The 72,089-nt window shown below is 40.1% G+C and overlaps 2 protein-coding genes across 3 annotated transcripts; one reads left to right on the top strand and one right to left on the bottom strand.

Moving 5' to 3' along the window:
• Nucleotides 1-30,440: 30,440 nt before the first annotated feature.
• CZH9orf85 (chromosome Z C9orf85 homolog) lies at nt 30,441-44,512 on the bottom strand. Its single transcript, XM_075739657.1, has 4 exons — nt 44,357-44,512; nt 37,501-37,607; nt 32,279-32,392; nt 30,441-31,517 (listed from the first exon to the last, which is right to left on the bottom strand). The coding sequence occupies exons 1-4, from the start codon at nt 44,456-44,458 to the stop codon at nt 31,340-31,342; spliced, it is 501 nt and encodes a 166-aa protein (XP_075595772.1). The 5' UTR covers nt 44,459-44,512; the 3' UTR covers nt 30,441-31,339.
• A 169-nt stretch (nt 44,513-44,681) lies between these two features.
• ABHD17B (abhydrolase domain containing 17B, depalmitoylase) lies at nt 44,682-64,411 on the top strand. 2 transcript variants are annotated; one of them, XM_075739656.1, is made up of 5 exons: nt 44,682-44,995; nt 52,010-52,243; nt 52,331-52,484; nt 61,791-61,970; nt 62,877-64,411. In XM_075739656.1, the coding sequence occupies exons 2-5, from the start codon at nt 52,018-52,020 to the stop codon at nt 63,094-63,096; spliced, it is 780 nt and encodes a 259-aa protein (XP_075595771.1). In that variant the 5' UTR covers nt 44,682-44,995; nt 52,010-52,017; the 3' UTR covers nt 63,097-64,411. The 2 variants fall into 2 exon arrangements, with proteins under 2 accessions (XP_075595771.1, XP_075595770.1); XM_075739655.1 differs by having other exon boundaries at nt 52,010-52,484.
• The last annotated feature ends 7,678 nt before the right edge of the window (nt 64,412-72,089 follow it).

Raw genomic sequence — 72,089 nt, 5'->3', positions numbered from 1 at the left:
AAGTAGGCAACTCTTACTTCCTGGACTGGGTACTTTTGCTCCTGTGGAAAAGACTGCAATGTCATGTCTGAGGCTTTTGCACTAACATGGTAGTTAAAAAACTAACCATAGGAAGGGGCATTTCTCAGAACATGGAAGCTGCAGACCACCTGTTAGGATGATGGGATCTTAGGAAATTCAGGATGGAAGGGACCTCAGGAGCGTCCAACTGCCTGCTCAAAGCAGGAACAGCAGTGAGACCAGATTTTATCAAGCTTCACCCAGCTGGGGCATGAACTCCCTCAGGCTGGAGACAAACCAACTTCCCTCTTGCTGCCCTTGGCATTTCTTGCAAACCTCAGCTCCAGCTGAATTTTGGCTTCCCTGACACTGCCCCTACATGCTGGGGCAGTGTTTCTTGATTCCTCCTTTGTATCCTGTCCTTGTCCACCCACCTGTACACTACCTTTTCATGCTGGAGCTATGCCATGACTTTCTTGCTTTACAAAGCTAGCCTTCTGATATGTCTCCTTGTTTTCCTGAGGATGGACCGTTCTTGCACTTGGAGAATGCTGTCCTTAAAGGCCAACCAGCTTTGCTGGGGTCCATTGCCCTTCAGAGCTACGTCCTATGGGATCCCACCTACAAGTCCTCTGAATAAGGCAAAGTTTTTGTCCTTGAAGTGCTCTGATGCTCACTTTCCTATATATGGAAAAAATGTGCTATTAGACATGTTTGACCCCATTTTAAAGGCTGGATTAGCAATTTTAACTCCAAAACAATGCCATCTACAAAACACTTAGCTGTGAAGTTTTCTGTTCTTGGAAAGAAAGAAGAACACTAGAGAATTATTTTTTGTTTGTTCATTTTTCCTGTAAATTACTCCAGTTTTCAATGACAAGCATGAGAAAGAGGAACAGCTATGCAAAACATTAAGCATTATCACTTCCTAAACTCAAACTGGAAAATATAAATGCAAGCATTTGTCCTCCACCAAGAACTTTCTGAGAAACAACCAACCAAGCAACTAACTTTCTATTATTATCTTAGCTAAGTTTGCCTAGCAAATAAATCTGTGCTTCACACTTTCTGCAGGGTTGAAGTGATATAGCAGTTGCTTAGGTAATACTAATTTCCCAGAACCGGATAGGACACATTGAATACACATTGTCTGTGATCTTGACACTTCAGACATTATTCTTCCTCATTTTCTTTTAACACAAAAGAGGGTTGCATTTTATCCTTTACAGCTGAATATACAACCATAGAACATAATCATTGAGCCACTTGGTATTTTTATTTGTTCATTTATATGTACATGATAGAAGTTGCCCATCACATCGAGTTCACTAGACTTACAGCAGTTGAAAAAAACAGTCATCTGAAAAGAGGTATTTTCCTAGAATATTTCTTTATATATCATGACTTAAGATAAAACAGGTAAACTCACCCATGAGCTTTATAGAAACTAAATTTGGAATCACACTGAAAATTTTGCACAGGGCAAGACTAAGAATTCAAATAATATAGATTTTGGATTTTGGTTTTGGGTTTTGTTTGGTTGTGGTTTTTTTTAAAGGGACAGCGCTGTATGGCCATTCACAATGTATGTTTTATAGTTTTAATTGTGAAGCCATACATGCAAAAGATCCATCCATCCATCCATCCATCCCATCATCTCAGATTCTGTTTCTCTTCCTTGATCCAGACCTGGCATGTCCAAATAGCCATATATTATTCCTCCTTCTTGGAGACCAAGCAAAAAAATTTTTTTTTTTTTTTTTTCCAATTCTGGAGTTTTAGGAATGAGAATACTCCTACAGCAATTGACATTTAGCTTGTTTAGGGTAGAGATGGCAGAAATGGGGTCTTTCCACAGTGGCCCAGAGCAGCTACCAGAGTTACAGAGCTGTCGCACCATGTGGTCCTTCACAGAGTACTGCCAGTGCTAGTTACAGACCTTATGCTCTGTACTGAATTTGCAGGGCCTCAGGGCTGAGGATTGTCAGACTTGTGCTCTCTGAACTTTTTTGACCTTCCCCTTTTTTATTTGGCTTAGCTGTGAAAGCAATTTCTTTAACTCATCAGGTGCTGATGATCAATCTGTTTTACTTGGGTGTAGTACGACCATACTTTTATACAGATAGCAGTAACGAGCAGTTTTTTTCTATGCAGAATGGGATATTTACACCTCTGACACAATGATACAGTGCAGAGAAACCCAACTCTGGTGCAACAGCAGAGGCCTCCAGAAGCAGAGAGGCACAATATGGCACAGAGGAGTGCAGTCATGGGTGATAAGGAATGGGTGTCCAGAGTTGGCACTGGAGAGAGACCCTGCAACTATAAACAACTCTCCTGTGATCAGTTAAAGAAATACAGACCCAGAGCTGGACAGAACTGATTTTGGAGATAACAAAGAGAACAAATAAATGGCAGCTAACATATGTAGAGAGCACCAAATACAGTGAATTTGGATATAGCATGGCACTAGAGACCACTGAAGAAAGAAGATGTGAAAAAAAGCATGTTAGAAAATGTATACAAGTGACTTCAGGCAGATCTTGGGGAGACAAAGAAGGAACCGTCATCATCATCATCATTTTCCCACCAAAGGACTCAGGGGGCTGACAGCTTCTGGTATTGTCCTTGTTGAGGGATATTAGTTGTTTAAGGTAAATAAGTAGGTTTTAAATAGAATAAATTACATAGGATTATAATAGAGAGTGATTTATGCTGTTTGCTTAGCTTCACTTAGCATGAGTGGCTAGATTTGCTGAAGCCTTTAGCCTGCAATAGAGCTATTTTTCTCAGTAATTTTCCCAGTAGTTTTCCTAACAGCCAGTACAATGCTGTGTTTAGTCTTTTAGTATGGGAAAGTATTTTGATATCACACGAATGTTTTAGTAGTGTTTTTCCCAAGTGTGGGACTCTTCAGTTCTCCATGTTCTACCAGCAAGGGCAGGTGCACAAGGACCGTAAACCAGAAGATAGGGAGGCTCCAACCTTCAAGGAAAACTGCAGAAACTGCAAATAAAGAAGATAAGACCCTGCCTGCCTGGTCACAGAAGAAGAATCCAATTAAATGTTAGAAGACCCCAGACCAAAAAACACCATTGGACTAAAGTGTGTGTGGACAGCACGTGAGGGGGGGGTGCGTGGGTTCCAAGGGTATAATTGTCCTGGGATTTCTTTCTTCTGAGTTCCTCTCTTTGGAGGCAGCCAGCCTGGGCTGATCCTGCTGCTGCAGCTTTCAATTAAATTAGTTATTCTATAAAATCCGATACCTGAGACTCTGCTGCGGGAAATCTAGGGTCAAGCCGGAAGAAGGGGAAGCGCGCCCAAGAATAAGTGTGTGTGTGTGCATGCACACCACCATGAGTGGTGTGTGATTGCACGGGCAGCAGCTACTCCTTTAGCAGTTTGGCAACCCAGTTGGGATCCTACACCTTCGGATCCTCTTGGCTCCAAACTTCCAACTGCCGGCAACGGGTGGGTTCACCTGGGACCTTTGGAGTGGAAGGCACTGAAGGGTGAGTGTTAAAATTCCCGGAGCAGACTTTGTGGGGGAAAGGAGAGAGAGAGAAGAGGTTTATTTTTTGCTGCAGCTGTTGAGAGTGCGTGGCCTGATCAGTGTAAATCACACGGAAAGAAGGGGGGGGCTGTGTGACCCGATCAGTGTAAAGCACACAGAGGCACAGCGGTTGAGAAAGCGATGGGAAACTCACCCGGCTCAGAGAAGGGGACACCCTTGGCCGAGGTCATGCAAAATTGGAATAGCATTTTTGGTACAGCAACTCTATCAAAAAAGCACGCTGACGTTTTATGTCAAGAAGACTGGCCAGCTATAACTAGAGGTGGAAACCTGGCACAACGGTGGCCACCGCAAGGGACATTTGACCAGCGTAAACTTAGCTTTCTGCGATGTTGCCTAGAGGATAGGTTCCCAGGACAAATGGATTACTGGTATGTTTGGGTTGATTGGGCGTGGAAGAGGAGTAGGATGCAAAAGCTGTCTCCAAACGTAATGCTTGCAGTAGCGGGGGTTACTGCCCCGAACAAAGCCTCAGATAATGCATCTGCTCCGCTTTGTGTGCCTAATGCTTCTTCTCTGTTTTCTGATTCTGCTCTGCCCGCCGCTGGACTCTCTGCTATTTCTAATGTCTTACCTAATGCCACTGCTATGCAACTGGGAGGTGGAGGGGCTCCCCATGCGCTGCACATGTTTACTAATCAACCTTGGAATTCTGGTGATTTAGCTACATGGGGGAGTAAAATGCTGAGACTGAGAGAGGTTGCTGAAAAATGTTCTCAGTTGTTTTCTAATATATGCACCAGGTATAATCCAAATTGGGAAGACATTCAAATACTTTCAGGGGAGTTGTTTCAGCCAAATGAACATGAAAAGATAATTAATAAAGGTGCAGAATTAGCACAACAGGCTGGAGGAGGTAGAAATCCCTGGCTGGCAAATAATCCAAATTGGGATTATAATAATGCAGGGGATGGAACCATCTGCCAAATTGCACTCCAAAATTTAGCAGAAGCAAACAGGCCATGCAAGAAAATGAGGGTAAATTGGGCTAATGTACGTCCTAGAGATTTTTGGATGCAGGTCCAGCAAGTCTTGTTGACATATGGGAGAATGATGCAAAATTGTAATGAAAAGCTTGCAATTAACGTCTTTGTGGATCAGGCAGCCCCCAACATATGGAAATACTTTAAAGAACATATGCCTGGGTGGCAAGGAGAAAATTTGCAAAAGAATTTGAGTGTTGCTGTACTTGTATATGATGGACACAAGGAAAGGCTAAAAGTTAAGCCAGTTACAGAGAAGAAAAAAACAAAAGAACAGGAGACAAATTCACTGGCTGCAGCTTTAGCAAGGAATTTGACAACAAGAGATAGGGGCTGCAGCAGAAGAATATCGAATTCATGGCCTGAGTTAAGACCGGGAAGAAGGGAAAAAGAACAAGGAAGGAATGCTGGAAGGGCGTGCTCCAATTGTGGGAATATAGGACATTTACATTTGGAATGCCCATACTGGCTGTGGAACAGGACACCAGGAGAAGATTCTCACCAGGGAAACTGCCCTGGGACATGTTGCAGTAGCAGTGACTAGAGGAATGGGACCCTGTGAATCAGGGGCGGGGGGGGGGGGGGGGGGGGGAGGTGGGGCAGGACAGGCTAGAAAAATTAGAAATTTTCAGTATATGGGTAACCCAATTGGACCAGCAGGGATATGATATAGGGAAAGTTGAAGGTTATGAAGTCGAATTCTTGGAAGACACAGGAGCTGCATTATCCCTTTTGAATTTTTTCCCAGAAGGATCTAGGACCACAGATAAAATTTTAATACATGGAGTTACAAGACAGGAAGAGCAGAATTTAGTTAAAATCTTATTAGTAACTATAGATAACAAGAGTATATGAGGGTGATTTGTATTAGTGGAGGACTCCCCAGCATGTCTGTTAGGGAGAGATCTTTTGCAGGCTCTGGACGTAGATTTACATTTGTCACCTGAAGGAATGATTTAATAATCATGAGCGTGGCTGTGGTCACTGAGAGCCCAAATAATGAGCTAAAAATACCGGAAATATTGAAATCTGTACCAACAAAGCTGTGGAGTAAAACTAGCACGGATGTAGATTGCTAGTTTCAGGTCAACGTGTAAACACAAAAACAAAGTGAGGAAGCCCTCCCCTGGCTATGAAACAATATCCTATTCCCTAAGAGGCTGAAAAAAGCATTCAAAAGCGAATAGACCAGTATTTAGCTCACAGAATTTTAAAAACATGTATGTCACCATATAATACTCCTACACTCCCTGTAAAAAAGTATCGATTGGATGAGGATGGGGACCCAAATACAGTTTTGTACAAGATCTACATGTAGTGGCTCCTCATCCAGTAGTGTCTGATCCCTCTATTATACTTTTGCAAATATCACATTGGGCAAAATATTTTACTGTGATTGCTTTAACTACTGCATTCTTTAGTATCCCTTTAGATGAAGACAGCCAGCTTTTTTTTGCCTTCACCTGGAAAGGACAACAATTAACCTGGACGCGTCTCCCACAAGGGTTTGCAGAATCTCCTGCAATTGTTTTCTGAAATACTGAGAAATTATTTGAAAGATGTAGAGCTACTGGGTGAATCAACTCTTGTATGATATGTAGATGATTTGCTAATATTAAGTAAAGACAAAGATGCTTGTATAAAAGATACTATACATCTATGTATTGTCTCAGCAGAGAAAGGGCATCGTGCATCTCCGTCCAAACGTCAGCTGTGTCAGAAAGAAGTCAGATATCTAGGGTTTGTCCTAAGGGAAGGGCAGCAAGTAGTAGATCCAGAAAGAGCAGAAGCAATAGTAAAACTTCCATGTCTGGTCACAAAGAAACAGTTGCAAGAATTTTTGGGGGCTGTGAGATTTTGTCGGCCACGGATTCCTGGATTAGGAGAATTAACAAAGCCTCTGACAGAAGCAACAAGAAATGAGGAGATAGAACTTATTGTGTGGGGTCCAGAAAGAGAGCAAGCTTCTAAAGTGATAAAAGGACCCTTGGCATCAGCTCCTGCTCTTGGGGTCCCAGATTGTGCAAAGCCCTTCAATTTATATGTGCATGAACAAAAAGGAGTAGCCAGTGGAGTGATAACACAGAAATTAGGACCCTACCAGAGACCGGTTGCATACTGCTCCGTGCAGCTAGATCCAGCTGCAGCAGGAGCACCAGCCTGCATTGTATCAGTGGCAGCAGCAGCAGACGCAATATTAGAAACAAGTCAGCCCCTCATACTGGGACACCGTGTAACAGTTCACAACCCGCACGAAGCGGAAGCACTGTTGAAGCAGTATGCAGCCCAAGCCTTATCACCACAACAGGCACATGGATACAAGTTGATCCTTCTAATGGCAGGTAATATCATTTTGAAAAGCTGTAATGCTTTGAATCCAGCAACCCTAATACCTTTGCCTGGTGATGGGGAAAAACATCACCAGTGTGAGCAGGTGATGAATGTTGAACTGATGTTCCTTTGCAGAATCCAGATCTGACTCTGTTTGTAGATGGCTCATCTTACTACCTGCATGGACAATGTTGGACTGGATATTCTGTGGTCAGCCAAGGGCAGGTAATAGAAGCTGAACCCCTCCCAGCAATGAGTGCACAAGGAGCAGAGCATGCAGCACGTCTGGAAAAAGGTAAATGAATTATTATTTATATAGATTCTTGCTATGCCTTCAGGTTATGTCATCCAACTGGGATGCTATGGAAAGAACAAAGATTTATCCCATCATCAGGAAAAAGGTATCTAATGGGGAAGAAATATACGACTTGCTGAAATCAATCAAGCTACCTACAGACATTGCTGTCATATACTGCCCAGCCCATACCAAGAGCACCACAGAAATCAGTAAGGAGAATGACTTAGCTGATGCAGCTGCGAAGGCTGCAGCCCGACAGCCTCTGAGAGAATGCCTGGTTGTAACTCCAGCAATGGACCAAGGTGAATGGCCTAATTTAACAGACCCCAAAACCATGTATGAAAAAGACTATTCAGAAGAAGAAAAGGAATAATGGAAAAAATGGGAAGCAAGCCAAGATGACAAGAGAAGGCAAATAAATATTACTAAAGAAATACGTAATTACTGTGGCTAGATGGTTTCATGACAAAACCCATGGGGGAGGGTTTTGTCATCAAGTATAAAAGTATGGACAGCACCAGGAATTTATGTGGCTGCAAAAAGAATCACCGGTAGCTACCCAACTTGTCAAAAGTGCTCAAGTACCAGACTGAGCTCAGAGTTGGGGGGGGGCAACCATGGGCCTATATACCCCTTATCACCCACAGTCTTCAGGACAAGTGGAAAGGATGAATAGAACATTAAAGAAAGAATAGCAAAAGTATGTGCACATATTGGCTTAAAATGGCCAGAAGCATTAAACTTAGTCCTATGGGATGTTCGAAACACTCCATGACAACCCATAGGACTAACACCAGCAGAGACTGTTTTTGGGAGGCACTTAGCTATACCAGGAACTTACATTCCAGCTAAAGACCAGCTTATTGGACGGAGATGAATGGCTGACCCAGTATATTTTATATATGCAAAAGGTATTTGAAGACAAAAGGAAATATGCCTAATGGTACCAGCCCACACCACCTGAAATACAGGTACATGATATACAGCCAGGAGATGAGCTCTTAATTAAAGTCTTTTCTTGAAAATCAAAATTGGAACCCAAATGGGAGGGACGATATAGGGTGACTTGAAAGGATCTTTGTTTAGCGTGTTAGCAGGGATGCTTAAAAAAAACAAAGGGAGGAGCTGCTGAGGGATATTAGTTTAACATAGGTAAGTAAGTTTTAGTTAGAATAAATTACTTAGGATTATAATAGAGTGTGATTTGTGCTGTTTGCTTAGCTTTACTTAGCATGAGTGGCTAGATTTGCTGAAGCCTTTAGCCTGCGATAGAGGTATTTTTCTCAGTAATTTTTGTAGTAGTTTTCCTAACAGCTAGTACAATGCTGTGTTTAGTCTTTTAGTAGGAGAAAGTATTTTGATATTCACTTTGATACATTAATGTTTTAGTAGTGTTTTTCCCAAGTGTGGGACTCTTCAGTTCTCCATGTTCCACCAGCAAGAGCAGGTCCACAAGGAGCGTAAACCAGAAGACCCTGGCAGAAACTGCGGAAACTGCAAATAAAGAAGATAAGACCCTGCCTGCCTGGTCACAGAAGAAGAATCCAATTAAATGTTAGAAGACCCCAGACCAAAAATCATCATTGGACTTAGGGCGGGTGAGGGGTGGGTATGTGGGTCCCAAGGGTATATTTGCTCTGGGATTTCTTTTCTCTCGGTTCCTCTCTTTGGAGGCACCCAGCCTGGGCTGTTCTTGCTGCTGAACCTTTTAATTAAATTAATTATTCTGTAAAATCCAATGCCTGAGACTCTGCTGTGGGAAACCTGGGGTCAAGCCTGAAGGAGGAGGAAGTGTGCCCAAGAGTAAGTGTGTGTGTGTGTGTGCGCACGCGCATGCGTGACACCATGAATGGTGTGTGATTGCACAGGCAGCAGCCGCTCCTTTAACAGTCCTCTCTAGGAGTTCAAAGCTGTTGACTTAAGCATGACACCAGGAAAAAGGGCAGAGAAACTACAGAATGTGTGTGTTTCAATTTTAATTTTAGTATTACTGAGACTTTTCTATACAGAAGTATTCAACTGCAATATTATTCTTTCGTTTTCTTTAATAATTAGATCTAGATGAGTAAATATTCTTGAATTAGACTTTTAAGATTTTCACCATCTTAACAATAAATTTTTGGCTTTACTTTTATATAAGATATGATTCCTTTTTCCCGTAAACAAGATTTAGAGCATAATGCTGCCCCAGCCCCCAGGGCACAGAGAATGAAGACCTCTCAGAGGGATATGGTGCTGGTTGCAGCAAGGGTGCAGCAGGGCCTGGGGTCTTTGCTGAAGGCTGCACTGTGATGGTGGTGACGGGGTCCATGGCAAAGTGCCCAGCACGGGCCGGAGTGATGAGCCACCACACGTCAGCAGCCTCCAGCCAGTCATAAGGTAATTTTCAACTTCTTTCACTGTTTGGAAGCACAGTCAAAGTTAATCTTAATAAATTAGAAGGTTTGCTGTACAAGGCTGAGTTATAGGTGCAGTCTTATTATTCAGAAAAAGCTAGTTAGACTAATTGGGCTGATTACCCACACTTCTGATACTGGCATTTCTGAAGGCCAGTTGCAAGGTTAAATTGTAATAACAATGTAACCATAGCATATTGGAGTTGCATGGCAAGGTGTTGGTACTGGGGGCTACAGGGGTGGCTTTCTGTGAGAAGCTGCTAGAAGCTTCCCCTGTGTCTGATAGAGCCAATGCCAGCTGGCTCCAAGACAGACCCACTGCTGGCCAAGGCCGAGCCCTTCAGTGATGGTGGTAGCACCTCTGGGATAACGTATTTAAGAAGGAAAAAAAAAAAAAGAAGGAGCAGTTTTTGCAGCCAGAGAGAGGATCGGCCCTGCAGACACCAAGGTCGGTGTGGAAGGAGGGGAGGAGGTGGTCCAGGTGCCAGAGCAGAGATTCCCCTGCAGCCCATGGAGAAGACCATGGTGAGGCAGGCTGTACCCCTGCAGCCCACGGAGGGCCCCGTGCCGGAGCAGGTGGAGGCACCTGAAGGAGGCTGTGACCCCATGGGAAGCCCACACTGGAGCAGGCTTCTGGCAGGACCTGTGGCCCTGTGGGGGACCCACACTGGAGCAGTCTGCTCCTGAAGGTCTGCACTCCATGGAAGGGACCCACGCTGGAGCAGTTCGTGAAGAACTGCAGCCCATGGGAAGGACTCACATTGGAGAAGTTCATGCAGGACTGTCTCCCATGGGAGGGACCCCACACTGGAGCAGGGGAAGAGTGTGAGGAGTCCTCCCCCATGAGGAAGAGGAAGGAGTGGCAGAGAAAACCTGTGATGAACTGACCACAACCCCCATTCCCCATCCCCCTGTGGCACTGGCAGGGAAAAGGGAGGGAAATGGGGAGTGAAGTTGAGCCTGGGAAGAAGGGAGGGGTGGGAGGAGATGTTTTAAGATTTGGGTTTATTTCTCATTACTCTGTTTTGCTTGGTAATAAATTTGAGGGTTTTTTTTTTTTCATTTTAAGTTGAGTCCGTGTTGCCCATGACCGTAATTGATGAGTGATCTCTCCTAATGACAGTGATGATTGTGATCGATGAGTGATCTCTCCCTATCTCCACCCACGAGCCGTTCATTGTATTTTCTCTCCCCTGCCCAGCTGGGGAAGGGGGAGTGATAGAGCAGCTTTGGTGGGCACCTGGTCTCCAGCCAGTGTCAACCCACCACATATAGTAATCATGATAATGTTTATATTCTGTTAGTTCTCTGAAGGATTTGAATATTAACGCGTATAACACTGGAAAATAAATATGTAAGGGCAGCTAAAACATGCTGTAAAAGACATCATCTCTGGGAGGAAGGTTTGTTCCTCAGATATTCCCTGTGGTAATGTTTATTTTGAGTCCCTGGTGTATTAAAGCATAAAGTAGAAACAACAGGCTAATACAGTCGTTAACCACCTGTTGTGTAATTTGTATTTTGGTGATGTTGCAACTGTTGTTATTAGGTGTCTGTAGAGTGCCATGAAGGGGGCAGGCAAACCTCAAAACCTCCAGCATGCTTTCAGTTATGTTCAATGACTAGGCAATCTGTTAGCAGCCAAAATCCAATCTAATGAAATATATTAGTCAGGCCTTATGTTTACTGTACCACATGTCTGCTGCTCCTTTTCTGGCTCTGATGTTCACAGTCTCGGATGGCTTCAGGTCTCTGAGGCCAGGATGACCAGGATCAAGATGTCTTTGATGAAAGAAAAGAGAAACAAAGTTGGCTTGTTGGGCCTAAAGAATTATTTCCTCCTTTTGTAGATCAAAAGCAGTCCATTGCGGCTCTTGCGGACATATGTTAGTGGTTCTCAAGAAGGGTGTTACCTGTTAGGTGGCTGTTATCTGACTCCTTCTAGTAGTTATATACTGGATGTCATTGCCTTAGTGCTACTGGTTTTATGCAACTATAACAAACAAACAGACCTTACAACATCTATAACTTCTGCCCTGCATCAGTCTATCTTTCGACGTGTGTGGCTGCAAGGCAAAGAGAACAAAGTCATTAAGAGGTCTTGATGCTATAAGAGAGGGTAGCATTTTCATTTCATTAATAAAGCATGTTAAGCCATGCATAGGTTTTGGCTGCATTAAGGCTGTGCAGGCTGTGACTTAAAAGACTTTCAACCATCTCCAGATCCAACCTCAGAAAAAATACAGCTCTGTCTAATTTGGAGCTTATTTGATGGTCAAGAGATTCCACATAAAGGGAAAAAATACAAGCCCTCCCTCCCACCAAACATCTCCCCCTGAAATGTCCCACACCCTAAATTCAGAAAAGTATGACAAAACATTAGGTAAAACAGAAACATGAAAAGTGTGCTCAGAATCTAGCACACGTTTTCTGTGTTCACATTTTTTTTCTCTGACTCATCCCTTTAAGTCTCTTTTCATTAACCAGTCATGCATGTTTAGTAGAGGAAAAAATACCCTCATTAATTCAAAGACTGGTGTAATTTAAAAAAAAAAAAAAAATTAATACCAATTTTCTTCTTTGTAGCTCATGGAATGTGGTAAAAAATAAAGTTTCCACTTAGAAAAAGGTATTATTACACCTCTCAAAAATGACTTAAGCTTTGTTCAAATGGAACAGGAAGACTTCAGTCAAACACATATTTGTTTTCCACACAAAAGGACTGGAACACCTACAAGCTAGAGTATTTAAAATGTTAAGCACTTCAACATTTTTTTAAATTGCAGGAATTAGTTTAGATGTTTTCTTGACAGGTAAAATAAAACAGAAATGCTAAATGTCATTTATTGTACATCATTTATTACATCGCATTTGTGAATTTCAAGGAATAAAATAACATTGTCATCTCTAAAGCAGTTTGCTTTATAAACCAAAACAAAGAACTGGCTTTTCAGAGAGATGGCCTCTCTTACCCAGTAACTTAAATTCTGTTAACGCTCAATGACGGGTGCTTCAGGGGAAGGCTGAAGTCAAGAAGTGAACTATCAGGCAGCAGCAGCAAGGATTTGGAGAGATTGTCGTTCGCTTGGGACTGGTAGGGTTTGGTATACTCCCAAAAGGATGAGAGCTCAGTTTATATCTCTCATTTTTATCCCAGCTCAGGTGTCTCCAGTTTTACTCCACATCAATTTTGGGCATAGGCAAGAGGAGGTGGTCTAGCCTGACCCGCTTCTGTTGCCTGCCCACCAGCCTGCCCCCCCAAATCAGCATTGAGTTTGCAGTCTACATGGGGAAGCAAGGAGAAGTCATTTTCTTTACCCTGAATAGACCCCAAAAGCCTCCTTGGGCCCCTAAAACTGCACTGACCTCCCTACCATCCTTTCTTCCACTGCTACAAAATTCAAGTTACATTGGCCAACAATGAAGAAAGGATAATTTATTGTATTCCCATTAATTAGAACAACAAAATACAACCTTTAGTAACAGTCCAGATAATCCCTGTAATTCTACAAGCATTGTGCAGGGTTTACCACTCCTTCAGGACACAATCTTGTAGCTAGCAACACCCTTCCTCTGTTTCTCATTCTCCACCAAAATGCAGTAATCTGGCACTCTGTCCACCTCTGGTGTTAGACCATTAACAGCCCTACGGAGATGAACTGTTTCAGTTTTAAAATCAAATCTGCATTACAGCAACAGGCAGCCTCAGTTTGCATTTTGCAGTCACAGTCCAGCAGATATTTAAAATGCAAGCTCCCCCCTTGGCTTTGTTCAATGAAGTACAGTTAAGTGATTTTTTTTTCCTTTTTAAAAAAGGCTGCAGTGAAACTGCTTGAAGAAATGTGTTGTATAGATATAAAACAAAATCACTATGGGACATCTGTTCTAACCTCATTCTCAAAGTTTGTTTCTTATCTTTCAGAATAATTGTATAACAAAGGTTGTTAAAGACCTGGAGGCTTCTTTGCAAAATGATTATGGAAAATGGTGTCATGGCCATCTTGATAATTCAGTGTCTTCTCTCTGACAAGGCTTTTTAAGATAAGAGAGATTTTCAGATTAACCAATTGCAACTGAGAAAATAAGAGTATGTTTGGTGTTAAACATAAAAGCAATTTTATGCAAATTCTTTTTTTACACTACCAAGAGGTATACCATTCATAGAAGCAAGAAAAAAAAAAAAAAAAGGAAGATACTTTCCAATCAGCCGAACTCAGCCACCATAATGATCCTAGACCAGCTAACCAAGTAAAACAGTTGCTGCTCCAATTTCATCAAACAGCACATGAAGTGATATCTGAGTGCACTTCCTGCAAACAGACCATGTCGCTACCAGACATCCCTTTGTTCTAAGAACCATTTACGGACATATGTACTAAAGGTAATAAAGGTCATTGATAGATGAGACATCCCACTGTCCTGGTTTCAGCCAAGATAGTGCTGTGTTTTGGATTTAATATGAGATTAATGTTGATAACACCTGATGTTCTTAGTTGTTGCTAGGTAGTTGTTGTATCTACACTTTGTCAAGGACTTTTCAGCTTCCCACACCCTGCCAGGTGCACAAGAAGCTGGGAGAGCACAGCCAGGACAGCTGAGCCAGGCTGGCCAAAGGGACATTCCCTACCACATAATGTCAGGCTCTGTGTATAACTGAGGAAGCTAGCCGGGAAGCAAATTCGCTGCTTGGAAACAGACTGGGCATTGGGCTTTGTTCTGCATGTGATGAGAAATTGCATTTGTGCATCACTTGTATTATTGTTGTTATTATTATTGTTAGTGGTGGTGGTGTTATTACTATTATTATTATTGTTGTTCTCTTCCTTAGTTATCCTATTAAACTGTCTTTATCTCAGTCCACAAGGGGATTTTTTCCATTTTCTTCCCCATCCCCTTGAGTGAGGGAGCAAGTAGCCACATGGTGCTTAGCTGCTAGCTGGGGCTAAATCATGACAGTCCTTTTTGGTGCCCCATGTGGGGCACAATTGAGATAATGACTGGTCTGACCAGAGACTGTTAAAACAAATTTGTTGTAAGCATTTATTATATTAGTGTGATTGTCACTGGTCACAATGTTGTTTTATTTGTTCACAGAGTTGTTCTTGGAGTTGTGTTATGTTACACCTTACGTGCTATATACACTGGTTATCAGTGTTGATGTGTGGTTTGTCACCTCTGGATGTTGGATTGTCTCTTGTTCAGTCTACTACTGGCTTATGGTATGATAAAATCACTGACTGTCAGACCAGTTTTGTATTTGTATTCAGCAGCAGCTGAATCTGTACTCAGCAGTGGCAGAGCAACAGTGGCAGTTTCCTCTCCGTACTTTGGGTGCCATCTGTCAGAAGCTATTAATAATTATACTTTTTACTTTTTCTCGTCAGAGAGCCAATATGTGGTGGAGACACCTTCCTTCACCTTCCCGTTCTCAAGGCTAATTACAATAGCTTTTGAGAATGTTGAATATCCCTGGGATGTTCAGACCAGCATGCTTCTATTGCTAGGTCTCCCGAATGTGGTTTGGGTCTTGTTTAGAGTTAAACAACTATTGAAGAATATCACCCAGAGATCAACCCCCATGAGAAGCACTGCAGCTAATCAAACCCCTGCGATAGGCACTGTGGCTACTCAAACCCCAGTGACAAGCACTGCAGCTGAACCAGAGAACCAACCTATACAGGTATCCATTGCCTCTTTATACAAGAAGAAATGGACACAAAAGTCAACTTGTTTAGTAAAGGATGATGAAACAGTGCCATCACAACAACAGGAGGAAGAGACAGAGACAGAAGTAACTACCTGATCCCTATCCCTGAGGAAGCGGGGATCCCTGTCCAGGGAAGGGGTCATTGACAAGGTGACTGGAAAATGGACACAAACCCTCAGCCACTGGAGGTGACTTTTATCAGGCGTGAAGGAAAGGTATCCCTTCAAAGAAGATGTTATATGTCACACAGGCAAGTAAACCACCTTGGAGAGAGGTATCCAGTACCTGAGGGAATTAGCTGTGTGGGAGATGGTTTACTATGACCAGGATAATGTGCAATCACCCACAGATCCAGATGAAGTCCAATGTACCCAACCCATGTGGTGGAGGTTTGTACAGAGTGCACCACTATCATATGCCAAATCATTGGCAGTACTGGCCTGGAAAGACAAAGTGAATGAAGTGGCTGGCCAACTCTGGCAACACGAAAAAAAATAATGTCTTCCTCCCTATGGGACTGTGTCTCAGCTATGGAACAACTGTCCAAAAAATCCAAAAATCTATTTGAGAAATTGTCCTAGCAGGTCCAGCAACTCAAAGAGTGTATGTCCAGTTCCCCACTTATATGCATCAGTATCTCAGTCATTAGGAACAGGTGTTCCTCTGCTCAAGAGAGAGGTTATAGAGTGTACACACCATGAGGCACCCTGTGGTTTTTCCTGTGTGACCACAGGGAGGACATGAGGAAGTGGGATGGAAAAGCTACCTCGACCCTAGAGGCACAGGTACATGAATGGCAAGGAAAAACAATCTAAAATGGGGATTCTTCCAGGAAAATTGCTGCTACAGTCTCCAGTGGGCAGTTGCCCTGAGCAGGAGACAGAGTAGGAGGGCTGATCTTGCTTCTGATCTTATGGGAGGAGCTTCTGACTCATATTTACAAGAAGTGAGTAACAAGGATAAGATTTGAACTCACGTGTACAACACAAGCCCATTTGTCACTAATGAACGCTATAACCAGGACTAGAGAGGCCCTACCTCCAGCCAGGTGGAGGAAAGGGACAACTAGGTTCACTGGACTACATGGGTTTGATGCCCTGGCACATCAGACCCCCAGGAGTATAAGGCTCTGTTGGACACCGGTGCACAGTGTACCCTAATGCCATCAAGGCGTGAAGGGGCAGAACCCATCCATATTTATGGAGTGACAGGGGGGTCCCCACAGCTGACTGTAGTGGAAGCTGAAGTGAGCCTAACTGGGAATGAGTGGCAAAAGCACCCCATTGTGCCTGGCCCAGAGGCCACGTGCATCTTTGGCATAGACTGCCTCAGGAGAGGGTATTTCAAAGACCCAAAAGGGTACCGGTGGGCTTTTGGCATAGCTGCCTTGGAGTCAGAGAAAATTAAACAGCTGTCTACCTTGTCCGATCTCTCAGAGGACCCTTCCGTTGTGGGGTTGCTGAGGGTTGAAGAACAACAGGTGCCAATCGCTACCACAACCGTGCACCGATGGCAATACCACACAAACTGAGACTCCCTGATTCCCATCCATAAGCTGATTTGTTGACTGGAGAGCCAAGGAGTGATCAGCAGAACCCGCTCACCCTTTAACAGCCCCCAAATGGCCAGTGCAAAAGTCTAATGGAGAGTGGAGACGGACAGTAGACTATCATGGCCTCAATGAAGTCACACGGCTGATGAGTGCTGCTGTGCTAGACAAACTGGAACTTCAATATGAACTGGAGTCAAAGGCAGCCAAGTGGTACATCACAACTGATATAACAAATGGTTTTTCTCAATCCCTTTGGCAGCAGAGTGCAGGGTCAGTTTGCTTTCACTTGGAGAGGCATCCAGTACACCTGGAATCGACCGCCCCGGAGTAGAAACACAGACCCACCATGTGCCGTGGGCTGATCCAGACTGCACTGGAACAGGGTGAGGCTCCAGAACACCTTCAATGCATTGATGACATCATTGTATGAGTCAACACAGCAGAAGTTGCTTCTGAGAAAGGTAAGAAACTAGTCCAAATTCTTCTGAAAGTTGGTTATGCCTTTGTTATGCTACTAAACTGTCTTTATCTCAACCCACCAGTTTTTGTGGTTTTTTTCCATTCTTCTCCCCATCCCGTTGTAGGGAGAGGGATGAGCGAGCAACTGCATGTTGCTTAGTTACCAGCCTAGGTTAAACCATGACACCCACTCTTTATACTTTTATAATGAGGTAAAAGTTGTGGAGATCAGTCTGTGATCTTTTGCAGAGTGAACGTGCACAGTCCACATTGACTTACATACTATAAACATCAGAAGTACAGAAAAACAACTTTTGGGGGATTAAGTGTCAGTGTTAGGCATGATACCTCACTGGACGAGAAAACCCAGTATGCGCTTCCAAATGAAGCGAGCTGGTGTGCCTTGCTGGGGAGAGGCTGCTCGGGGTGGTTGGTGGTGGTGGTGGCACTACGGCTCAATGAGGCTGGGGGGCAAGGGGCACCCTCTGCTGCTCTCTGTCCCCATTCCACCTCCCTCTGGGCATCACCTCTCTCCTGGCCTTCCCAAGCTGGAATTCCCAGCAACTGTTGATCCTGGAGACACTTCTCAGGTCAAGTACAAACCTGCTTAGCACCAGCAGACCTCATGCTTCAGAAGTGAGCTCGACAACTCAAACAGGCGCACCAGTGAGCTTCACGTGTTGAGAAGCCAGCACACTCTGGGTTCCCCAGTCATATGGGTGCTTTTGCAAGTCTTATCTTGCACGTGGAGAATGTCCTTTGGACTTGTTTGGTCAGCTTTTCTCCAGTTTGCCAACAGAATTGCCATGTAGATAGGATATTAGAGATAATCTGCTGCATGATACAATGATTGCCGTTTGAAGTGAGGATGAATTATAAGCTTTGCTATTAGCATCATTATGGAGCAGTGGAGTTATTTTGGCAAGGTAATTCTTTCTGGGAGGTTCAGGAGGGGGTGAAGCTATGAGAGATGACAATCTCAGAGTCTGGGCAAAAGTTAAGCTTTTGCAGTCACCAGTACTTCTAAGCCAGAAACAGGGAGGGAATGTATAATTTATTTCTTGAAACTGGCCTGCCCCATTGAAACAATATTGCATTCTGGTTTGGCCCCATTTCAGTAAAATTGTTCAAAGGAATGGGCCTGTGTTAGATGAGAAACACCACAGGCATTAATCAGAGTGTTCCTGCATTCTGCAAATAGCAATCGTAAAAGAGAGGAACTGATAATAGGAGTGAAAGAAAATGAACCGACCAGGTCAAAGCTTTTAGTCTTTTTAAAATGGGACAAAAATGCATTTGATTTTTTTTCAGAAGGTGAAATTGATTGTCTGCACAAGGCCAAGAGGACTATTTAGGCTTTTAAAGCAAATTGTTTGTGGTGCCAGGAATGTTCTCTAGGACTACTGCATTGATGTGTTTATTCTTGTAGCTGTCTTCCATAACCAGAAAAAAATTGCTAGTAAGGATGTTAGTGTCTGAAAATTATGATTAAGAGAATATTAATGAATATAGTATTTCTGTTTATTAGTTTATATCTACCAGCCAAAGGAAGGACTTTCTCTCTCTCTCTTCTTGTCCATTTACTCAAATTCTCATCAACTCACTCCTAATTAGGAAGGAAAAGAGCTGGTAGTTCTGGGAGAGGATTTTTCTTCCACCTTTATTCTGCTTGAACTTAGGAAATTCTTCAACTCCAGTTCTTCAATAGCTGCTTAATTAACTGGAAATACCTATCCAGAAATTAAATCTTCACTGAAAGTTTCAACCAACTCAATTGCAAGCAGCAATAACTCCATATTGTAGTTGTATCACCAGCCTATTAACATGCCATTTGGGTACCTTGCCATTATAAATGTGGCACTTATTAGTAAACCAACCTTGTCACTTTGCTATATATTTTCTTACTTAACTAAGAAACAATCTAGAGACAGAAACACAGTTTTCTTTTACTATTTCCTATCTGATCAGCTATGTTAGACAAGCAATTTAATACTAGACCACATCAACAATAGACAGAGTACAGCTGCACAAAGCAATGCAGGGCTAAAAATGTAAGTCCAGGTCTGTAGACAGATATACTATCTTTTATTAGACAAAACTTCAGCAAATGACCAATACAAATACCTGCCATTTGATAAGCAGAACCCTCCTGTTACATGTTATTTTATGTAAACCAGTAAAAATTTGGAGAGAGAAATTATTTTCCTATGTTACATCCAATTCCTTAAAAGTTATATTACATCTCTTTACAAAACATGACTTGTTCCATCTTCACACACTGAAGGTAATAATATTTTATTCCATATACAATTTATTTACATGATGGGCTGTACCTTTTACTGCAGTGCCATTTGCAACACAAAAAGCATTATCAATCAAATTCAAATATTCCTCGGAAAAAATCTGTTTTCAACATTTAACAAAGACCTTACCACTGCCTTACTTATTTTTGAAAGTACTAGGAATATGCCTAGAATATCTGATAAGACACCATTAGATTTATTCTGCGGTAACAAATATTAATTTTACATCATTTTAATATTAATATTTTTTGCACATTTGTTATTAATACTAGCACTAAATCTAGACTGCATTGTAAAAGCTGTAGCTTTCATATACATTTTCATTTCACGCTTTTGATTTGGTCTTCAATTATAACTGCTTGCATCATAATTCATGGTACAAACATGTTTATATCACACAGTTATGATTGTGACCAGACATTTGATTTTGACACTTCTGTGATTTCCATTATGTACAGGAAGAGTTCTTGACAGCTGAACATTGCTGGTGTAGATAATCCAGTCAACACATTTACTGCAGTCAAGGCAAATGATTCATGAGCTAAATTGTGAACAAAACCGAAGTTTTTGTCTGCTATTATCTCCCCTACAAAGTCAAACAATAAAAAATGTATCACTTGTTTTAAGCAAGTCTTAGACTTTACCTATAATGGTTCAATTGCAAATACCTTTCAACAGAGAAGAGCACTGATGCCCACCCCCAGTGTGATGTTTTAAATATAGAAAGACTGTTCTCCTGTTACCATAGAGATTCTTTAAGATCACAACAAAAAAATTATTGAGGAATTTAGGGAGGATTTAACTGATGTTGTTGAATTTCATCTGTTTTGCTTTCAGTGCACAAAATACCCTCAGAGTGTCCTAACAGGGACCCTAGATTGTCGTGACAACATAAAGTTGTGTAGATCGTGGCTGTTGGATGGCACACGGGGGTGCGGGGAAGTCTGGTCAGCACCAGGATGGATGTCCTCCCTGTTGGAAATCTTTGGTGCTGCCACTCCCCAGCAAAGGGCTAGAAAAACAGAAGCATGGCTGACAGTTGTCTTATCCAACTCCTGTCTGCCCACAAGTCTGAACACCACTGGAAGATGGATCCTTCAGCTCAGCTTTCCCGAGATTTGGGTCAGAGAATTCACTTCAGGGACAACCAGGAGTTATATCAGCTTGTTGGGTTGGAAAGAGTTTTACCCCAAAATCTCCCTCATTTCAGAGTTGAGACCTCCTCTGGAAGCCTTAGCACTTCACATCAGAAATCTACAATAGCTTTTCGAAGTAGTTTCTGTGTGACTAGTTCAGATAAACAAGGTTGTTGCCATATGTGAGCAAATACCTTTGTGAATCATCACATTACAGTGAGACTCTACAGGCCCACGAGGTCTTCTCAGAAGAGCAAGTTTTGTTCTAACTGTCTGCAACTGCATATGGCTTCATAGTCAAAATCATCTTTAGCACTAAATCAACATTAGCACATGCCAGTTCCAGAGACCATTAGATTTAGTAGCAAAACTCCCATTGATTTTTATACAGTCTGGACTTGACCCAAGATAAATAACAATTCCATAATTCTCAGAAAACCCTTCGGTACTTCCAGAACAAAAATCTTTTGCAGTGCTGGCCTATAAAGTACTATAAAGACCTTTAATACTAATTAAAACAACATGCTGGTGTGGATCTGCCTACTCTTATGCACATGGCTAAATGCCAGAGGTCACCAATCAGAGTACGAAATGAATTGTGAAAGGAATAAAAAAGAAGCTCTGTTTTCAGCAGTTGCACATAAGCAGTTTCCAGATTTCTATTCCCAAGTACTTATGATTGTAACTTGTTCTGCTCATGATCACCCTCACATTCAAACTTCTCCAGAACACAAACATCCATTAAGTGATGTGATCCCGGAACCTCCAAAAGAAGAAAAGACAAACCACCTGCTCTTCACAAATTCAGATATCACCCTTTGATTCCAAATATCCAAATCCTAAACATTCAGCACCTTATAGGTATTATTTTTCAGAGTCTTCAAATACCTAATAAATGAAGAAGACATTGATTTTTTTTTTAATATATCTTCAGATCTTTCTTTCAAGAAAAGAGTTGCTTATCATGCATCTTACTCCTCTGTGAATACAGCAACCAACTTTCAGTGAGAGGCAAACATTTCATCAGATTGATGCATATGGATCCACATGTGTATGCTCATAAATTTTCTTGCAAATTTGTTCAGTCTGTGCCTAGAAAGGTCTGTACTGACAATTTTACAATAATTTATATTTTTGGCACTCAGACTTGAGATGTAATGCTGAGACAATTCAGAAAGCACATTCAGTATTCTGAATCTGGGTCTGACTGGCATGGGGTTGACTTTCTCCACAGCAGCCCATATGTTACCGAGCTTTGTATTTGTGACCAAAACAGTGTTGACAGCACACCCGTGTTTTGGCTGTTGCTGGACAGCGCTTGCACAGAGCTAAGGCTCACTCGCTTTCACACTCTGCCCCCCACCAAGTAGTAGGCCAGGGGTGGGCAGGAGGCTGGCAGGGGACACAGCCAGGACAGCCAACCTGAACTGGCCCAAGGGCTAACCCATACCATATGGATGTCATGCTCAGCAATAAAAGCTGAGGGAAAGGAGAAGGAAGGGGAGATATTTGATAATGTTTGTGTTCTCAAGTAACTGCTAGGCATGACGCAGCCCTGCTCTTCAGGGAGCAGCTAAACATCTGTCTGCCCACGGGAAGTGGTGAGTGAATTCCTCTTTTTGCTTTGCTTGCATGTACAGTTTTCGATCTACATGTCTCCTCGCCTTCCTTCTGCGTTCTCCCATGCTGCGGAAGAGGGGAGCAGCTGTGTGGGTGTTAGCTGTTAGCCAAGGCTGGCCCACCATGGTACGTGAACGGATGCTCATTGAGGTAGAATTCAACACGGGATGCCAAACTAACTCTTTTTCATCTGCTCTTGTTCTCGGCTACTTGAAGAGAAGGGCAAAATTTAGTTGGCCCTGACACACACCTACTTAGAGGTCCTATCAACTAGCAGCTCAGAGGTGCTCCTGAGAAGCTGCTGCTGAAAAAAGTGTCCTGGATGAAATGTCATTTGGTGGCAACATTTTCATTTTCAGGCTTCTTTCTCTCTCAACCACTCTACATAAGTTTTCCAAGATTGCTGAGAAGTTCACAAGCTGAGCTTAACATATCAGTGTGTAATCTTTTCTTTGGTGTGATTGATATGTTGTTTGTGCTGTGCTGTGTTTATTGTTTTAATTTGCATGACAGGGGGCCAGAGTACTGAATGAGCATGTTAGCATTGACTTTTGAAAATTCAGTATTTGCCTATTTGTGGTATTGCAGCTGCAGGTGTGGACGCCAAGCTAGGAAGCATGGCCTTTTAAGCTTTCCCTAAAAGCAGGCTCCAAATTAAAAGCAGAATTCCCAGCTCAGGTGTCCACCCTTGATCCCAGCTCCTCTCCTGAGCAGCTTGCTGGAAATGCAGATCATCTGGGTCGCAGCGAGCTGCACAGATCAGGAAGAGTTGCATCCCGGTGAGTTAAAGGCTGGCCAGCCACCTGTGGGCTATGAAAGCAAAGTACCTTGGAGATACCCAGCCTGGAGCCCTGACATCGCAAGTGGTTTTAATGCTATTATCATCACTCAGGGTGAAGCCAGCTTCCAAGACAACTTTTTCGTTTTGCTACAGTGACACCTGGTGTTGTAAAAGAGATTTTTCGAGAGAGAAACGCAAGGATGGCAGTAAAAACAGCACCGGAAAGGCTTGCATCTTTGCTCAGCCATTTGCCATACGTCACTTGCAACCAAATGTGCTCATTTTTGAACACACGGGGCTTTTTGAGCACTGTTTTCTTTGTTCCACATATATTAAGTGAAGGAAGGAGGAGGGAGAAGAAGAAAAAAGAAGAAAAAAGAAGAAAAAAGAGGTAACTTCCTGGTTTTTTTAGATTCTTAGTCTACACAAGGTCACACCTCTCATTTGTACATTGTGTGTAGAAGTCACATGGTGGGCTGCAAAGTTAAATTGGCAAGCATTGGAGTAGGATGTAAGAGTTTTGGTTCTTCTGCTAGTCTCTTGCTCACCTTGTAGCTCCTGCGACCTCATGCATCTACCCTAACTGATTTATGCCGTATACTCTGGGACACCAAATGCCATGCAGACTTGGGGCAGAGCAAAGCACTCCTGTAAATAAAAACACACCCATAAAAAAACCCCCAACCCTCAGTGAAAATAAGTAAGTCAAACATGAAGCCCAGTGGGCTATCTTGATGTTAAATCAGTTAGGGAAGATATATTTCACCACTAATACAGTTTACTCAAGCTTCCTCGTAACACTACTTACCTTTAGGAAGGTGCAAAGCAATTCCAGCTGCAGAATAGTACGACTCAGTGGTGGTGGTGGTGTTAAAGCAGTAACTTTATGCAGAACAGAGCTACACTCAACAGCATAACTAAAGGCAAACACAACTTTAATATATATATTAAAAGAAAAGTAATGGAAAAGCCCATAAAATTACAGAGGTAAAGTGGTGATAACTCTGTATTTTGTCACTGTGAAGGTCTAGCTTCAGTTCCAAGAACTGGATTCTTAATCTCAATTATTCTTTTTAGGTAATTTCCATTTAGGCCCCAGGAGAAAAAATACATTGCAGAATAGTTAGTGTCCATTACAAAGTTTCATTTAAATTGCTTTCACTTTGACCTAAAATTAAGAGAACGCAAAACAGAAATAAGCTATTTCATTCCCTGGAGCCTGCTTGCAAATCTCTTTTAACGTGCTAGGGGGCAATAAACACTAACTTGTTGTCAGGCTAATTATGGTAAAGTTGTAGGTTTATTATTTGGATTAATTTCCATGTACATTACAGTGACAGCTGGAGAGTGTGAAGATGCAGAGAGGCAGTTGCAGGCTGTGTGAACTTCTGTATCTCCATACTCGCAAGCTGGCTGCTGTGTTTATTTGTTAGAAGCTTTTTCTTTTTTTTCTTTTGTTTTTCTTTTTCCCACTAAATGGTATTTTGGACAGACCTGGTTTGGGCACCCTGCCTGACACCCTCAAATATTTGGCAGAGACCTTTCTCTGCATTTAAAGACTAGAGGCAGATACGTTACCCTCCTTGTTGAGCCACACACTGTGTTCTCATTAGTGACAAGCAGAACGTCTCTCTGCTCAATGGGGGAACAATGCTTACTTTTAATCCCAACCTCTATAGTAGAGAGAAATCTGGACTGCCACATGCTTGGAGTGGCAGGGGACAAGAATGCCCAAGGGGACGCATTTCTGAAGTGCGCTAGGCAAGTGCTACAGTCTTTTTTTTTTTTTTTTTTTTTTTTTTTTTTTTTGTCACAGCCACTCAGTTGTTAATGTGATTTTTTGAAGTAACGTAGACAGCCATCATCTTTGGTCTCCACAGGCCTTCGAGAGAAGTTCAGCCATGGAGATGTGAAAGGAGCAACTAGCTGAATGTGGTGATCCAAAATGTAATTCTTTCTTGATGCAGAAAGATCTCAGTGTCAGTACTACTTATACCCAAATGCAACCCAAGCTAATACAAAAACTGGAAAGAGTAGATAACTTTCTGCTGAAACATAGTAAAAACAATAGCTCTGAAGTTCCAGTCACTGCATAGTTTTGAGATGGCTTAATCCTTCATGAAACACCTTCCTAAAATAGGAATACTTTGGCATAACAGCATCAGTTTTGCTAGGCATTTATGCCAAAAACCTCACAGTCTTTTCAGAGCACAGAGTTGCAGTTTCATAACATAAAGAATATATTATGTCTTTTCTCCAAATAATGCAGATACAAGCTTGTTCCATTCTGAGACATTCCATCACTAACTTATTATAAGAAAGACTGAGCCACTACTGAAGAGTTCTTATCCTTTGAGCATGATGTATTAGCCATTCCCAGAGAAAGACTTTTTAAATCTTTGTCATGTAAGCAATAGTAAACCTGCTGTTGCTAAAAGAATAGATGTAGTCTGATTTTATGGGGGTTTTCCCCTTGGACATGGAAGGTTTGTGGTTATTCTGCATTTCTCTACTACAACAAAAAAATATTCTGCATTTCTCTACTATAACAAAAAAATATTGTAGGGCCCTTTTATTCTTTTCCCCAATACCTGCAGCTTCATTTCATTTCACATACATCTCATAAACATCACTGCTTCTAAGGATGCAGGAGTTTTTATGGTTCTGGCAACAACTCTGTTGCTGCTACTGGGAATAAGCCAGAGTAATCTATTGTTGCTGTCAGTCAGAGTCTGTATCAGCTCTCATTCAAGCTAGCAGCTTCTACAGTTCCACAGTGCAGAACCACACTGTGGGACAAAGATGATAGAAAATAACCCTAAAAGGAACAAAATAGTCGGGAGACAGACTAAGGGCTATGAAAAAAAAAAAAAAATTAAAAAAATTAAACTGTTATACATGTAGCTTGCAATTACTGATTTAATAAATGCTACAAGTTTCATTGCTGCTACATTTGCTAGTACATAAACTATGGATACTCTCAACAGAATCTTCATACACATTATGTAACACTTTCTCACATAGGATTTAGGAAACTGCAAGCCAAGTGCAAGGAGTATAGCTGTGACAAACTTGAGACTCAGAAATGCAAGCTGTCCTAAAAAGAGAGATTTCAAGTGAGTGCTGTCATTCAGGACCATGCATAATCAAAATATTTTTTGCACAGAAACATGGTCTGTGTTGCCGTTTTAAGAAAAATATTGAAATATTTGGTACTGCTTTCAAAGTGCTTTTAGTTATGAGACTACACCAGACCCTTTTAACTTGGGTTTCTAAAGCTGTATCAAAGGCAAATGGAAGTACAGATGCTGAAATTCAGGTCAAATCTTAATATGTTGGATGTGGTCTTCAGTCTGTTCTCAGATCTTCAAATTCAAGCTTCTTATTGATGACTGAATTATGAATCCTATCGCTATTATTACAAACAGTTGTTTTCTCACTGGCTTCAGTAGGAAAAAAGAGAACTCCTGTGTGATTTCGTCTTAAATATTTTAGAGGCTCCAACAGGAAAATCTGCTACCTGAAATATGCCAAATATTTCATTTCTAGTCTGTTACTGATTATTTTTCAAATAACATGTTATCAATCCCTAGACAGATCCACCTCATTTCAAATATTAGCATATTTTCAACTGGTTTTAGGTTTAGGAACCCTACCGTACACATCCACTGTACGTGATGAGAGCATGTATGCAGAGCACATACTTTCCTTTTCATATACAGTTTTGTCTTCTAACAGCTTTCAGATCAAAGATAGGCCAAAGAATGAAATGAAACAGATGATGACAGTGTGCATGACCAGCTCCCTAAACACCTGATTATTAAGAATGTCTCTCCATTACAAACCTTTCCTCATTAGCTCTGTAAGTCAGCCTGATGCTTCCTATAAGCAGAGGTAATTTTGCATTTTCTACCAGCATCAGTTCACTTGTGAGCACATATAAGTGTAGGGTAGAGAGTTACAAGATGGCTCACATTTGATTACCTGCTATATTTTCCTCTATTTTCCTTGCTAATGCTGCGATTTGCATCTCAGCATCCAAGTACATGTCCATTACTGGGAGAAAACAACCCATCCTTTTCCTAATTAGCCAGTAGTCCTATAAAACTTCAGAGGCTGGTATTATTTTAGTACTTTACAGGAATTAATCAGTAGCCAAGACAAGAATAGAAGAGCCCAGCCCATGCAAAACTAGAAGTAAATCATTGGGCAATGCTTTTCGTATCGCCTGATACTTCAAAACATTTGATGATAGCATGTCTCAGAGATGCCTGTGAACTTTGACAGAGAAGATTGTTAAAGAATTATGCTAGGAGGCAGTACTGTGCCCATACTGCAGTCTCCTCATAGTGCAATGGATCCAGGTAGTCCTAAGAAGACCTTACATATGGGAATTTGGTTTTCCGGAAACCTGTACAAGTCAACAACGACAAGTTCTGACAGCTCAAGCCTATGATAAGCATTTTCCCTTGTGAAGAGAGAATCATCTTGCATGCCTGCTGACAGTCCATTATCTAATTAATTACTGTCAGTGTTGAGTCACACTAAATGAGAATTGGTAGCACTCCTAAGGACAATCAGTAAACAGGAATCCAACTGTGTCAGCATCATCATTGCATTTCCTTTATTCTTCAGATGACTAATTATTAACATCTATCATTCTCTTCTTCAGTAATGTATTCAGTAAGAACCCACAAGGTTCAGTTAAATTCTTGAAACACCCAATCAGTCATCCTAGGTAGATTGTTTAAACTGCTTCTCAGTATCCTGCAGGCATGGTGCTGTTATTATTTCCCCTCTTTTGAAGTTTACAAACAGAAATTCATTATTCTTTGTAAAAGAAGAGGTAGCTACCTTTCAAAATCTCAATTAAAAACTCTAAATATGCAAATCTCCATTAAAAACTCTAAATATGCAACTACCCTAAAGATTGCCTCAGAAATCTCTTTGATGACTTTTGATCTCCTTCCTTTTTTTTTTTTTAATCTCATCTATATATGATTTTACTGAAGATCAGGGTCTAAAGGTGTTCTGCCCCTGCATCATCCTCTGTTCAACAAGTTCTTCACAAAAAAACCCCTCCCTTGAAACTCAGAAATACTACTTAAAAGTCTTAGAAATCTTAGTCCAATTCCAAATCCTTTCTAATCAGTCAAAAATTAAACAAGAAAACTAAAATTGTTCCTTCTATTCCTGTTAGGTGTCTTCTGTAAAATACAAACTCCTTTTTCCTATAACAGCAAATGTGCCCAAACTCCAAGTTAGCAATTTTGCAAGCTGACTCACAACCACCATCATACATGGTTTTAGCTGCAGCAATCATTCCCAGCAGTGTATCTTGTAACCGCAGTGACGACCAAAGGCAGAACACTTGCCAGAATCAAAAGCTGACCTCAGAGAGGTTGGACGAACACCATCCAGCCACCACTGCAGCTGTGCTCAGTCACAGCAAAGTTGCGTCAAACATACTATCAACTGCCCACCTAAACTCCCAGCAGAGCCTGGGATGTGCGACACAAAGATGCTAACTTCACAGGACTTTCCCTAACGTTTGTGTTTTGCCGCTCATCCGTGTGGCACTGCTCTTCCCTGATACTGACAGGTTGTGTCACCACTTCGAGAGTCCTTCCCCTTATTTTCTCACTATACAGCTTCTGCCAGTTCCATGACATGTTTTCCTCTCGTTTCAGGATTTCCTCTCACCTTTGGGCAAAGGGCTAGGCCATTACCTAATTTTTCCAAGTGGGAGAATATTTCCTGTACATATGTCACTTTCAAAAGCCAAGTTCACTTTTGATGACACGCATGGTTTCCCCTTCAGAGAGACCCTTTCTGAAGCTAGCTCCATATCACTTCTTAATTCCCTTCTACCCCACCTCCGCCCTGTCATCTGCAGTGTTTGGGGGGGATATTCCTTGTTCACTCTATTGATGTCAACTGGCAGGACAACAGGTGATGTTGCACTAAGTCAGACATCACTGCTGTCCTGTTGGGAAGACTTATCTGTCAATACAACATGACTTTCAGACCAATTTCCAGTCACTTCTAAACACACCAGACAACCTCCTTTTCTGCCACTAAGCACCTCTTGGCATATTGCAGCTTCACCAACCATTCCAAGAATACCATTGCCCTTCTACAAATTTTAAACTTCTCAATTTCTTAGAATTTATTAGTTGCAGTTAAGTGAAAGTATCAGTCTGTATAATCACAAAACTAGTGGTTTAGCTTATAAACATGTTTATTATGTGGGTGGAGAAAGGAGATGGGTTGTTTGGGTCATCAGTCCTAGTTCTGTATGACTGCAAACAACTATGTAATAAGCAACCCCAGAAGGAAACAATACTTAGTATTCAACACTTAGTAAACTTTAGACTTTGTCTCAGTGAAAAGCCACAAAAGTCATGATGCATCATGGGAAGAGAGAAGTCCAGTGGAATGTTTTTCAATGGTTTACTGCTAGTGGTTATCACAAAACACTCGGCAAAAATCTACCTATGCAAAAGATCTATGTGGGCCAGAAAAACTAATAATCTTAGAAAATCAAATTCTTCAACAGCAGAAGGCAGCATGGAAGGGGAAAAGGAACCACAACAACAACCAAAAAAACCCTCAATCAAAAAACAACAAACACACAAATCCCAAAAACCACCAAAAAAACAAGCAGATTACTAGTCCTTAGAAATCATTATAAAAGCATGGTTTAGATACTAGGACACAAACTTACAAATAGTTTAGAAAAGGTAAAAGGGTGTTTAAATGTGCAATAGAAAAGTGAAAGACAAATCTAAATAAGTAAAATAAAAGAAAAAGCTTATTCTTAAAGCGTTACGTGTAGTGACAAGGACCTACAGAGTTAAGAAAAACCAGTAAAAGCTCACTGTTCCATGATTGATTACAAGAATTTTTGCTGTTGCCTGTTACTGTCAATACTAAGTAATAAAGTTGTCCTTTACATCAGAACAGTTTCTAGGCTATCAATTGTTGAATGTCTTTGTACTCCACATCTTGGTAATTAGTTTTTCTTTAAAGTTAAGGCCAACTACAGCAGCCACAGGGTGCCTATCTCTAACCAACGGAAAAAGTTTCAGTATTTCCCCCATTGGAGGGTGGGGAATAATCCCAGAGCTGACCTCCCTCACAATACATTAGGAGAAGATAGTTTGGGAATTAAATCTTTCTGTGCCCACTACTGTAAATCAGGCAGAACACCAAAGTAGATCTGTAGTTGTTACGCAGTTAGTAAAAATGGCATAGTATATTGTCATAGGTTAAACCACTTAACTAAATTACTACAAAGTACTTCTTCAGCTTTATTTATAGAGGTAGCAGACAATACAGAAATCAAATCATCCTGAATTCCATAAAAAACAGTTACTGCAAATTCAGTTAAGTTCTTCCTAGAGCTTAATATACATTGAAATAACCCCTAGAAAGAACTCAAAAGTAGGAAGAGTAACTATATAGGCATCACTACACAAGTGTTTTCATATCAGATCTGCATGCATTAGATCTGCAGTCAAAGGAAAAGAAAGTGCGAGACCTGTTATGAGAAATTCTAAAGAGTTTTCAGGTTTTCTTCTTTTCAAAACATTGGTAGTAACAATGTCACAAATTTGTAATGCATATTTATGTATGGTAAATAAGCATTAACTGCTGAAGAACTGTACTGGTGATGGCATCTAGGCCCTCCTTTTTTGCAGAGAAGAGAAACAACAGGCATAAGGGTAATGACCACTTGGTACTGTAACCCTGTACGGAAACTCACTGACAGAAGTGGCAAATTTTTCCCTCAGCAAACTATTACAGCTGGTTTAGCTCTTCCTTTTTATGACAAGACTCTGTATTTATTCTAGACTTTCATGTAGCTTTCCAAGTGGCAATACAACAGTCACATAATACTGAATTTAGAACAATTACACAAAGATGCTTTATTCCAGAGACACAGGAAGTTGTTACATGTATGTAAGAAGTAACTATGCTTAAAGATTCAATTTCTGAATCTTTTCACAAGAAATTCTGCTCTTAATACAAAAAAAAAATTATTTATACAAAACTCCCACCAAAGTGTCATAATACACAGTGGCAACATTTATATGCAAGGACCTCAGATGTCAAACCAGGTTTTCAGAGCAATTTAAGGCAAACATTGCTTTACCACTGTTGATTGTACACAGTCTCTCATATAAACTCAACCTTTTAGATCTCTGTCCTTTCAAAATTCATACTTTCAAATCGTTCTTCAAGCACTGCAGAATCTTCATCACTGTCTACACTACTGAAGCTTGTATGAAAATCCAGCTCATCTTCCAGTCTACTGCTCTTCTGGCCATTTTTAGCAGTCACACTCTCAGTTCTGTCTTGTCCTTTATCAATCCTGCAGAAAGTAAGAAGATGTTATCACCACCCACTTTGGGAATTTATTTTTCTTTTAAACAAGAATGGGATGGAGGGTAGAGTATGCTACTGGAGATGGAAGGAGACAGGAGGTTGGGAGGAGGAGAGGAACAATAACCTAAAGTTATTTTCACATTGAGTAGAAAAGATATAAAAAACAGTAAAGGAAAAAGAGTCTGAAGAAAAAAAAAAAAGGACAATTTGACCAACTAAGCAACTGCTGGACAGTTGTCACAAACTAGTCAATTAATACAGAAGGCTCAATAAAGAGAGAACTCCAGTAAAAGAGTAAAAAAAACAAAAGCCTGCTAAATATATTGTGGTAACTGTGCTCAGTATCAGCCCTTGTTTAGTTTTTGTGTTCACTAGTAACTGAATCATCAAATGACAGACAAAATGCAAACAGTAAAGTGGCTTATGCATTATTTTATGATGCTTGATAATGAAATCCATTTTGAAGTGCTTTGTTCCTAAGGAAGATATACAATTTACCCTTTGGTATTAAAATAAAGTGTCTTATCCAAGCAACATTTTTTTTGGCCCAGCCCCACTAAGATCAGTAGGCATTTCACCCCTAGTTTCAGCAGAAGAAAGTGAGGGTAATGACTCCTACTTATTCCTGTCAGGATTATTCAGAATATGGCATAAGTACAACAGCTTCTTGACAGTTTCCAAACAAGCTTTATTAAAAGGGGAAGAAACAGTGTTGTAATGAAACTATGTAACCTATGAGCTACTTACGGAATTACTATTTCTTCTTCTTTTCCACATTTAGCACAAACTTCTAGTTTACCAGCACATGGTCGACAAATAATATGGTAAGGATCTTTTACAGTCTTCTGGAGGCACTTCACACTGTGAAGAGAAAGAAAACGTGATTGAAAAAACATTTGTGGACACCTATTAAACTTTCTGTGTTAAAAGACAATATATAAATACTCTTTAAAAGAGGAGCATCATATTATAGGCCTGTTTCATATAGAATCACAGCATGGTTTGGGTTGGAAGGGACCTCAAAGATCATCTAGTTCCAACCCCCCTGCCATGGGCAGGGACACCCTCCACTAGACCACATTGCCCAAAGCCCCATCCAACCTGCCCTTAACCACTTCCAGGGATGGGGCATCCACTACCTCTTTGGGCAACCTGTTCCAGTGCCTCACCATCCTCATCAAAAAAAAGTTTTTTCCTTCTATCTAATCTAAATCTACTTTCTTTCAGTTTAAAGCCATTACCTCTTGTCCAAACACCAAACAATTGGTGTTTTAACAAGCAGCACTATCAAAATCATTGCCTGTCTTCCCTCTCCTTTAACTTCTCCAGGAAGAAGTATTAAAACAAGAACTGAAGAACAAACATAAAGTCAAGAATTTTTATATTTAAAGTAACAAAAGAAACCTTTCCATTCTGTCCTGGTTCTGGCAAGGATAGAGTTAATGTCACAAGGAGCCAGGACAGGTGAGCCAAGCTGGCCGGGGGCTATTCCATACCATGTGATGTCATGCTCATCATAAAATGGGGCTAGTTGGGCAGGGGAGGGGGCAGCACGGTTTCCCCTGGTTCCGGGAGGGGCTGAGAGTCAGGTGGGTCGGTCGTTGGCTCGGTAAATTGTTCTCTGCTATCACCCATTATCAGCACTGCCGTTGATTGTTTCCCTCTCCCTTGCTGTCCCAGTAACCTGCCCTTATCCCAACCCTCGAGGCTTTGCCGTGGTTTTTCCCTTCTCCTCCCCATCCCGCCGGGGGAGGGGTGAGCGAGCGGCGCGTGGCACTCAGCAGCTGGCTGGGGCTGAACCAGGTCACATTCGTTTCAGTAGACAGTTTTACTTTAAAAGCTACATAACATCTTCTGATTTAACGATAAAAGCAAATAAAAATACATTATAAAAAGGTGCATGCATTTTATAAATAAAAAGCTTTCAATTCAAACACTACAATGTCGTCCTCTTGATCTTCTCAGAGTATAAACACAGCCAGTGTTGGACTTTGCTTTCTATGAACACAAGCCTGCATGGAACTGTAGTCTGAACAAACCAAACCTAATTATGTAGAGGTTTTTGGCTATTCTTTTTCAAGATAGGATAAAACTCTGTAGATTAAGTCATTTTGAAAATTCTATGGCTTAGCATTCAGCTGACATTTCTACAGCTTTGTATTTTTGGAGACCAGAGCCCAGAACTATATATCCCATGTAATGCAGCTGTCCTAAAAGTCACTCTTTCTTGGTTCCTCAGGCACGCAAAAGTCTGTCAGGAAAGATTTAGCATACAGTTCTGAACAGTGGATTTGCAGACTTGGCTAAAACAGGCTGAAGAAAAATATAAAGTGTTTTTGCCTTATAAGGAGAGATGCATCTAGTAAAACAGAATTTTTACTTGCTTTCTCAAATCCCATTCTTAAGCACTATTGCCTTCTCCCTACTATCTTCATCTAGGCTGTGCTTTCATTATTAAGATGTACATATGCAATTCCCTAAGAAGCAGTAAAATCACAAGAATTGCCATAGGGCACATTTGAAAAAAGCGAAGTCTGAACTATCTAGTGTTTCCGGTGTTCCCTCTGCCCCAGGAAAAACCTACAGTTAGATGTCACTGGAAACACCTACTTAGTTTGGGGTTGTTTGTTTGTTTGTTTGTTTATTTCTTCTATGTTCCATTGCATTAGTATAAAAAAAAAGTCTACAGCTCTTCCCCACCATGTCACTCCAAACAGAGGCACTATCAAGGCAAGGTGGATAGACTTTTTCTTTATAAATAGTTTAATTTGTAATATAATAATAGAAGTAAAGTGGGGATAACTTGTGGTTGTACTAACAACCATAATTTTGAAGATGTTAAAAAACTGAAGATAAATTGAGGTACAAAGAAGTCCTCCACTTCTATCATTTGTGATGTGAAGAATTCATTTTTTCCCATATAGTCACATTTTTAATGTCTGTAATGTGTTTACTTCACCTAGAAGCTTCACCACTGAAAATCTTCACAGTCTTATTCTTTCAGAATGCTCAGCCATTGTCCTGCTGTAGGCTACATTAGAAACCATCACCTGCAGAGCTAGAATGGTCTGCAGCTCAATTAACTTGTTCAGAAATACGATAGAAAACATCACATATTCTGTCATAAGCAGCTGTCCCACAATGCCATTTTTTGTGTTTCCAGTGTTTCTCCGATTTACATGCTTTTTGCCTGCTTTTTTTTCCTTTGGGGGTAGGCATAAAAAAGGAAAAAGAATCAGATCCACCACCACATGATTTGTTACAGCTCATTACTTTTTAAACAGAATGCACACAGTCATTTGAGAAAGAGTTAGAAAAAGACAAATCCCAACTTTATCCATGGTGAATAGAACCCAGAATATTTACTTTGAGAACCAGTGAGCCTTCTACCTAATAAATTATTTTTTTTTTTACAGGAAAGGGTGAAATTGTTTACTAAAACCAAAATATTTGTTGCATATGGTTTCATATTAAAAAGTAAAACTTTTCTCAAGTGAGGGATATAATATGAACAAACATTCCTTCTCTTTTAACCCAGTGAAAATCAAAATAAAATGCACTGTCATTCAGAGAACTGCACACATTCATTTACAGAACCTCTTCAAGCAGTTCACAAGTATTTCAGAAGTATGTACCTGAGAACAACACACCAACAGAGTGAACTACCGTGACAAAGGCTGGTGTATATCATACACCACAGGCCAGCTGTAGTTTCTTTGAGTTCAACATTTCATTGTTGAAACACTGGCTGTGCCTGCAGGCACAGAGGTAAGGACCTCTGCAGCTGAGCAATTAAGAAGGAAGCAGAGAGCATCCACTTCAGAAAATTAACCTATCACAAACTTATAAATTACTTTAAGATATTTATCACATTTGTTATGTCTTTATCCGAAAACACTTAATACAGAACTGTATGCAAACTGCTAAAAATTTAGTATTTAGGATTATAGTTTCATGGAATCATAAAATCTTTAAGGTTGGAAAAGACCTCTAAGATCATCAAGTCCAACCATCGACCCAACACCACCATGTCTACTAAACCATGTCCTGAAGTGCCACGTCTACATGTTTTTCAAACACCTCCAGGGATGGTGACTCCACCACCTCTCTGGGCAGCCTGTTCCAATACCTGACCACTCTTTCAGTGAAGAAATTTTTCCTAATATCCAATCTAAACCTCCTCTGATGCAATTTGAGGCCATTTCCTCTTGTCCTTTCGCTAGTTACTTGGGAGAAGAGACCAACACCCATCTCACTACAACCTCCTTTCAGCTAGTTGTAGAGAGTGAGAAGGTCTCCCCTCAGCCTTCTCTTCTCCAGGCTAAACAACCCCAGTGCCCTCAGCCGCTCCTCATAAGACTTGTGCTCTAGACCCTTCACCAGCTTCATTGCCCTTCTCTGGGCGCGCTCCAGCACCTCAATGTCCTTCTAGTCATGAAGGGCCCAAAAGTGAACACAGGACTCAACGTGCAGCCTCACCAGTGCCAAGTACGGGGCAAGATCACATCCCTACTGATAAAAGCCAGGATGCTGGTGGCCTTCTTGGCCACCTGGGCACACTGCCGGCTCATGTTCAGCCAGCTGTCAGCCAGCACCCCCAGGTCCTTTTCTGCCAGGCAGCTTTCCAGCCACTCTTCTCCAAGCCTGTAGCGCTGCATGGGGTTGTTGTGACTCAAGTGCAGGACCTGGCACTTGGCCTTGTTAAACCTCATTCAGTTGTCCTTGGCCCATCGATCCAGCCTGTCCAGATCCCTCTGCACAGCCTTCCTGCCCTTGAGCAGATCAACACTCCCTCCCAATTTGGTGTCATCTGCAAACTTACTGAGGGTGCGCTCAATCCCCTCAAGACTGGCCCCAAGACTGAGCCCTGAGGAACACCACTTGTGACTGGCCACCAACTGGATTTAACTCCGTTCACCACAACTCTCTGGGCTCAGCCTTCCAGCCACATTTTTACCCAGCAAAGAGCACACCTGTCTAAACCATGAGCCACCAGCTTCTCTAGGAGGATGCTGTGGGAGACAGTATTGAAGGCTTTACTAAAGTCCAGGTAGATAACATCCACAGCCCTTCCCTCATCCACTAGGTGGGTCACCTGGTCATAGAAGGAGATCAGGTTGGTCAAGTAGCACCTGCCTTTCATGAACCCATGCTGACTGGGCCTGATCCCCTAGTTGTCCTGCACCTGCCTGGTGAGCACACTCAAGATGAACTGCTCCATAATCTTCCCCAGTACCGAGGTCAGGCTGACAGGCCTGTGGTTCCCCGGATCCTCCTTCCGGCCCTTCTTGTAGATGGGCATCACACTGGCAAGCCTCCAGTCGGCTGGGACCTCCCCTGTTAACCACGACTGTTGACAAATGATGGAAAGTGGCTTGGCAAGCTCCTTCGCCCGCTCTCTCAGTGCTCTTTGTTTCATATACAAAAAGAGAGAACATGTTAAGAGGTAATGAAATACATGTATTGCAAACATTTTGTAGGAATTGAGGCCTCAGTAATGCTGAGAATGGTGTTGCTGATGAGTTTGGGTATGACACAAAATTAAAGCCTTCCTCTCATTTTTCTACCAGGTAACTTTTGCCATTCACAAAGGCTAAGACACGTGCAGATTCCTCTAGTGCTGACTTGCAACGAGGCCTTAGAAAACCGTGTTACAACTGGTTCAGGTTTGACTTTTTGTTTAGGAGGACACACTGGCAGTTTTGGAAACTTACAGGTCCACAATCCAAGCATTTTAACAGTGAGGAGGGAAGCAGTTGCTTTTCCACTGTGTTTTCCTTTCAAACGTTTAATACAAAAGACTAATGAATTAGAAAATTAATGTTGCATATATATTGTCATTGCAGACTCCGAATTTGAAGAATATCATATAGTAGCAGCTACTGCTTGTGAGTTTCCAAAACTAGAATATTTTCCAAAATGTTCACAAACTACACTATCAGTGATTAACGCAGAGTATCTTAACTTACCATTTTTTAGGTTGTGATAGTAGTTTGTACTTGCTGAATTTTACCCGCCACTCCAAGATACCTTTGCAATGCTGACACACTCCATCGTGAAGCTTAGCATTTATTTTCTGCATAAATAAATAAAAATTAAATAAGAATTTATTGAAGATTTCCCACTTTTATGAGTATAACCTTGCTTAGAAAGCGTTTCTACCCATCATGTGATTAACACAGTATTTAGAAAGATGTTTGTTTGATATTAACATAAGCATTTCACATACATTTGCTACTAGTAATTTTCTTCAGTGGAAAGAGTACTGAGGTAGTCTTTTACCTCAAGGTAGTCTTCATCAGTATTGTCATCACAATTTTAATATTGTTAATAGTAGTACTTATTTATGTTATTATATTGTTGATAATAATTATTATAGATATTTTATAATTATTTTTTCATCTCTAGAGATTTTGTAAAACAGATTTAAGTAGAAATGAGCCCTAAAATATGCAGGTTTTATCCAAAGAAGACAATTTGCAAGACTTAACATTTAACTTGTTATTGCTCAAGCTACCATTATACTACACACTTTAAGTAAGTAGTCTCAGGACTTTTTTCTCAGATCACAACAAAGTAGAATCCACATATTATTTGCAGTCAAATCATTCAATGTCTCTTTCATAATAAACTTCCTTTATGAAAATGTAGTACATTTTTGCTCTCAAGTATCTAAGATAAAACCATCAAAACAGTCATTTAAACTACAGTATCTTTTCAAGACAATGCAAAGTTTACCTTAAGATCTTCAACAACACTTTGCATTTAGTTTGAGGAATACAAGATGTCAACTGGCCAGTACTATTTGCACAAGAGAAGTTATTCTGAGATGGGAAGTAGTGCCAAACCACAAGGTTACCTTAAATAATAAGCAACATGTATTTGTACATTCGACCTTTTCTTTCTTTTCTATCTAAAAATGCCAGAAGTAACTTTATCTATCATATGGTTGTATGTATTCATTCAGAACTTTAAAAAATGGAAATTTCACAATTTAATAAAAATGTATATAGCAAAAAAAAATTTCTATTGTGCCTTTTTAAACACAGCTTAAAAATGGCTACCACAACAAAATTACATTATTAACATGGTCTAAAACATATCTATTTCTCAGAATAACTGAAAGTTCATTGGAACAGATTCTGCATTAATTGGGATTAGACTTTATGTTATTCTTTTACAAATAAACTGAAAAGTTATTCTATGCATACCATAGCTTCTGAAGTAATTTCCTAGTTTTATGACCCGCAAGAGCTTCTTTCTTACTACTCCATAAAGTTCTACTTTACTACACTAGACAAAACAACAAGCCTAGCTTTAAATATACAGTATCTTATTCTATTCAGAAAAATGTATGTAGCAGAGGAAATGCTACTTATGAGTGACACTATACTACAAGACTTTTTTTCCATTGTTTCCATTTTCACTAAACTTCAACTATTCAGTATGAGTTTTCCCATGATGCAGTTAACTGAAAGTGTGGTGCTTTTTATGAATTAAATTTTCCAAGAGGCACAAACATTTGGCTAACATGGAAACTTTCTGAAAGAAGAAAATAATTGGTAAGTTCTCAGCAAATATCTGTTAAAGGGCTGGCAATTCAAATTGCTGTCAGTACTGACTGTGTTCATTCTTTCAAAATTCATGCAATTAGAAGGTAAGCCTTCTTCTCAGTGCTTGACTAGCACAAAGTAAGGCTCCAAGTAGTATAGCCTGAATAACCTTATAATAACTTGCAAATTAGCCTGAACTTCCCAGTACTCCTCTCACTCTCCTGATTTGCATCAATTAGTAACACAGGAGGGGAGAAAGACACAAACACTGCAATTTGTATTCCCAGGTTTTCTTTATTGTAATCAACTATTTTTGGTATTGCTAAGACAGAATCCAATATACACGAAAAGACTGCAATAGTTTAAGCTGAAGACAGCTGGTTGTCTTTCCAAAGGGAGTTAGCTTCCTTTCTGAAAACCACCTCATTTCAGCAGTTTTTCTTTTTTTAATGCTCGTTTCCCTGGTTTAGTCAATAGCTCTTTTTTCTTTTGCCATACTTCCCTCCAAGGATGAGTGCAACTCATCCAGTATGTCTATATAGGCTGTAAAGAAATTACGGTTATGCAATACAGATACACACAAACAGTCTTAAAGTATTCAGTCACAAAATATTCCATGTACATACTATACACACGCTGTCAGGTCAACTGCATTAACAAAACAGCATCCTCTGTATAGTCATGTAATCCAATATTAAATCATTTAACAACCCGCCAAAAGCAGTTCAGAATGCATTAAAGTAAACACATGCACCTACACCTACTAACTTGGCACACAAAATAACCCCTAGCTTAAGCCAGCATTAAAGCACTCACAAGCAAGATGTAATGATGGGGTTACAAAGAAGCATCACTGTCTGTTTGGAAGTTTCTAATTATGTGTGAATCTATGGGTATTTTGATTTACTCTACTGAAAGCAGACTCCTACTACTGAGCACACATCAATGGTCTATTCTACTGTAAATAAATGCAATGTCAATGTCATGCATAAACTTCCTTGTCAGAAGCACAGGTGATACTGCTTCAATCAACACAGCTGAATATCAGCATTGCTGAATAAGCACACTTCTCAGAAAAACAAAACTCCACAGGATCTCCAATGTATGACTACAAAGATCAGTGCAGACTAACAAATGTGAAACTGTGATATGAGACACCAGCTTTTCAGGGTTCTATTATGCATTTCAGAGGCTGAAATCAAGTCCCCCAAAGAGCTTCACTTGCTCACATATTGCGGCAGCATTACTTTAAATTCCATTTTCTACACAAATTTTCTCACGTCTTTCTAAAGAGAAGTATATTTAATATTTTAACCAAAGCCTTAAAGTCTTCCTTACAGCCATACTGGTTACATATGGATGGCTATATAGCTAGCATTTAAGGCCCTTTTGTGTTTTATGGCTATAGACTTTAAAACACATGAAATCAAAAGCTTTCTATAAGCCAAATTCCAAATGGCCATCTTGGAGATCAAGATGTTTAGCTTTTTTCAGATCAGTGACCGCAGATCTGAAAACATGGAAGTAACTGGCAAGAGAATGTACACACTTGGAAGGACTGACAGTCAATTCCCATCCTCTTCACCACAAAGAACTGAACACACACACACGCGCACACTCTCTCCCCACACCCCTGCTCAGTTAGGTTAGAGTCCAGAATAGATGTTATGCTTGCTCCTTTTCTCCCTGCATGAAAGGCTATAACCACAGCCTGACTGTACTTCTGAACCCAGAATAACAGGTGTGGCTAGACAGTAGACTTTAGCCTACCAAGCTACTCTATGATGCAGCAAGAACAGAAACTTAACCAAACTCCAATACTGTTATCTGACAATTTCAGTTGGCTACTGGATTATCTGTATCTCCCCTCTGAGCTTCAAGTCAAAATCACTGACTCAGCATTTAAGTTCTGTATTCACCAGTTCTGTTCCTACTGTCTTCCAACAGTCTTGACCAGCGTCTCCACTAAAACAAGTTATTTATCTGTACAGCCAGCTGAAGAAGTAGCTGACATCAACACTATGGTAAAGCTGAGGTTCACAGATAATAACCTCTGAAATTTAGGGAAATGTGGATTATCATCTGGGGCGTACTTAATGAGAGGAAAGAAATGAAGAAACAGATCAGTCATTTGGGTGTAAATATGAATCACTTTGTGGTTTACCATCTTATTACAATGGAGTTCTAAATGTTCCCATTGAATGCTATTTGCTTTCATCTCTAGAACTACTCCAGCTTCCATGTTGACTTATGCAATGTACTTTACATAAAATGTATATTCATATAACATAATGTATATTCCTCAGCTAAGTGCCACAAACAGCTGTTCTGGAATATGCTATGCAAAGCAAGCATCCATAAACAAATTCCAAGATTCAATAACTAACAACACAGTGTGTCTTACGCTGTCCTGGCTCTTCCTTCTTCAGTTCGTCCTAGGATGCAAGTTTTCACAGCACTGTTGCAGGCAGCTACCCAAATATAGTAGAGAGGTAGTGTACTTTGCTGCAAGGGTGTTTCACCCCAACTAGCCTACTCCAGGATAATACTGTATGAAAGACTCGTCATTAGAGGAAAAAGAGATGGATCTTTCAGTATGTTCTGCAAGTAATCAGATCTACGGTCTTTACGATTAGAAAATGGACGCCGAGGTCAGTGTCAGACAGAGAGCACAAAACCTGTCAAAAAAACCACAAAACAACTGGATAATGACTGCCAGCAGGGAAAAACCAGAAGACTATTAGACCGATTTCCTTTGTAGATACTGCTTCACTGAGAGAAGCAGCAATAACACACCAAATAACTACCTCAACTCCACCCACCTGAAGCTACTGTAGTCAATACTCAACATTGCTAAGGCAGTGCACAAATGCAGCAATATAAAAATTTTAACCTAAAAAGCATTCTGCAACCTTTCAAGATAGTATTGCATCTGACAGTGTATAACAGTAGTCAGACAGGCCTAATACCTAAAAAAAAAAAATAAAATAAAATAAATTAAAATTTAGCAGTGATTTACAGGATATCCATTCTCTTTCAGCAGCTCAGCATCCTTCTGATCTACCGAGATGTGAAAAGGAAGAATGCCACACTCCTGTGTCAGTCCCTGCGATCTAATTGCTACTATTTCTTTCCTTCCCTCATCACACCTTGAACATCTGAGGCACATCTGACCATTCAGGACTACCCAAGACTGTCATCATTCCGCATAGTCTGTATCTAAACTACGACATTAATCATCACTTAATCTTTGTTAGTCTAACTTCTTTTCAAATTTCTCAAATAGCAGAATCAGGCCTAGTCATCATTATAAAGACCCTTGTATGTCCCTTAGCACTAGAATTTATACATAACGGTATGCCAAACGAAAACTGCATCCTTTCCCTTTACACACTATCTAACCCCATAATAGGAAGGATTTTCTTCAAGGATTTTCTTCTTTCCCTGTGTTCAGCCATCTCCATGAATTGGCAGGCACAGAGAAAAAAAGAAATCATTTGCTTGAAACAGAAAGGAAAAAGACACGGTCCCATATAACAGTTAATGCCCACAGTGAATCTTGGCTACATTCAAAAGCTTTTAAAAAAACCTTGTTTATCTGAGTGCATGGTACTGTATAACCAGTTCTGTATGATATAAAATATTAAAAAAGGGAAGAAAAACAGCCATGTGAGTATTAAAGTGATTACTTCACGTTGTTCACTAATGTCAGAATTCAGTTTCTCTTTGAAGACTTTTCTGATAGACCAGCTCTCTAGGATATTTTTCTGTGTGTGTAGAGACCAAACAGGAAAATACTCTCCTATCAGGGATCATGCAGTGACTCACAATAAATAACACTGGCTCTGCTTACAGCCCCAGGAAAGCAGCCTGTTCAACTTGCAGAACCAGTCCTACAGCTGGGGAAAAAAAAAAAAAAAAACAAAACAAAACCAAAAAAACCACACAACACAAAAAACTCAAACCTCCTTCTTCAGTAGCAGTTTTAACTTTTTTCCCGTCCTCTCAGTTCTTTTTGCCAACCCAGTCAGGTTCAATTAAAGCAATACTGACATAACAGCAATAGTACCAGATAAGCCTCTTCTAGAATGCTCATCTTGTGTTTTGTTTTATTCATCTCTTTCAGTTTAGCTTGTAAGACAAAACATTCCATTTCCGTGTTACTGCTCAGACACACTGCTTGGTCTTCCTCCTCTCCCACACAGCTATTATGTTACCACAACTACATGCATAGAGCATGTTCCAAGAATATATGGTAAACGATTATCTTTTCCTTGCTTAGAAACAAAAAAGACAACAGTGGTCTTTTGTAACAGTAGTGTGAAAATATCAAGCCATGATAATTAATGTATCTAGCAAAAGCATTGATGAAACAGCTAAAGACACCTTTGTATGTAAAAACTCAGAAAAGACCTTTAAGATTTTTTTAAAGCCTAAAAGCAAACATGAGTCTTTTTTTAAGTTGTCTCAAAATAATGCAAAGTGAAACTTGATATTTATGTGGAGGATGGGGGCAGCTGTTCAAAATACTCAAAATGTTAAGACGTCTGAAGTAAGACCACGTAGTCACAAACTTTGAGAAGATCAAACACCTTTCAAGAAGTCACATGGAGAACACTGCAGGGCATGTTTACTTACTGTACTCACTGCACAAAAGTAAATGTTTGATTTCAGTCTTCCTCTGAACAATTCTTTGGCTTAACGAGGGCATTTCATGTCATAAACATAATTCAAGTATCACTCATTGTATTCGCTTACACAACAGCCTAAGACACAGGGCCAGGCGACAGCTGACCGAAATGGCTGGTTACGGATTACTCCCTTAACACCACCGTAAACCTTTTGGACAGGTCTGGGCCAAAAGCTTCTCCACCGCTAAAATGACGAGGTTTCTCGGCTTCCGCTAATGTCTGACTTCGTTTGCGATCCTGAAGCTCTTCAAGACCCTCCGGCAGAAGATCGCACAGGGACAGGCCATCGCTCCAAAGGCATCCGTGCACCCAGCAGGCCGCAGGCTCCTATTTACGCTTTCGGCACCAAACCCCGACCGCCGCTCCGAGCCCCAACCTCTCCGCCGCCTCAAGAGGGGTCGTCCCTCACACCGCGTCTGCCCCCCCGCCCGTCCGTCCGCCACGCATCCGCGCCCACCGGGCAACGAGCTGCGCGGCCTGGTCCAGCGCTCTGCCGGGGGGGAGGAAGGGAGAAGAGGGGAGAGGAGAGGAGGAGAAGAGATGCCGGCCCGGGCCGGTCCCGGGGCCGCCCCGCCGCCCACCTTGCGCCGGGCGCTGGTGTCGTATTTGTCGTTCCTGAAGGCGCGCGCGTTCTGGTAGCGCTGGGGCCGCGTGCGCGACACGTTTCCCTTCTCCGAGCTCATCCCCCGGGCAACCGACACCGCCGGTGACACCTGCCCCGGAACCGCTCCGCTCCGCGCCCCGCCCCTCCGCCTCACCATTGGTGCAGAGCTAGCGTCTGCATAGCCCCTCCGCCCACAGCAGTTCGCTGTCTCTTCGCTGCTTCCCGCCTACCCGCCTTCAGGCGGGGCCTCAGTGGCCGGAGCGGCGCTGCGGGCTGCGGCCCCATTGGTGCGCTGCGGCCGCCGGCCGGTCCCGCCCCGCCGCCCCCTTGGCCGCTTAGCCAGCCGCTGTATGCGATGCAGTCGTTCGGCGAGGCGAGGCCGGCGCCGCTTCCCTAGGCCTCGCGGAGAGCAGCTCTCCAGGGACCGCGCGTTCTCTGCCGCGGAGGGTCGGCCGCGGAGCTCCGAGCGCCGGCCGGGGCACTGACAGCCGCCCGCCGTCGCGCCGTTACTCAGCACGACCGACACCCCTCCCCCCGCCCGCCGGGCGCTCGAGCGGCGGCGGTTGGGAAAGTGCGGGGCCGCGCGCGCCGCCGCCGAGCGTAGCGCCAGGCGCAGGTACGGGACTGTCCTTCCCCCGGCAGCGGCGGGGCCGGGACGAGGGGGTGCGGGGCCGGGCGAGTCGCGGTGAGGGGATGGCGGGGAGCAGCCGGCGCGGTGCCGGCTCGGCTCTGGCGGCGGGGTTGCGGTTCGAGGATCCGCTTCCCAGGTGTGGCGGCGGGTTGACCCCTCGGCTGCTCCGGCCGTTTCCTTTCCCTCCTCACCTATCCGCGGCCCTTCTCCTCCGTCTGGGGCGGGCGTGTGGCGGCCCCCCCTCCCGGGGCTCTGCCGTGGGGCAGGGGGAAGGGCCGCGGCGGTGGGCGGGGGGGGGTGTCTGCCCCCCTGCCCGTGCCCCGGCTGTGGGCTCCAGGCCTCTACCTCAAAGGGCCCGGCGTGCTGCGGGCGGTCTGTCCCGGGGCTCTGTCTCCGTGGTCTGGCTGTGGACGCCTTTGTTCGGGAAACGGGCGCGCTGACCTTTTGAAACGCTTGTTAAATTCTGGCTTTTACGGGTCTCAGTAGTGCCGCCGCGTCAGTGGTGTTGGCTTTTGCGAAGTCCTTTTTGGATGTAGACACCTGAAGTGTTCGTTTAATTCTCGCGAGCCTGATTTAACGTGTGACTTCAGCTTCTGCTGTTGGTGGTAGGAGTGACGCTGGCGTTAAAATTGTTCTCAGGTATTACTAATTTAAAAGTTTACAGTATTTGGCCAGAAGGCAGCTAGAAAAATACATGACTGCAGAAACCAAAATAGTACCGTCTGAACATATACCAGTTTTAAAAGCGTAGCTTCTTATTAGTGATTGACCGACTGGTGCAGTGAAGCACCAGCCTGCTGTTGCTGAAATACAATAGGGGTCTTCAGCGCCTGTCAGCGTCCAGATGGTTTTAGTGGTGCAGAGTCTTGCTTGGAGCACGCAAAACATCATGTAATCCCACTTAATCCCACAGTTGTCTCTCTGGGATCTTCAGAGGGTGGATTTGTTCTTTAGGTGAGAAGGTATGACTAGATTTTTCACTTAATGTTTCCTGTATTCCTTTTTTTTTTTTTCAACTGTGCCATTAGGTTTTGAGGTATACAAAGTAACCAGCGGAAGAAGAATAATGTCTCTGTATACGAGTTAAGTTTAATAATATTGCTAGAATTTGTGAGGACAGTAAAGCTGTGTGTTTAAAATCAAACTGACATAAAACCAAATGACATTTTGGTCCCATCAGGCTTCTTTGTTTTGATATAGGTTGTTTTGCTCTTTGAAAACTATCTTAAAGAGTTATTTCATATTATTTCTTGGTGTGGCTTTTTCATTATTGAATAGACTTCGTGTTCTTTTCCAGACCTGCAGTGTATTTTTTCGTAATAATTCTATTAGTTTAATCCTTTTATACAATACTTATTTGGGCACTGTTCTGGGGTTTGGGTTTTTTTTTTCCCTACTAAATATTTTGCCCATTTAACTGTTCAAGAGGTTGGAGCGTGTTCATATCCTTCTGTTTCATTTTTGATATAATGCAGATGTTGAAATAAATGAGTGCTTCAGCAGTGGCTTGAACTCAAGTTTTCCTTGCTTTGTGCTCAATGAAAGGGTGAGGGAAACTACTTTAGTTTCTTATTTCAGCATTACATATTGGAAAATGATGCTTTAAAAACCCAAAAAACAACACCCAAACAACAAACAAACAAAACCCCCAACAATTTTAATATCTTGCCTGTTACAGTTAGAGCACCACTAAAATTTACAAACCAGCAGCTGTATTTAAGTTTCACTTTGTTCTTGTGAATAGTTCATATGAAATAGGTAATTTAATTTAAATCTACAATTAGAATAATTTATATTTATGTAAATAATAAAAAATGTAATGAAAATGTAAATATAAGATTTCTAGATAAGTGTTTGTGAGGGTTGGGCTTTTGAGGCTAATACATAGTGAAGTACTAAAATATGTGATTAATAGGACCCACACTCTTGGTATGATTTGCAGAGGGAGGAGCACAGGAATAATTGCTTATATGAAAGAACTACATTTGTGTTATCCTAGAAATCACAGGATAAATATTTGAGGTGTTCTTTCAAATTAGATAGACTTTTTCCCTCCCTCTTCTGTCAGCCTTAATGAAAATGTTAATTTTCGAAGAATGGATTGAAATTACTGCCTGTGGGCAGTTTTACATTTGTCATTTTCTGTATTACTTTTTTATTCATGACAGAGTTAAAGAGATAAATTTGATAGAATGATCTTGCCTTTTAAAACCTATCCCAGAAGGGTTGGGTGGTGCCACTTGGGCCTGTTTTATTTCATAGTGAAATTGTAGAAGCTTATCAGTTTTCCACAGTTTCTTCCACAGAATTTTCCTACTTAAACTATATGAAAAATGCAGTATAATTTGAGAGATATATATTTCTCTTATTATATTAGTTTTGTTGTTAGTAATTTTACCAGCATTAAGAACTATGTTTGCAGAACAGCACAGGCTTCTTTATTAGTACTGAAATGACAAATAGAAGGGGAAATAGTTATGTTGTTGGGACGTGTTGAACTCTGCATCTGACAGTACTACTGTAATGAGCACAGAGATTTACATCATACATGCTCAGAAGGTGTTAAGACTATAACTTAGGTATTCACAACATATCTTAGGCAAATGAGTTCCATTAAAGTTATTAATGTGTACTGGTGGAACAGTATGCTTAAGGTAATTTGTGGGCAGTGTTGTTTTTGCCCCAGTTTTAGTAAGAGTCCAGATAAAGCGCACATCACGCCTATTTGTTATTACAGTGATTTTTAATTGCTACTTCACTTGTGATACCTCATTGTCATGGTTTAGCCCCGGCTGGCAACTAAGCCCCATGCAGTTGCCCGCTCACTTCCCACCTGGCAGGACAGGGGAGAGAATCGGAAGAGTAAAAGTGAGTAAACTTGTGGGTTGAGATAAAAACAGTTCAATAGGACAAACATAAAAAGGAAAATAATAATATATACAAAACAAGTGATGAAGAGCACAATTTCTTATCACCTGAAGTCGATGCTATGCATGACCCCCAGCTGCCCAGCCTCTCAGCCCACACGCACAGAACACAGGACAAGGAATTCAGTCACCACTTCTCATCCACCAGCAGGTGTTCAGCCATCTCCAGGAAAGCAGGGCTCCATCATACGTAATGGTTTCTTGAGAAGACCAATGCCATCACACAGAAGTGGATGCTGTGCCAGGCCCCCAGCTGCTGCACCAGGCCTACAGCTGCCCAGTTAGAAAACGGGACATGATGTCATGTGGTGTGGAATATCCCTTTGGCCAGTTTGGGTCAGCTGCCCTGGCTGTGTCCCCTCCCAGCTTCTTGGGCACCCCCTGCCTTCTCCTTACCAGGGCAGTGTGGGAAGCTGAAAAGTCCTTAACTGCTTGGCAACAACTAGAAACATCAGTGTGTTATCAACATTATTCTCATCCTAAATCCAAAACACAGCACTGTACCAGCTGTCAGAAAGCAAATTAACTCTATCCCTGCCAAAACCAGGACATTTGTTCACTTTCCATTATAATTTAGACTTAATAAATTAATTGGTCTCTTAAGCTTTTACCAAGGTTCGGTGATGCTAAATGAAGGGGGGGGTTTGTGACTTTTCTTTTAATTTTTACGATAATAATTTCTGGCTGAATGAATTGTTAGGAAACTGTTACATGTTTTCGAACATTAAGAACACTAAAAAAAACAAACCACTATTGGGAGGTAACATTAAGTTTAATCTCTCATTGAAGTATCTGAGTAGTATACCTTTTGAGGAAAGATAATGCCTGTTTAGTTGAAGTCAAGTTATGATATCTAGTGGATAACTACTAGCCTGAAATGCTGATTCAGTTGAACTTTTAAACAGTGATATCAGAATTACTCTATACACCCTGGGGACTCTCTCACATCCTGGTTCCCTTCCAGATCCGGAGGTTAAGAACACACTCATGTGAATACAATGAATGACAAACCAGTTCCAGTATAATGGAAACATTGTTTGCATTTAGTTGAAGATATCCTCCTGCGGAAGTTCAGTAGGTGTTTTGTGTCAGATTTGTTCAGTTAGTGATGCTAGGATCTGCTGTTTTTCTTAGGTCTTTTGAGTGAAGAAATTAGCAAATATTTATTTTAAAGAAAAGAGTTGTTGCTAGCCATGATTTAGGTGAACAACAACTCTGGAATCAGAATATTTAGCTTCGGTAGGCAGAGTTCCCATTTGATTAAATGGACATTATATAAAGTCTACATTACAGTTTAGTATAGGGGAGGAATAAGACTTTAGCCATAGTATTCAGCATAACTCATTTGCCATATGTGGCAACAACCCATTTTTAGCACATTTGAGCCATCTTGGGGCACAGTACTACCTCAGCTGATTAACTGTGGTTACTGCAGTACTTCCATGTGTGTGAATTCCACAGGCCAGCTTCCAGTCTTCTGAAATGAGTTTGACAAATAGCAAATATTTTCTGAATGAGATGGTATTTGTAGTGTTGCTGGGCTGTTTATAGTTACAAATAATGTAAACTTCTGTTTTAATTCTTTCTGACAAATGGATTGGGAAACAAGTAAGAAATTGTGTAGCTATGGTTGTATGCTGTAATAAAGTACAGCCTGTTGTTCCTGGGAAGAACAGGTTATTTATACCTCACTTTTGGAAGTATGTATTCTTCTAAGTTTTTCACATAAAATAATTTCCCCCTCCCTTCCTCCCTAGAATAAATTGTAGTATCTAGCTTGGCTTTCAGCTTTTCTGAAAACATGGGAAAACTTACTTGGAACAGATTGGTTTGATAGTTTCTGATAGAAGTGTGGGGACCATGAGCACTTCTTGGAAAAAAAGCCTGCTGAGGCATCACAGCAGTTTGTCTGGGCTGTGAATATGAACTTTGTAAGTAGAGGTGAAAGAAGTAGCTCCTTTGGTGCTTGTAGCTGTAAAAGAATTAAAAAAGGAAAAAAAGTATTGACTTTGTCCGGTTCATAAGGCAGCCCAAGCCTTTTGCCAATCCCTAGACCTTTTCCATAGACCTCTTCCACTTCTTGTCCTGACTTTCAGGTTAAAATTAAAGTTAATGTCCAGATAATCTCACCTGACAGGGAACAGATGAACTATTCCAAATTTGAGTGACTACTTGTGCTGATTACATAAATACATGAGGTTGTTATTTCTTTAGCTGGCAGAAATATGATCATTTATTCAGGATCTTCTTTTAAGAAACAATTTACCTTTTTACAGGAAGTGATTAGTGCACCCTTCCCACCATCTCTTCTACATCAGTAGTGTTGTTCACCCATACCTAAGAACCTGTGATTTCCCTCTATTTTGAAGGAAACTGGAGACTCAGGGTGAAAGCGCTTGTCTTTAGCAGCCTTGGCAAAAAGCAAGGTTCTTTTGTGCCCTACAAAGAGGACTAATATTCCAAGAATGCTCATGCTGTTTATCAAACAGTCTTGCTGTGCCTGTGTTGACTACTCTGCAAGTATACTCTATGTAAGATTGTATGCATTCATACTCTACCAGGAAGATATCATTCGTCCATCCAAAATACAGATAGTTGTTCTGTGATCTATATTCAACAGTTCTTACAGCAGTGTCCTTCAAGATTTTTTTAGAGAAATTTATACAGGCATGAAAACTGTGTTTGTATACCAGTTAGAGGACAAACTTTGAAATATGATCTAAATATCACCAAGTATTATAGTTAGCAGTAACATTTTATTGTTGGATTATTCACGTATTTCTGAAATGACATAGGACTGTGGATGTCAGAAATCAGCTTGTTTTGTTCCCATTTGTAAACTTGAATCTAGCAGTCAAAGCTGATACATGAAACTGTAAGAGTGTTTCTGTTTGCAGTGACCTGGCTGGAACTGAGCTTGAGACCCGTAGATAGATTTGGGATGGAAAAGTTAAGTTGAGATGAAACATCAGGTGCCTTAACACAAGGAAAGTAGTGTAAATGCGTATCTTAGGTGTGTTGGTTTCCAGCCATGGCTCTTAGCAGATTTCATTGCTCTTCCTACCTCTGAGAAAAAGTATTGTTAGAACAAAGGATTCCCCCACACACCCCCAACCCCATTCTCCATGCAGTAAATTAACAGGTCGCAATGCCTGCTTTTTGGGGCAACTGTATCTTTACCTCTAGCTTGCTTTAAGTGTATGTGTGTTTACTTCTTTTCACCCCCACTCTGTTAACCAATGCTTTGAATTGGTAGTGCTTATTACATTGATTTGCCAAGTATCTGTGATAGAGCATTTGGTTTGGGATATTTTTGTTAAAGTGTGGAATAAGAATAGCTGTATCATTAATATAATCCCATTTCCTATGTGCAATACAGGAAACTTAGCTAATACTGTCTTTGAAGGGTTTGGAAACATTTATGTCATCCAGTATGTGGAGCAAGAAAGAGTTTATGGATGGATTTTGGTGTACTGGAAGTCTACAGTGTTTGCTAAACCAGCAGAAGCATCTTGTTTTGTCTTCTAAGTTTTGACCTTCATGTACCTTTCATACTACTGATAATGCTTGCAGGAGCCTATAACTCATGATTGCAATACATATTCTCTTTATTTAGGAAATGCTGTAGTGATTTTTCAGTGCAGAGATCTACACAGCCTTAGTATCCTGCAAACATTGCAACATATCTTAATTAGTTTTTATAAGATATGTATTTGTCAATGGGGTGAACACTTCTCTTAATGGCTTGAGATGAGGGACTTTATTTCCTCCAAAGACACTCCAAAACTCATGCTTGTTCTTTCTCTGGGTGATCATATTTTAGTTTTACTATCTGGCCGGGCTTTAGAGTTATCGCTCTTCTTTAATAATATGCTCATTTTCAAGTAGCTAATAATATCAAATAAGCTATTATATAGAATTTTACATATCTATTTAAATCTATGTTTTTGTTAAATGTTTCCACTAAAATTATGTATTATTTTCTAGAGAGATTAAGTTTACATTTTTCATGAGGTTTTTTTTATATAGGATTGTAACTAGTAACTAATACCATTCTCTCTTCCTTTTTCAGACTAGAAGATGAATAATCTTTCCTTTAGTGAGCTGTGTTGCCTATTCTGTTGTCCACCATGCCCAGGGAAAATTGCCTCCAAACTGGCATTCTTACCTCCTGATCCCACGTACACACTGATGTGTGATGAGAGTGGTAGTCGCTGGACTCTACATCTCTCAGAGCGAGCAGACTGGCAATATTCTTCTAGAGAAAAAGATGCTATTGAGTGCTTCATGACTAGAACAAGTAAAGGTAACAGGATTGCCTGCATGTTTGTGCGTTGCTCGCCTAACGCCAAGTATACTTTGCTCTTCTCACATGGAAATGCTGTTGACCTAGGTCAGATGAGCAGCTTTTACATAGGACTGGGTTCACGGATTAACTGCAACATATTCTCATATGACTATTCTGGATATGGTGCAAGTTCTGGGAAGCCAACAGAGAAGAATCTGTATGCTGACATTGATGCTGCTTGGGTGGCTCTTAGGACAAGGTAAGACATTAGTTGCCATTTTCCCTTTACAGTGTGCTTTTCAAATGGAGGTACTTCATCTACATTGGTAGTTTAAACAGAAATGCTGTATTTTAGGATTAATGAATTCATATTCAAGCTGATTGGTGATGCCTTATGCTGAAAGCATTGTCAGTATTAAGCAGGATCAGTGTATAGTACTGATATACTAGAAAACTGAAATGGGATGAAATTTAATAAAGTATGCTTCAGCTTTGAATGATTAGAAGATAATACTTTTTGTCACAGTTTGGTATCTTCTCAGTTGGAAATCTCAGAAGATAGGAAAATCCTATAGTTCAGATTCCCCAGTAACTGAGCCACTGGTGTGACGTTAGTGAAAGAAAATGCAAGTTGGTTTTTCAGATAATTCCATGTACTACTTTGTAGGGAGGGGCAGTTATAAAGGAACCTGATGAGGCTCTGGATTACTGTATGGTGTTCAGACCACCATCATTTCAGAATTCAGACTAGCAGCTACAGCATTTCCAAAGATAGCTTTCTATATAAAACAAAGATGTTTTTATCTTAGCAAAATAGGATGTGTGGGAGAGGTTGTAGTTGAGTTGTGTAAATACATTGTGGTTGGAAGAAAAAAAAGGAATTTGAATCAGTGATGTTGGCTCATATAGATTAAAACTGGACAATGAAAAAAGTGCAAATTGGAAGGATGTTGTTTCAGCAATTTCTGTGTTCTAAGCCTCTGGTTATACGGAGATAAAATAGTAAGATGAAAGACTCTGGAGGCATTCTTTCATACAGGTAAGAATCCCAGGCACCAAGTAAATGCATCACTGAGTACCAACTTGTTAAATTTGAAAGCATTTTTCACCATGGTTTGTTCCATTTAGAGCAATATTATTCTTGTGTTACCAGTACCCAAACTACAAAAAGATTACTTATTTTAAAATACTGTGTGATCATAAGAGTCCATGTTCACCAGAAAATCTCCTATCATATTTTGTATTTAGCACCAGAAGGCTGTGAAAACCTGGGTTTAATGTAGAGCAGCATGTTATGGCTTGATCATGGCAACCTGAGCATACTGTTTAATAATATAATACGAGGAATGTGACTTAGTATAAGGGTGTGCATAAAGACTCTCTAAATCCTGGAGCCTGATAGTTGTCACAGTGCATTTAGACCTTGATGTATGTAATATTAACTATTTTTCTATTACTTTAGAGCAGATTGGCCCTTTTCAATGTTTTAAGTATTGCCTTGCATTTTTTTTACCTTATTAAAAACAAGTATTGCATCTTTATTAAGCATATTTTATTCATATATTAAAGAGAACGTTTATTATCTTAAGCCTCATACAACCACAGAGGATGGGTATTCAGCCTCATATTCAAAAACATGCATACTATGTTGTTAGATTAGGTTTTGGTATTTCTTTTGATGGAAAGTAGAGATACAACTGGGCATCCGTTCTGTAAGCCAAGAGCCGCAACAGGTACACTGGTGACTGTAGTTGATAGGTGATCTGGAACTTAGCCACTTGGTGAAATAGCCAGTAACATTGACCAAAACATAACATGGTTTATGAACAATGTGGAAGACAGTCTGAATTGTTTAAATGTACCAGAAAATGGAAGAGAACTAGATGATGAAGCTTAATCATTTGTTTATGTCAGTTTACTGGCTCTGTCTTATGAACTAATTTGTAATTATTGTCTCTTCTTCCCCCGATGAATTTCTGATTGAAAACCTAAGAGGAAGTGTGATTGCAACTTGAATTCTCACATCCATTATTTAAGAATGCATAGTGTACCTTCCCTAATCAAATAAGATTTTTCATTATAATATCCCATCTGAAAATGCCCTTTGCTGAACAGACATTGTCGTGGGAACTCTATATACTCCATCTATCTGCTTTTCCCTCTTCCATTCAGGAATGACTTCTCCTCAATCCCATTTGCTGTGTGCATTTATTTTTTTGTTTCAAAACTCTTTTAGAAATACATCATTCTGTACCATGTATAAAGCTTGGATTGATCTGCCCAACTTGTGGATTTCACAAACATGAACAGAAGTTTTTCTGTTGCTTAAAAAGTGGTTGGTATTACTAGTTTCCACTGTGATACTTTCAACAACTTTCCAATTGGCACACCCGCTCTTGTCCTTGAATCTGAATGCTGACTGTAGCAGGGAGAAGTTCAGCGCGTGACTCTGGGTATACTGTCTCACACAGTTTGGTAACCAGTCCATGGTATTCTCTTGAGCCCAGAGACAGTGCTCAGCTGTGTTTAAATACTTGATAAACATCTCGACCAGAATGGAGCCTTTGAGCATTTGCTGCAGCATTGATTCACTCTTCTAGCATAGCCTCTTCTGTAAGTGTTACAGTGGCGCCATCTTTAACATTTTATAATGTAAGTGTTCTGCAAAAGCAAATTAATTCAGCAGAGTAGATATAAGTATAGCTTATATTAATTGTTTGCAGAGTAGATATAAGTATAGCTGCACCTCCTTTGAAATTCATGTTGATGGGATGAGAGAAGAAAGGAATCCTAGACTTTTAAACTGTGCCTCACAGATTGTGATGGGACAAAGAAAAGAGTGGAGAAATTATCTTTGTTGGAGGTTGGCTGACAGCCATCCACAATTCCCTGCATTCTGTGTTCTGAGAAATGGGATCATGGAACCTAACATTAAGGAATCCAGCATTCTGGACTAAATGAAATGTTTATGTGGACTTCATTCTACAGTCAACACAACTGCTTGTGGTGGAGGCATGTTAGTGTCTTAGTTTTATGTCTTGGAAAGACAGTCCAGATGGTCATCTGTAAATTGGCACAACTGTCCAGTGGGAACTGGACACCTAGGGTGAAATAGTCTGTAACAGGTATTGAGACTGATGGTGAGGTTGGTCCAATGCTACTTTCTTGAAAGTGGTTCCTGTAAGGATATTTGGATATTATCATTCATGTAAATGAATACAGAAAGCTAATTTGGCAGCAGATCAGAAGAGGTAAACAGCAGATGCAGATTCTGAATTGTGTCCCTATTCTTTGCCTGCTCTTGAGTGTTTTAATAGGAAGCAGTAACTATCCATGTGGACGCTGACTGTGAAAGAAGGCCAGGTGATTCACTGTCATTGTGTTTGGGAAAGTTGCATATTATTGCATATTCATGTGCATGGGTCTATATAAAAGCTGCAAGTGAGGACATTCTTTTTCTGACTGTCATAGCTACAAAGTTTTGAAATGCCGCAAGTCATTTTGGGATACGCCTATTTTCTACTGTCCCAGTCTCTGAAGGCCTTTGACACCCTAGCAAGGGTGGAAAGGTTTAACTAGCCCCAGGCAAATGCAGGGCAAGTGGCGCTCATTCAGAAACCTGAAGACTTGCCAGAGTTGCCTCATGACCAGATTTAGCTGTAAGAAGCCGAACAGCCTTTTTGTTGTTGCTTATGATGGACTGTATAATAATTGAAGGGTAAATCTCATCATCAGACTGATGTGTCAAAAGTGGACAGAATGTCCATAATTTGAACAGCCAAATACAGGAATAATATCAAAAGTATTTGGATGTTGGCTGAAAGTGTTCTTTTGAGAATTCACAAATTACGTCTTTTTTTTTCATTCAAAAGTAGGCGGGTTTTTTGCTAGAAATTGAGGTGCCTTAACTTTGAATATTTGGAGACAAATTGAGCTTTTATTTAAATTGATAGGGAAAAGTAGCACAGTTTATCACAAAGAGAAATCTTAGCAGTAAATGAATGTACCAGTGGCATTGCCTCATGAGAGGCAGGGGAGGTGCAGTTTGACTACATGTGTTGCATGGTCAATGGGCTTGCCTATAATAAAACATATTTCCCTTCTTCTAGCAATGTTACTTATGGTATACACAAGAAGGGGAAGGTGCATCTGAGTTGAGGAAGAGCTGTACGCTCATGAATTTTATTCATGGCCTGGAATGTTGATAGTTAAAGGTGTGGAGGACGTTCATGCCTTTCGTGTTCTGCAATTTGCAGCTGTAATTTTGCATGCTATGTGCATGATGACAAAAGGTTCTGAAATATGCATTGAAAAATCCCTCAGGATGTTCCCCCTTTTTTCTTCTGCCCCAAGCACTGCTGTCAGTTGGTTAAATGTGTGTGTTGCAATAGCTTCACACACAGTAGCCTCTCTAGAGCATCTATTGCACTTCTTCATTAGTGTGAGCCTGAGCGGTACTACTGAAAATGTACCCTTCTAAGGTTGATTTTGCTGGTACTTTATTCTTGTAAAGTGAGCAAGTTTTCTAGGTTAAGAGCAGTAGTTCAGAAGTAAAACGCTAAGTTGCTTTCTGTCTCCCTTAGGTACATCAAGGGCAAATTGGCAGGGTACTCTTAAAAGCCTGCAAGCATAGTATGGTAATTGCAGCTGGTATTTGGTTGTTAAAGGTACTTGAAGTTTAAAACAAAACAACCACCACCAAACAAAATAAAAGAAAACAAAAACCACCAAAACAGTCAAAAAACACTCCTTACAGCTAGTCATGCATTTTATAGTCTGCACATCATGATAAGTGACGCATATCCAATGAAAGTATATAATATGGTGCATATCCAATGTAAGTGATATATGATGTATATCGAATTAAAGAGCTCAAGGTAAGGTTGGATGGGGTTTTGAGCAATCTGATTTAGTAAAAGATGTGCCTGCTTGTGGCAGGGGGCTGGACTAGATCATCTTCCAACCCAAACTGTTTTATGATTCTATGAAAAGAAAAAAAAAAAGGGGGGGGGGGGGACAGAGAGAAGAGATGGATTGCCACTAAGATAAGTAAAGTGCAGAGAAAGTCTTGTTGCAGAGACAGAAATATAAAAGAAATGGTGAAACAGTTTCTGCTACAGCACATTGTAAAGTTTGTCACAAAGGGAAAAAAAAAGAATATTTCATTGTTGTTTAGCGGTTCTTTTCCTGCCAGAAGGTGAAAAGATCAGTCAGGAGTGTTCAGGGTTGCCTCTTTTACAGCAGACCATCTATATCTGATCAGCATATGTAGGCTGGCAGAAGAGGACACTAGTTTCATTAGTTGCCTGTGTTAGCTTGGGCCCTGATTCTAGGGAGTGGTCTGATGGTACAGCTATAAAGATTTATTGGCTTGCTCCTTCCTTTAACCCACCAGTGGCATGTCATTTCTTGCCTGGCCCTGAAGACAGCCAACACAAAGGAGCAGAAAAGCACTTGCTCCCCTACTCCCAGAAGAGATTAATTTAGTTTCCTAAACTGGTTGGTGAAGCCCAATGAGGAGCAACATGTGCCTGAAAATGCAAATAGGAAAGTTGTTTTCTTCTGTTTGGTGATAGCTTAGCTTTGTAGTCACATTAACCTGTACCTTTGGTGTGATGATAGGGCAGAAGTTTATGAATGCTCAGACACTGTGTGGATGCTAGCAAGCTTATGTCAACAGATGTACATTTAGTTCTATGTAAAAACTGCTCTTCAAGTTCCATGTGCTTTCCAGGCAGATAGCCTTTAGGTGCATGAACATAAAGGATGAATTAGGTGTTGAAAGGAATTGAAATCTCAGTTGCTGTGGGAAAACAAAAAACATTGTGGGCAACCTTTAAACTGTGGAAATTATTTATCTAAATTTTGTACCAGATTCAGTTCAGAATAACTTGTCCCTGAGGAAGAGTGCTTTCTCTGAGACAATACATCTGTGCACAGCTACTTTAAAGATTTTGTTCCAAGGTCCTTTCTGGTGATTATGGCTTTTTTTTTTTTTTTTTAAACAACAAACCCCACCAAAAAAACCCAGACAACCCCACACTATAAAACCCCCACCATTACCACTACCAACAAACTGAAGGCCTGTCTATTCTGACACAAGTTATCTAAGATTACTTGAGTAGATAGCAATGTTTATGATACTTCTATGATTGACATAATGAGCTTTCAAAGATAGCAACAGTTTTTACTGCATGTCTTTGAGCTTCTGTCACCAGAACAGCTTCTTACAGCATATGGCTCTAACTGTCATGTTCCCGTTCCTCAGGATGGCTTTTAATTCTAAGGCACTTAGTAGTTTCCTAAAGTAGTTGGTGAAGCACAATGAGGGGCAACATGTGGCAGAAGGTGCAAATAGGAAAGTGCTTTCTTCTATCTGGTAACGGCTCAGCTTTGTACCAACATTAACTTCATACCTGAGGAAATGTGAGTGTGATAATTTGCAAGGTTTTTTATTTGAGAACTATGTTATGTCATAATGTGCTGTGCAAACTCCATGCCATACTTATGAACAGTATTACTGCCACTTTTTCTCTTGATCTGACACTTCCTCATTTGGAAGACCAGGTGTGTAGTCAACTAATAATTTTCTACCAAACTTCTTGGAGTTTACAGTACTGTCAAAAAGAGGAGTAGATGAATTTTATGACTAGGGAGCCTACCAACAGTTATCTTTTCAAGAGTTCGTCATTTTAGGTTGGAAGAGAGGAACTGAGGGACAGTTGGGGTCTTCCTTTTTCCCCAAACTTTTCAGAAGCCTGTTCAAGAGAAGAGGGAGGACTGGAGACAGACACAGCAGATGTTGTTATCTGTTTTCCAAACTTCTTGTTTTGTGGATGGTTTTTTTTTTTGGGGGGGGGGGGAGGGGGGCAGAGAGGGTGGGGGTGTTTTGGTTTGGGTGGTTTGGATTTTTTCTTTTTTTTTCCCCAAGCCCTAATATTCAAAAGTCTGACTACTTTGAACCACCACTTCTGGTGATTTGCATCACTATATTTCAGTTCCCAGACTGCAAAACAAATGGTTTCTGGTGGGTGATATGAATGCAATCTGGCTGTGATGGAGAAAGGATTACTTTAATAGAAATATAGTAAATGCTTTTCTTGGATTACTTTTTGTAGCTAATATTTAGCTGTCTGTAGGCTAAAGGATTTGGATGCAAAAAAAAGGGGGGGGGGAGAATAATGAGAAAGGAGAATATATTATCTGAAAGATACTTTTAAGTTTTGCTTTACACTTCTGTACAGTGGCCTGCATCTTGTAAAATTTCATACCTGAGGAAATGTGAGTGTGAGGGTTTGCAAGGTTTTTTATTTGAGAACTATGTTATGTCATAATGTGCTGTGCAAACGCCATGTCATACTAATGATGCAAAGTGTCAGGTATTAGTGTGAGTTTTGTTCAGATTATATGAAAGGGATAGAAGGCCATACTGTACTTTCAGAATGGACAAATGTGATTTGAATTATTTCGAATTGGGAGATTGTGAAAGGATAGGTGCTAGGCTGTTCTCAGGTGTTTCAGAAGAGATACAGAAATAGTGAAGACCTTACATTTGTTTTGGTTTCAAAGCTTTAATTTATTGTATTTTTATGTGTTGGAATTTTGAGAAAATATTTGCTAATCAGAATATTTGAATTTTTTTATTCTCTGAGAACTATTATGAGGTAGAGGTCTTTGCCTATAGTTCCAGGCTGATGATAGAGTCTTAGTGTTTTAGAACTCTTGATTACGATCCTAGAAGCTCTTTCTAGGAAACACTGACAGTAATCAAGTAGTCATGATACAGATAGATTCTATGAATATATCTATGCTAATACTTTTACAATTTTTATGTTTCACTTCAGCAGAACACAAATAAATAGATACGTAGTTAAATAAACAACGTTAGCTGTGAGCAGTGGATTTTAGCCTCAGTTTAGAAAGCTTATTGGGGTGCCTAATGAATTCTGCTGATGATAGTTACATTTTAGTAATACCTAAATGTAATACTTAAATGTGATTTTGTTTTTCTTGAAATCTTCGTATGTGTGTTTTTTCAATTGTTTATTACATACTGATGTAACACACAGGACATGTTTTCTGGTTTATTGAAAAGTACTTGTGGATTTTTGTTCTTTGGTAAATTGAATGTCTTGGTACATGTGAACCATCTTTTTTCCTAATGTTTCTGATTTTGAGGCATTTAGACTTTTCTAATTTTTGTGTTTGGTGACCTATACAGTTACCATACGGTTATTTAGCCGTATTCATGAGATACTGGACAACTTTTACCTTTGTTTCCCCGGATTTACTGGAGATACACAAAATGTACTAATTTGAGAACTCCTTTGTGAGTATTGGTGGTTTTGTGTAGCTTTGGCAGAAAACATGCATGCATTTATTGTTCAAGCGGTAATGGTTGCACTTCACTTCAACTGAAAACAGTTGATTGTCAGTCCTTTTAGGATTATAGTCAGTGTGCAAACATTAAACTTACCTTATGCTGTTCCACAGCAGTGTTAGGCTAGTCTGCTCTAACTCAAAGCTGAATAAGCTTCTGATAATACCTAAGAAAAATATTTGAATTTTTTTTCTTTTCTTTCTGTAATGCAGTGGAGTATCTGTTCCTATTTAAGGTACTCCCTTTCCCAAATAAGTTAAACAAGGTTACACTGATAGATACACTGATCTATACTAACAAAGTACTCTTAGTACAGGTTCAGACTGCAAAAGTGTATCAGCAGCTCAGTTCTCCTGTGGCCACTGTTCTTGCCAGCATAGCATTCTGCTTAGAGGTTTTCCCAGTGTTACCTGGGAATCAGCTGCTCTTTGTGTCCACACTAATGCAGAAGAATTTGAAAACTGACTTGTATAAGTGTTAACTATATGTGACTCTCTTGTTTACCTCAGTTAATTACAGAAAAAATGAGTGTTTTCATCTTACTAGGAGGGAGGCTTTGACTTTAATTTTGTAGTGCTTATTGGGCTGTCTTAATTGTGGGTTAGGTTGGGCATTCCTCTGCATATCAAATCAACCGTGATAAGAAAGAAGCATCTCAGGTATTACATGGAATGCATAATATTCTGACCACTGTCTGTATGGGTATGCTTTAAGTCCCACTAAATTGCTGGGCAATGTTACTGGCTTTCAGTTTTTATCTGCTATCAGAAGAATAAAGCTGACCAAAATTTTGCACATTCGGTTACACTCCACTTGATGATAAATATAGAGCTAATAAGGCTCTAAGCTGTTTTCTGTTGTAGGTCTGCTATGGTAAAGGCTTTCAACTAGTATACACGTCACAACCGCATTCACAAATCCATATTAAAAAATAAACCCATATTTCAGTATCACTCAAGCATAAGGCAAAAAGAAAATGCTACAAATACAGAGTAAATAATTGTCCTTTTAAGTCAGGAATGTTATGGCATATACTTCCTTGTTCTTCTACCAGATCCTATTTCATAGTTTATCCTCTTCAGGAAATTTTTGTCTTCATAAATGCTTTTTTTGCCTTGTTATGTAGTTGTGTTTCTGTCTGTTTCACTTCATATGCCACTTTTGTTAACACTTTTCATTTTCCAGGTATGGCATCCGCCCTGAAAATGTGATTATATACGGCCAGAGTATAGGAACAGTACCATCTGTGGATCTTGCTGCTAGGTATGAAAGTGCTGCTGTAATTCTTCATTCTCCACTGACCTCAGGAATGCGAGTAGCTTTTCCTGATACAAAGAAGACCTATTGCTTTGATGCATTCCCAAAGTAAGTTGTAGGATTCTTTTATTCTGCATGCATTTTTTTCTCTATTACAGAAGTTTTAGACTAGGGGAACAAGTAATATGGCAAGCTCTCTCTGAAGTTTCTTTCAAAGGTTTAAAATAACAGTTGGAGAAAAATCAGAGTGAATAACAACAAGGAACATTTGATTTGAAGGAGTTTACAGAACTTTGTAAATATTCTAGGGTTTTCACCTCTCTAATCATTTCAGTGGGTATCTGTTAAAGAAGTGGTTAGTTTTCCTATATGTAACCCCTAATATCACTAATTCTAGAAAGTAGTTCTAGTCCAGTAAATTGTTAATCTGGGTGACTGTGAACAAAGTTTTTACCCTATGTTTCTGTAAGTAGCAAAGACTGGAAAATTAAGTAGACCTTAACTGGAGAAAATTCCTGTAATATATTTCAGAACTAAGCCACTAATTGGCCATTACAGACTAGTACACTTGTCTCAAGGAATTACTTGTATTTTGAGCATCTAACTTCGAAGACTTTTTTTTCCGCATAGATGGTCAAACTTTAAGTGCTAAAATTCTTTCACTTCTGACAAGCACTTTTTTACTGAAAAACTCTGAAGTAATATTTTCATCAGTCCAGTGACTGATATTTTTTGAAGTGAACAGGTTAATGAATACCACTTTTAGATGGATTGCTCTGTTATTTTATCTTAATAGTTTCCAGTAGTGTTTTTCCTTTTTTGTGTGGCTTTGCATGTGCCACTGTAATGTCTTCCAGGGTGTTAATAAGATCTAATTTTCTGAAGATATAAACAACTTCAGAATTAAACCGTTAAAACTACAATGTGTAATTAAAAAGTGAAATTAACGGCCTGATCCTTCAAAAAGATTTCATAAAGTTCACTGTGTTTATAAATATAATCTTTTTCTTACAGCATTGACAAAATTTCTAAAATAACATCTCCTGTGTTAATAATCCATGGGACTGAAGATGAAGTAATTGACTTTTCACATGGCCTAGCGTTATTTGAGCGTTGCCAGAGACCTGTAGAACCACTGTGGGTAGAAGGAGCAGGCCATAATGATGTGGAACTCTATGGACAGTACCTTGAAAGATTAAAACAGTTTGTGTCACAGGAACTGGTGAACTTGTAATTTTCTTTGTACATTTACATGCTTTTTCATTTCACTGCAGAACTGCACACCTTGATAAATACATAACATAAAACCTGAAGGTTGTGTTTTCAAATCATTTTGGTTGCCTTCATTAAATGTACAGGTAATGATTTGTGAACATAATTAATGAAGGTTTTAATGCCAGTATTATAAACTGGAATTACATGATCATGCAGTCAAGCTTGGCAGTTCATATTACTTTGTGTGAGGTTTTTTCTTCTTAGATGTAAAAAAAAAAAAAAAAAACCACAAGAAGTACTGTATGAGATTTTAATTATATAAAATCAGATGCTGTAAAAGTGTTGCCAAATGCTTTAGCATATCAAAACCAAATTTATAAATATTTTTTAAACATCTCAAAATGTACTGTGACTTACTTTGTTGCACAGGTGTAAATTAAAAACCAGACTTCTAAGCAGTTGTTCTGCAAAAGTGTAATAGCCATGAAATCTGAGCAAATACTAATGTATAAGAAGAGACAGTCACTGGAAATGACCCATGCCCTGTTATAGGGGGAGGGGGTCAAAATAGATCTCTTTTTCCATATTTTTCATATCTTTTGTGCTTAGTTTTACTTTAGTTCTTTTTCTTGTGTTGTCCCTTACCTTTCAGGTTAAACAAATTTACCCACTCATCTTCTCAGCAGTCCTAATCTTGCCAAAATAATGCCACAAGTTGTCATTGTTGTAACGTAAATATTATTCATGTGATTGCTACTGAGGCCACTAAGTACTTCATTGAAACCAGTAAGACTTTTAGAACCTAGAAGGCTTTGTGGACAACGTAGTTTTCAACATTGATTGTGTAGAGATGCAATATTTCATTAGAAAGAACCTGGAAGCTTATCCAACTTTGTAACAGACAATTTGCAAGTTTGCAGTTGTCTGATCAGGCTTACTTTTGGATGTTTAGTGTAAAAGCTTATTGCTTTTTGAGTATTGTATGAAAATATTACTAATTGCACCTGGATGGGGTGGGGGGGGAGGGGCAAGAAGAGAATGTTGACATTTTTCTATTAACTCATAGTGAAATAAACTTTGTAAGTTGCCTTTCCCTTGAATGCATTTTGCTTGAATAAAACTATGAAAAAATAAACTTAATTATATGTAGCCTATTTGTAAACAAAGTAATATTCCAACAATACACACTGTGCTTCTAATTTTAAGGCCTTATGTAGTTTAATTGTTCTGCTTGTTTTTTGTGATTGAGACTATTGTACACTTAAATGTAGCTTCAAGTATTGTGAAAACTTTGGTTAAGATGTGTTGATTAACAGTAAACAATATTCTACACACTCGCTCTTCTTTCTTTTTTAAAAAGAGAAATAGCAACAGTTGCTTGTGATATCAAAATAATAAGCAATTCCCCATTTACTGTAGGAAATCTGAGAACTAAAGCAGTAACCCATTGGTGCAAATTGTCAGCACATTTCTTTATCAGCACTACTGTTCTGATCACCCTCCCACTCCCATGCCTCATCTTACTTCTTTCTCCTGTTCAGCATACAGGTTTTCTGCTGCAAAGCTACTTAATAAACATTCTTCTGTAATGAATTCATATTTAGGTTTCTTTGAAATCATCGGTGACTTCTTGTCTTGTGCTCTTTGGTTTGTTAATTGAATAGAAAGAAATTTGAATTTGTTCTCAAGCAACTGGGTTCTTGTTTGTCTTTTTGATCAAGTATGCTTCAATGCGTTCTGGACTTCAGGTTAGTATTCAGGTTCCATAATGTAAGACTTAAAGATTTTCCTCCTAATCCAATATTTTGCAGTTGGAAGTGTGTTTAAATAGATATGTAACTCAGCTTTAGTATACATCATACTGTATACACAGTGTGATTGCATTTTCCTACTACCTTCCAGCCACTATCTCTGATTTAGATGGAAATCGTTACCATTAAGCAGTTAAGTGCTTTCTTTGTGAGGAATGAAGTGTGTTTTGAGAGTCCTCTTCAGAAATTCACAAATAAAGAATATAGAACTGCAATGATGAGTGATACAAATTGGCTCATAGTACTGCAAATTGCAGGCAAATGATCAAGTTTTATCACAAGAACTATCTGATTGTGCTGGAGAATATTATGGCACTCTGTAATTGAAAAGACAGAAAAAGTGGCATAGCAGTTTTGCTGCTTTTGTTTCTGTGTTTTGTTGAAGCAGAACAATAGGCCTGACTAACAGTGTTTTGTCTTCAGTAGATGCAGCTGTGCTAGATTACACTGGTGAGTAAAGGTTCTGGTTCTTTGGGACCACTTACACATGGTTAATTATTGCCAGTTTGTTCTGATTTGTATTTTACACTTAGATTTTTCAGACAAATTTTTTTACTGAAGGAACTAAAATTGGTCTTAGGCAAAGCCTAGCTTGTATTGAGAATCATATTATGTCATCAAACTTGTAACCAACATAAAGCAACTCTGAGCTACTGCAGTGAGGAGGAAAACATTTGACATGGTGCTTGTCTTGTCCTTAAACCATCATTTTGGTGAAACTGACAGTGGGCTGTTGTTTTATATTATAAATGCAATTGTCTCATGATAAAGAGTTGATTCAGCATTCATTAACAAGACAGTGCTGTATTTGAGGGAAAAAGAAAAGATCATTTTGTGAACGACAGTGGTGTCATTCCTTTTTTTTTTTTCTTTGAGTCAGATATTTGACAGTAAACTGTCTTTCAGTTCCACAAACCTTGGCCAATCAACTTTAAAAACAACTTAATTTATGTAAAATATGAGATTACCTTCTAAAGGTGGGGTCTTCTGGGATCTGTTTTGCTGTCTCACATTCCTAGCTGTACATTAAAAAAAAAACCCTACAAAACAAACCTCCCCTCTCTTACTGTCTGTTTGTGGCAGCAAAGAATTCTAGTGTGTGTTCAGTTAGCTACTCTTAGTGACTGATTTCAAACTTGTTTACCTTTTCAAGCTTTTTTTAGTGTGGGGGGAAAAAAACCCCACACAACCTGCAGGTTTACTTTTGTCCTCTTTTAATTGGATGACATTGTGCAGCAGAGGTAGGTAGTTTGTACCTCTCACATTCCAGGTCCTACAGATAGAAATTTTTCTCACTATACAGTAGCCATTGTTAATATTTAAAGACACAAATAAGGAGCATAGTGTTTGAGAACCAAAGGAAAAAGCATCCTGTGTAAGTAGGGGGCTGATTGCTCGAAAGCAGCTTTGCAGAGAGGGAGTTGGGGACCCTGGAGGACAACAAGCTGACCATGAGGACAAGTGGCAATGAGCACGCACTGAAAAACACGAAAACCAATTTGAATACCAGAAAACAACTCTTTTTCTGTGAGGGTGGTCAAACATTGGAACCAACTGTGGAGGTCCCATCTTTACAGGTACTCAGAACTCAGCTGAGCACAGCCCTGGGGAACCTGCTGAAGAGTTGGACTAGATGATCTCAAGGGGTCCCTTTCAAACTCAGTCATTCTGTGGTTTTGTGAAGTATGGCATGAAAATCCTTTAGATGGTTGGCACCATGCGTACTTGCGTGCCATCACCATACCCCAGCTCAGACGTGGAGACTGAGTTACAAGAATTATCTTCATTTTAGTGCTCCCTACTTTTGATGGTTTATTTTTCAGCAACAGAAAGCTGCACAAGGGCTGTTACGGAAAAAGCTCTTTATCTCTTCGTTCTGAGACCATCACTGTTTGATGTGCCGTTGCTGAGACTGACTCTAATACTAAAATTTATGCCATAGACAGTGACAGCAGAAATCACATTGCTACCCTAAGACAAAAGGAACATTGAAAAGCTAGGTGTGAAGTATAGGCATGCTATCCTGAAAAAAGAACTCTTCCCAATTGTTAAAAATTAGTGTCAAAATCCATTGAGTTTACATAGCACCAGATTGAAATTTCAGCATGAAATAGCCTTAGAATTCTTAACATATGGAACTTTGTGTTGAGAGAATATTAATTGTAAAATAGCCATAGAAAGAAATGTTTCCTTGTGAAGAAATTCCATTGTATAATGATAACAAATTCTACACTATACCTTTTTTTTTTTTTTTTTTATTTCTCAGGTAAGAACTCATGTTCTTTCTGTGAAAGGGAGTAAAATTCAAGCATATTTCTGGTAAAATGGCATGGAATGGAAAATACTTAAAGAAATATGAGAGTGTAAATGAAATGGGTTTAAGCTGAAGGAGGGTCGATTTAGATTAGATGTTGGAAAGAAATTCTTTACTGTGAGGGTGGTGAGGCACTGGAACAGGTTGCCCAGAGAAGCTGTGGATGCCCCATCCCTGGAAGTGTTCAAGGCCAGGTTGGATGGGGCTTTGGGCAACCTGGTCTAGTGGAGGGTGTCCCTGCCCATGGCAGGGGGGGTTGGAACTAGATGGTCTTTGAGGTCCCTTCGGACCCAAGCCATTCTAAGATTCTATTCTATGATTCTATGAAATGTTCTTAAAAAGTGATTACTCTGCAGTGAGGAAGGGGCTAGCCTTAGAAAAAGTATCCCAGCATCAACCTCTCACTAGAGGTATTAGTAAGGTATCTTAGTCTAATAATTTATTTCAAAATAATTAGAAAAACCTCAAAAGGGTTTTGTTGCCTAGAATAGATTCTGTGGTTGGTAAATGAGGCATCATACCTCCAGGTTATAATTTAACCTCAATCCCAGGTTGTAATTTTAATGTTTCATTTTCAAATTTTTTTTGCTTACAGAGGGCAAATACTTTTCTAATCTTTAGCACTGAAGAGGAGACCTGGAAGAGAGATTATTGAAGATGAGATAGCTTCTAGCATAATAAGAAGGTAAATTAATTTTGTGCAAGTAGGTATCTGTGCCCTGTCTTCTCCTAGAGCATAGGATATATTCATACGAATGGAATCAAGCTCTTATATTGGGACATTTTTTTTCCTCCAAAACCACAAAGGCACAAATGTTTTTGCCTGAAGTTTTCTTCTGGAGTTAGGTAAGTAGTGAATTTATTGTATTGCTCCAAAACAGAATTATACCAAAGATGTAAATAAGTCTTACACTGGAACAGCATTTGAAGTCATTTGATCAGTAACTCTGTAGTACCTTGAAGACATAAAATGACAGTGCAAGTCTTTCTCAAGCACCTTATGCATTGCCAAGGGCCTTGGTTGGGCAAGTCATCTGCTTTTAAAGATTAAACAGCCTAAGTACACTTTGAATGTAAAAGGGTTCTAAGCCATCCTAAGGAGAGTGTGGACTCAAAATCACCAGCAGCTTTGTCAGAGCATTACTGATTTCGAGCCACATATGATGCGTTGTGATTTTGGCCTAAATCTCAATTAAAATAAGTTTGCTAGGTCCATTTGGTAGATGCTGCGTGCTATTCAGAACAGGAACTGAACTGTGCTGGTCACTGGTTTGAAATGGCCTCCCAGGATGGTGTTATTTTGTTATGTTGATGGCGATGTTTTAATTCATTAGAGGCACACTCACAAAAGATTTGGGTAACAAAACCTAAGTGCTGACAAGAGGTATTGTGGTTTCCAGACCCTTCTGCTATCCAAGGTGGCATGTGATTATGCTAAATAAGTAGTTTACTTCTTTAGTATTTGGCCAACTCTTTTGTAGCGTGCTGTACAGAGAAGGGCAAAGTATTTCATGGTTTACTTGCCAGAATTCTGTTTGCATTGTAATACCATGTACAGTTAGCAACAAGATTGAATAAAAGCCGTTACCTGTCAGAGGTTTTGTGGCCACTCAAGTGGTGTAACACAGACCATATGCTTGGAGCCAGAACAGGATAGACAAAGAATAGAGTCTTGGAAAAGCGTATGAGTTCCTGTTCTGCTGTAGATGTAGAACCCAGCACACTCTGCCCATCATAGCAGGTGTGTGATAGATAACCTGTTATTCTGTCACGTATGATTCCTAAATGAAAATAATTGGAGTCATTCTAAAAGATAGGATGATGCATAGGCTGTATTTTATATGTTCCTCTGTAGTCTCAAAGGCTAGAGGGTTCTGTTTTAAGGAAAAGTTGAGATTCACTTGTCAGTAGCTAGAGCTCTTCAGAGACATGAGATATCATAAGGCATGATAAAACCATGAGGACTGGCAAATCTGAATATGCAGTCCTGGAGGCATCTCCAGAATAATGCAGATAAGGGAAATGTTAAGTCTAAGCCATGATCTTTGCAGGCTGTGCTGTTACAATGCATTATTGTCATGCTAGATTTTCACTTAGTATTTTATGTGAGACATTGTTCATAAATAACAAAATCCCATTATATTTGCCCATGACTCTCTGATCTGTGACATTTATGCTTGCTTTCTACAGAAATTTGCATAAACAGGTGCATTTACATGGATGCACTACTCTAAAAAACAATCATATATGAACAAGAGTGTTCATGTGTGAACAAAGTTATATTACTTATTTCTGATTATTGCTTCACCAGTCTTCAACAGCTCTTGTGGGCCAAGTTGTCTCTTTTTCTGTGTGTGGTATGTGAGGACTTGGCCACCCATGAGAACATATGTGCTTAATAGAAATTTTGTTGTTCTTTTATTTAAACTTTGTCACTTGTTCTGAATTGTAATTAGTACTTTATGACTTCAGTGAACAATTTTGGACTTTATAAGTAACCAGGAATCACCAAGGTATAGGTGTGTGTTTAAGTATTTGATTAACATTTTTAAATATACACATTTCCATATATCACTGTCAATGCACAGAAGTCACTGTTAGATATATAGCTCTTGTATAATTGTATAGTTTCATTGGAGTCAATCCTGTGATCATTTAATTCTTATTCAATAGTGAATAATTTAACTGTCTGCAGTGCTTTTCTGTGCTTCTCTTTTATGATTCATAGTTTTTGTTGTTTTTTCTTGGTTTTTTCTTCTTTTTTTTTTTTATGTTGCATAGGTCTAATTAAAGAAGCAATTTGGTTATGATGACTGGAGCTGATCCACTCCATTAGGCTTCCATGAAACATGCAGAAATCTGTTTCCACATCTAAGTTTTATATTATTGCAGCTTGCTGCACTATGTGTACTGCATGTAGAGCAGGATATGGGTGCACAATAAAGTTTTTACTTAAGCAAATGTTTTAATTTCTTGTGTGTCATGTTTTTTTGCAATAACCCTGTGACCTTACCCACAATAAATGCAGGATTATATATGCTTCTTTCTTCTAATTGTATCACACTTACACGTGGGCTGGAACAGGCAAACATATTAGCATATTAACATATTAGCAGCTAATGCACAGTAAATGCTTTCCTTGCAGTGAATTCTCTTAAGTGCCCTAGTCCATCTGTCTCAGTATTCTGTCCATAATAGTGATAGTCAGAATTGCTATTTAGGAAGAGCTTGCAGACTTGGATACTCTCTGTTGTCAGATCTTCTCATACTCCACTGGCATCCTAAATTACAGAGCTGGAAATGTTAAAGGTACATCCAAACCCATGTCCTTTAATATCTGTTTATCTTTTGTATGCAAATTTGTTTATCCCCTTTTTGAACTTCATGGAACTGTTGTTCCATGGCTACAAACCCAAGGCTTTCATTACTCAATCTAAAAGAAGTACTTTCTTTTCTCCGTTTTAAATCCATCTCCTAAAAATTTCACTCCCAAAGTAGGGTTCTCTATTTTGTGTTTGCAGGATTTGGTGAACAGTTCTGCCATCGTTTTACCCATCCTACCCCTAGCAAATTTCACTCCATTTTTCTCTGTAAAGCAAGTGCTTCCTCACCTTAATAACTTCAGTTTTCCTCTGCTATGTCCTGTTTGAGAAGCAGTAATTAGAGTGCACAAAGAAACTGCATTACTGAAAATACATGCACGTGCTTTCAAACAATCTGATAAAGAGAGAAGATTCAATATGGATGACCATAGAATTTAGCACTTGTGCATTATGGCTCAATACTCCTATAGACATTTTTATTTACTTTTGAGACCATTACAATAGAAACGTAGATGACATTTATGGAATGTGGGTGTTGATACTGTTTCTGCAATAGAATCATTCAGAAAAAACATTAAGAGGAAGAGTATGTCAAAAAAGCAAAACATTCTCTCCAAAGCACTTAGATTTTTCTTTAACACAGTTAAAGCAATAAAACCATGTATCAGCATATATTTTGAGGACTAGTTTAATTATTCATCTTTAACTTGTTACTAAAGTTATCTGATATATACTATAATACTTTGATGTGGTATTTTTGGCCAAAGGTATGCATGTACATTGATAATTTCTGTAGTGACCCTTTCTTTTAACTCTAGGAATTTTTCTAAGAAAAAAAAAAAAGTGCCTTAATATCTATGTTCATATTTTTGGCTTACACTTCACAGTAACTGATAATTTCTTATGCCATCGTGTATGTCAAAACACTTAGGGTAATGACATTTTGAAAATTGCAGCAGCAGTGGAACAACTAAATAATCTCAGATTTCAAAGTCTTTTGACCACTAAGTCACATAGTAATTGCTGCTGTAACAATATTCGAATTAGAGTAACATGCTCCGGCCTGTAATTGCCATCAGCGAATATAGGAAGTCTTCCCTTGAGTTTAGATTGTCTTGTTCTTTAGCTTCAGCTCGCAAACGCACACGTTCCTCGCTGCAGACTCTGACCTGCTCCCTTTTTTCACCCTTGCGCTCCGTCTCACTGTCCCTGAGCTGGTCCCGGCGCTCCGCAAGCCAGCACGTCCTCCCAGAAATCTTCCATCCTGCTGCCAGAAGTGGATGAGGCTCCACTGGCTGCTTGCCGTGTTCTGCGTTTCAGTGGCACAGAGGACCTCTGGCAGGAAGGGACTTGTTGCAGCAAATGGTCAGCTATTCCTGCTTTCATAAGGGGACGTTCGTTGCCAAGGGAAAGGGTAGCCGGAAGGCTAGAGGAAACAGAACACTACAAAGGCATGTCTCTACTTCCAAGCATTTCTCTTCCATCTTGTTACGGGAAAAGAAAATAACAGGAAAGAGAGGATGTGGAAAATACAAAGTCCCACTGGGGAAAAGAAAAAAGGTTA

The sequence above is a fragment of the Balearica regulorum genome, chromosome Z (assembly GCF_011004875.1).
Source record: "Balearica regulorum gibbericeps isolate bBalReg1 chromosome Z, bBalReg1.pri, whole genome shotgun sequence".
NCBI lineage: Eukaryota > Metazoa > Chordata > Aves > Gruiformes > Gruidae > Balearica > Balearica regulorum.
The sequence above is the reverse complement of the archived record's forward strand: the minus strand, read 5'-3'. Positions and strand labels throughout refer to the sequence as shown.

Bases quoted from the DNA above. Each gene is read 5' to 3' on its own strand.
- ABHD17B (XM_075739655.1), top strand. From the start codon at position 52,018: ATGAATAATCTTTCCTTTAGTGAGCTGTGTTGCCTATTCTGTTGTCCA. The intron at 52,485-61,790 runs GTAAGACATTAG...TTCATTTTCCAG, and splicing joins TGGGTGGCTCTTAGGACAAG to GTATGGCATCCGCCCTGAAA. The intron at 61,971-62,876 runs GTAAGTTGTAGG...TTTTTCTTACAG, and splicing joins TGCTTTGATGCATTCCCAAA to CATTGACAAAATTTCTAAAA.
- CZH9orf85 (XM_075739657.1), bottom strand. From the start codon at position 44,458: ATGAGCTCGGAGAAGGGAAACGTGTCGCGCACGCGGCCCCAGCGCTAC. The intron at 32,393-37,500 runs GTAAGTTAAGAT...TTCTCTTCACAG, and splicing joins CTATCACAACCTAAAAAATG to TGTGAAGTGCCTCCAGAAGA. The intron at 31,518-32,278 runs GTAAGTAGCTCA...TACTTTCTGCAG, and splicing joins GAAGAAGAAATAGTAATTCC to GATTGATAAAGGACAAGACA.